Source organism: Vigna umbellata, chromosome 2 (genome assembly GCF_029865625.1).
Source record: "Vigna umbellata cultivar VRB3 chromosome 2, Vumbellata_1.0, whole genome shotgun sequence".
Classification (NCBI taxonomy): Eukaryota; Viridiplantae; Streptophyta; class Magnoliopsida; order Fabales; family Fabaceae; genus Vigna; species Vigna umbellata.
In genome coordinates this window covers 50,455,928-50,526,453 of record NC_142166.1, presented here as the reverse complement: position 1 = coordinate 50,526,453, position 70,526 = coordinate 50,455,928, and the positions used below count along the sequence as shown (strand labels likewise).

At 33.9% G+C, this 70,526-nt stretch overlaps 7 protein-coding genes and 1 pseudogene across 14 annotated transcripts; 4 read left to right on the top strand and 4 right to left on the bottom strand.

Moving 5' to 3' along the window:
* Positions 1 to 5,604: 5,604 nt before the first annotated feature.
* LOC148204248 (uncharacterized) lies at positions 5,605 to 11,290 on the bottom strand. Its single transcript, XM_088107866.1, has 3 exons — positions 11,188 to 11,290; positions 6,286 to 8,688; positions 5,605 to 5,687 (listed from the first exon to the last, which is right to left on the bottom strand). The coding sequence occupies exons 1-3, from the start codon at positions 11,288 to 11,290 to the stop codon at positions 5,605 to 5,607; spliced, it is 2,589 nt and encodes an 862-aa protein (XP_087963992.1).
* An 8,322-nt stretch (positions 11,291 to 19,612) lies between these two features.
* On the top strand, positions 19,613 to 24,914 carry LOC124842929 (uncharacterized). Its single transcript, XM_047319543.2, has 7 exons — positions 19,613 to 20,090; positions 20,185 to 20,327; positions 21,669 to 21,940; positions 22,046 to 22,200; positions 22,453 to 22,715; positions 23,026 to 23,088; positions 24,453 to 24,914. The coding sequence occupies exons 1-7, from the start codon at positions 19,838 to 19,840 to the stop codon at positions 24,696 to 24,698; spliced, it is 1,395 nt and encodes a 464-aa protein (XP_047175499.1). The 5' UTR covers positions 19,613 to 19,837; the 3' UTR covers positions 24,699 to 24,914.
* Positions 24,915 to 26,333: 1,419 nt separating this feature from the next.
* Positions 26,334 to 30,711, top strand: LOC124842933 (26S proteasome regulatory subunit S10B homolog B). Its single transcript, XM_047319548.2, has 10 exons — positions 26,334 to 26,529; positions 27,127 to 27,246; positions 27,510 to 27,646; positions 27,779 to 27,940; positions 28,123 to 28,209; positions 28,296 to 28,382; positions 28,468 to 28,605; positions 29,840 to 30,031; positions 30,111 to 30,209; positions 30,318 to 30,711. The coding sequence occupies exons 1-10, from the start codon at positions 26,430 to 26,432 to the stop codon at positions 30,390 to 30,392; spliced, it is 1,197 nt and encodes a 398-aa protein (XP_047175504.2). The 5' UTR covers positions 26,334 to 26,429; the 3' UTR covers positions 30,393 to 30,711.
* Positions 30,712 to 31,211: 500 nt separating this feature from the next.
* On the bottom strand, positions 31,212 to 35,178 carry LOC124842934 (uncharacterized). 8 transcript variants are annotated; one of them, XM_088107356.1, is made up of 6 exons: positions 34,948 to 35,178; positions 34,523 to 34,640; positions 33,984 to 34,032; positions 33,543 to 33,881; positions 32,640 to 32,797; positions 31,212 to 32,531 (listed from the first exon to the last, which is right to left on the bottom strand). In XM_088107356.1, exons 2-6 carry the CDS (start codon positions 34,550 to 34,552, stop codon positions 31,590 to 31,592), a joined length of 1,518 nt encoding a protein of 505 aa, XP_087963482.1. In that variant the 5' UTR covers positions 34,553 to 34,640; positions 34,948 to 35,178; the 3' UTR covers positions 31,212 to 31,589. The 8 variants fall into 8 exon arrangements, with proteins under 8 accessions (XP_087963482.1, XP_087963483.1, XP_087963484.1 ...); XM_088107357.1 differs by having other exon boundaries at positions 33,543 to 33,878; XM_088107358.1 differs by lacking the exon at positions 34,523 to 34,640.
* Positions 35,179 to 39,712: 4,534 nt separating this feature from the next.
* LOC148204247 (bZIP transcription factor 44 pseudogene) lies at positions 39,713 to 40,975 on the bottom strand (annotated as a pseudogene).
* A 9,799-nt stretch (positions 40,976 to 50,774) lies between these two features.
* Positions 50,775 to 53,466, bottom strand: LOC148204246 (mitogen-activated protein kinase homolog 1). The gene is made up of 3 exons (XM_088107355.1): positions 53,098 to 53,466; positions 52,271 to 52,696; positions 50,775 to 51,832 (listed from the first exon to the last, which is right to left on the bottom strand). Exons 2-3 carry the CDS (start codon positions 52,691 to 52,693, stop codon positions 51,140 to 51,142), a joined length of 1,116 nt encoding a protein of 371 aa, XP_087963481.1. The 5' UTR covers positions 52,694 to 52,696; positions 53,098 to 53,466; the 3' UTR covers positions 50,775 to 51,139.
* A 616-nt stretch (positions 53,467 to 54,082) lies between these two features.
* Positions 54,083 to 59,474, top strand: LOC124834219 (AP-4 complex subunit mu-like). Its single transcript, XM_047308869.2, has 14 exons — positions 54,083 to 54,245; positions 54,427 to 54,521; positions 54,981 to 55,184; positions 55,737 to 55,853; positions 55,955 to 56,083; positions 56,208 to 56,319; positions 56,661 to 56,755; positions 56,849 to 56,953; positions 57,039 to 57,133; positions 58,188 to 58,275; positions 58,424 to 58,484; positions 58,576 to 58,649; positions 58,947 to 59,074; positions 59,183 to 59,474. The coding sequence occupies exons 1-13, from the start codon at positions 54,188 to 54,190 to the stop codon at positions 59,043 to 59,045; spliced, it is 1,332 nt and encodes a 443-aa protein (XP_047164825.1). The 5' UTR covers positions 54,083 to 54,187; the 3' UTR covers positions 59,046 to 59,074; positions 59,183 to 59,474.
* A 3,926-nt stretch (positions 59,475 to 63,400) lies between these two features.
* On the top strand, positions 63,401 to 66,556 carry LOC124834217 (alcohol acyltransferase 9-like). Its single transcript, XM_088107354.1, has 2 exons — positions 63,401 to 64,185; positions 65,277 to 66,556. Exons 1-2 carry the CDS (start codon positions 63,775 to 63,777, stop codon positions 66,171 to 66,173), a joined length of 1,308 nt encoding a protein of 435 aa, XP_087963480.1. The 5' UTR covers positions 63,401 to 63,774; the 3' UTR covers positions 66,174 to 66,556.
* The last annotated feature ends 3,970 nt before the right edge of the window (positions 66,557 to 70,526 follow it).

Sequence of the window (70,526 nt, the reverse complement as noted above, 5' to 3'; positions counted from 1 at the left end):
AATTTAAATCCGACCATTGCCATGCAGAGGGTCGATAACAGAAAATTAAAACCTGGATTTGACCATTGCCTCGCAGAGGGCCAAACTCACAGAACAGAAATTTAAATCCGACCATTGCCATGCAGAGGGTCGATAACAGAAAATTAAAACCTGGATTTGACCATTGCCTCGCAGAGGGCCAAACTCACAGAACAGAAATTTAAATCCGACCATTGCCATGCAGAGGGTCGATAACAGAAAATTAAAACCTGGATTTGACCATTGCCTCGCAGAGGGCCAAACTCGCAGAACAGAAATTTAAATCCGACCATTGCCATGCAGAGGGTCGATAACAGAAAATTAAAACCTGGATTTGACCATTGCCTCGCAGAGGGCCAAACTCACAGAACAGAAATTTAAATCCGACCATTGCCATGCAGAGGGTCGATAACAGAAAATTAAAACCTGGATTTGACCATTGCCTCGCAGAGGGCCAAACTCACAGAACAGAAATTTAAATCTGACCATTGCCATGCAGAGGGTCGATAACAGAAAATTAAAACCTGGATTTGACCATTGCCTCGCAGAGGGCCAAACTCACAGAACAGAAATTTAAATCCGACCATTGCCATGCAGAGGGTCGATAACAGAAAATTAAAACCTGGATTTGACCATTGCCTCGCAGAGGGCCAAACTCACAGAACAGAAATTTAAATCTGACCATTGCCATGCAGAGGGTCGATAACAGAAAATTAAAACCTGGATTTATAACTTTGAAAAGTTGATAAATGTCGAGTAAAACATGAAGATTTTGCAAACAATTCTCCTCGCTTCCTCTAAGATGATGTTATGTCATGATGATGCATGGATGCATGAACACATGAGACTTTCATTTTGTTCTTTTCTTTTGTTCTCGCTTTTCATCATTTTTTTTTTTTTTTTTTTTTTATTTTTTTTTTATTTTTTTTTTATTTTTTTTTATTTTTTTTTTTTTTTTTTGAAAATTCCATGCCTGGAATCCATTGTTAATATTGCCATCAAACACAATGTACGTTCAAAACGCATTCCTAAAAACAACGTTGATAGGTATAGGACCCTTTGATGAGCAGGAAGAAAGTGTAACCCTGAGTTAAAATTCTTTTTATCGCTTTTTGCAATCCAAATTAACCTGAACCCTGTAGAATGTGGACGAATGGTTATGAAAAGCAAATGAATAATGATTAACGTTTGTGTGTCCCTCCTTTGGGGAAAAGTGCTATTAACATGTTGTGCTCCCATACTGCCCCAATTTTGCACAATGGAAAAGTGAAAAGATTTGGGTATGAAGGATTCCCCCAAATTGGATGATCTTCGATTGACAGGGAGTTTTTTTTTTTTTTTTTTTTTTTTTTTTTTTTTTTTTTTTGAAAATAACATTGAATTGTGTCGTTCACCACATCATTTTGTTTCAAAGTCAAATTCATGAGAAAGATTAGGACCAACAGTCCTCAGTCAGTGTGGACTTTTATTGGCTTGTACCGTGGCTAAAGGTCAAAGGGTTTTGAAAGAAAGGATAATAAAGGCCCAAATAATTGTTTGACGGTTAAAGTCTTTAGACAAGAATCATTTGCAAGGTGTCCCGTCAACTGTCCTTAGGGATTTGAACTTCAAGCATGTTTATCGTCTTTCTTTTTTTCTTTTGGATCATTCTTATCGTTGCCCCTGTTGTGATCCTTTATGATACTTTCCTTTTCATTCATTTTTTTTCTTTTTCTTTAGATGCTTATGATGTACCCTTTTGAATTGACGTCGACATGCTAATGATTCTTGTATAGGGTGATGAAAACAATTACGAATTTTGGCTCAAAAGGGGTGCAATTGAATGAACTGCTTTTGACGATTGGATAATGAAAAATGGCCACACGTCACTCCGAATCTTGTTTGTCTGACTTTCTCTTGAATTTAAACCTGAAACGAAACTATGTAGTGCTTGGCACATCAACTTCATTTTTCCCCTTTTCTTCTTTTTTTTTTTTTTTTTTTTTTTTTTTTTTTATATATATATATATATCTCCCTAATCAACGGATTATCGATGATATGTAACATGATGAAAACTGCCCCAATATTAGGCATATGGCGAAATCTTTCGTCTTATGGGAAACGAAAAAATTAGGGTTCAAGTAATGTGAATGCAAATGCTTTATCAAGAAAAGAACACCGGTTACACCCAAAACCTTGAATCAGGAAAGGGCTCACCAACGGTATTTTTTCAAAACCCTCTTTTCGAAAATACTATGTCCTTGACAACTTTATTAGCAACAAACTCAACATGTGACCTTCTTTTTCGTTTTCCTTTTTCGACATCCTCCAGGACCGAGCTCACCAACTTGATATACCTGTGATGCTTTTATCAACAAGCGCTTATTTATTTTCATTTTCATTTTCCTTTGACTACTTAACAGCTCAGCGTGACATGCAATATTTCAGATGGAATGCAAACAACCAAAAAATGAATGAATTCGCGTGAACTTCATTTATTAAAAAAACACAGAGTACAATAATCTTTAACGATAATATCAACATCCCCTTAATGGCAACCACTATCACGGAATCATCATGCGTAAAACTTTTTTACTGCATCAGAATTAACTGGCAATGGTAACTCCTCTCCGTCCATTCTTGTGAGAATTAGTGCCCCACCAGAAAATGCTTTCTTCACTACAAATGGCCCTTCATAATTTGGAGTCCATTTGCCTCTATGATCCTTTTGTATGGGTAGGATCTTCTTCAACACCAGCTCACCTTCATGAAATTCTCTTGGATGTACCTTTTTGTCAAATGCCTTCTTCATTCTTCTTTGGTACAATTGTCCATGGCATACCGCTGTTAATCTTTTTTCATCGATGAGATTGAGCTGGTCGAAACGAGCTTGAACCCACTCAGCCTCTTCTAATTGGGTTTCCATTAAAACTCGTAAGGACGGAATTTCCACTTCAAACGGAAGTACTGCTTCCATTCCATATACCAGCGAGAAAGGCGTTGCCCCAGTCGATGTTCGTACCGAAGTGCGATAACCATGTAAAGCAAAAGGAAGCATTTCATGCCAATCCTTATATGTGACCACCATCTTCTGCACAATCTTCTTGATATTTTTGTTAGCAGCCTCTACTGCCCCATTCATCTTTGGACGATAAGGAGAAGAATTAAGATGATGAATTTTGAAATCCTCACATAACTCTGTCATCATCTGGTTATTCAAGTTAGTGGCATTATCGGTGATGATCCTGTCAGGGAGCCCGTATCTGCAAATCAACTCCCTTTTTATGAACTTGGTCACCACCTTTCTAATCACATTAGCATAAGAAGCAGCCTCAACCCATTTGGTGAAGTAGTCGATTGCGACTAATATGAAACGATGTCCATTTGACGCCTTTGGCTCTATAGCTCCGATGACATCTATTCCCCACATCGAAAAGGGCCATGGCGCAGACAACACGTTCAAGGTCGATGGTGGCATATTGATACTATTTGCGTACATCTGGCATTTCTCACACTTTCTCACATGTGTACAACAATCATTTTCCATAGTCAACCAAAAATATCCCGCTCTCAGTATCTTCCTGGCCATTGAGTGTCCATTCATGTGCGTGCCAAATGTACCCTCGTGCACTTCTTTTAGTATCAGCTCGGCTTCTTTTGCATCTACGCATCTAAGGAGAACCATGTCATGATTCCTCTTATATAAAATATCCCCACTCAAAATGAAGCTGCCAGCCAACCTCCTTAACGCCCTTTTATCGTTTTCGGATGCCTTCTCTGGATATTCTCGAGTCTTAAGATAATGCTTGATATCAAAGTACCAAGGTTTACCATCTACTTCCTCTTCAATGAAATGACAATATGCTGGCTCAGTATGACTCTTCATTTCAATCATTGGCAATTCTGCATCTTGATCAACTTCAAACATCGACGACAAGGTAGCCAACGCGTCTGCTAATTGATTATCTTCTCGCGGTATATGATTAAACGTGATGGAATCGAAATATTCAATTAATCCCCTGATGTAAGCTTGGTATGGAATTAATTTAGTATCCCTAGTCTCCCATTCTCCCTTCAATTGATGGATAACCAAAGCTGAATCTCCGTATACATCCAGAATTTTTGCTTTAGACTCTATTGCTGCTCGAATACCCATAGCACAGGCTTCATATTCTGTGATATTATTTGTGCAATTAAAACACAACCTTGCCGTCATTGGAATGTATTGATTCTCAGGAGAGATGAGCACTGCCCCTATTCCATGCCCCATTACATTTGATGCTCCATCGAATAATACTGTCCAGGCTTTTTCATTTTCATCCTCTCTGTTCTCAGCAAATAAAGCCATGATATCTTCATCAGGAAACTCAGGTTGCATTGGCTGATAGTCATTAATGGGTTGATGGGCTAAAAATTCTGCTAAAGCGCTACCCTTGATAGATTTCTGAGTAACATATACAATGTCGTACTCCGATAGTAGCATCTGCCATCGGGCTATTCTTCCAGTGAGAGCGGGCTTTTCGAAAATATACTTGATAGGATCCATTTTAGATATCAACCAAGTGGAGTGACTCAACATGTATTGCCTTAAACGATGAGCAGCCCACGCCAGTGCACAACAAGTTCGCTCCAACGACGAATATCGTTGTTCGCAATCTGTGAATCTCTTGCTCAAGTAATATATGGCATGCTCTCTTTTCCCGTCTTCATCATGCTGACCCAATACACAACCCATTGAATTATCCAATACGGTCAAATACAAAATGAGCGGTCTTCCTGGCATAGGTGGACGTAATACTGGAGGGTCCTGCAGGTATTGTTTAATCTTTTCGAAAGCAACTTGACAATCTTCATTCCAGACTACAGCCTGATTTTTCCGTAGCAACTTGAACATTGGTTCACAAGTAGCAGTTAATTGAGAGATGAACCTAGCAATGTAGTTCAATCTTCCCAGAAAACCTCGAACTTCCTTTTCTGTTCTGGGCGCAGACATTTCCGTTATCGCTCTTACTTTGTCAGGATCGACTTCTATCCCTCTTTGACTGACAATAAAGCCCAACAATTTTCCAGACTTTACTCCAAACGTGCATTTGGCAGGATTCAACCTGAGTTTGTACTTTCTCAGTCTCTCAAATAATTTCCTTAGATTGAAAATATGCTCTTCTTCTGATTCCGACTTTGCAATCATGTCATCCACATAGACTTCAATTTCCTTATGCATCATATCATGAAAGAGCGTCACCATTGCCCTTTGGTACGTTGCCCCAGCATTCTTGAGTCCGAAAGACATCACCTTATAACAGAATGTTCCCCATAACGTGATAAAGGTCGTTTTTTCCATATCTTCTGGTGCCATTTTAATTTGATTATATCCCGAGAATCCGTCCATGAACGAAAACAACGAAAATTTGGCCGTATTATCAACTAGAGTATCGATGTGTGGTAATGGGAAGTTATCTTTCGGACTTGCACGATTCAAATCACGATAGTCAACACACATTCGAACTTTCCCATCCTTCTTAGGCACTGGTACAACATTCGCTACCCATTGTGGGTATCTTGCTACAGCCAAAAATCCTGCGTCAAATTGCTTTTGGACCTCTTCTTTAATTTTTAGGGACATTTCCGGCTTCATTCTTCTCAGTTTTTGTTTGACTGGAGGGCATTCCGGCTTGAGGGGGAGCGTATGCTGCACAATATCGGTATCTAGACCCGGCATGTCATTGTAAGACCACGCGAACACATCTTTAAATTCCTTCAACAGGACACGCAATCTTTCCCTCACTTCCGTTTTCATACTAGTACCGATTTTCACCTCCCTTATCTCATCCTTCTCTCCCAAGTTGAGTATTTCAATCTCCTCCTGATGGGGTTTTATCTCCTTAGATTCTTGTTCCACTAATCTCAACAATTCTGGAGAGGGTTCCACATCATCTTCGAAATCATCTTCCGTATTATTGATAGGGTGCTCAAAATTAGGAACATTGATATCGTTATTTTCAAAACAATCATTGTCACATCTGCATCATTTAAATTTATGAAAAAGTATAAATAAATAAGATAAACAAAGAAAAATGCCAAATGATGATGAAATGCAACTTTATTGTCACGCTGAGTGAAAAGTAAAAAGAATCAATCCACAAAACTTTAGTTCTAAGGCCCCAATCGAGACTATAAGCTTAATTAAAACTATTACATTTTGTTCACATTAAGCATCACAGGTAAATCCAGTGTTTCCCAATTGTTGAGTTGAGTATCAGGGGAGCAAGCCCACACAAAGTTCAAACTTTGAGGCCTTTCTTCATCTTCCACAGCTGCTATCTGGTCAGTGTTGATCCACCCAGCACTGCGGAAGCTTTCTTTGATGTCAACAATGTGAATTTTGCTCTCTCTGGGCCCTCGTCCTTCTGCACGGGCCAAACTGCGCTCTTTTCTTTCTTCAATCATCCTTTTCCTATCCTCCTTGGTAGGTTTATACCCCAAGCCATATCTGTTCTTGTTTTCAACGATCTCTAGAGGGAATGCACGCCCTTGTCGATATTTGCCCAAACCTTCCCCATATACATAGCCCTCTTTTAGCATAATCTTAGCCATCATAATAGAAGCACATGATAGACGAGGATTTATTGGAAACGGTTCCACACAAGTATTTCCCACGATTTCCAACGATTGGAAGGCTGTCTCGAGAGCTTCTTCAGCCGCCTCGATGTAGCGTGTGGATGAGGGCCCACTCACAAGAAGATCTTCTTCTCCTGATACTATCACCAGCTTATCTCCCATCACATACTTCAGCTTCTGGTGTAGTGTAGAAGGTACAACTCCAGCCGAATGGATCCATGGGCGCCCCAGCAGACAACTATAAGCTGGCAGAATATCCATAACTTGAAAGGTTATTTGAAAGACACTCGGGCCAACTTGTATTGGTAATTCCACCTCTCCCATCACTTCTCGTTTACTACCATCAAACGCCCTCACAATCATTGAACTAGGCCTCATATGCATTCCTTCGCAAGGTAGCTTTTCTAGAGTTGCTTTCGGCATGACATTCAAGGAGGACCCATTGTCCACTAAAACACGCGCAATAACATGATCTAGGCATTTCACAGAGACGTGAAGAGCCTTGTTATGCCCTCTTCCCTCAGCTGGTATCTCTTCATCCGTAAAAGTGAGATAATTATTAGCAACAATATTGCCAACAATACCTTCGAATTTATTCAACGAAATACCTTGCTCCACGTGAGCCTCACTGAGTATCTTCATTAGCAACTTTCTGTGTGATGCCGAATGCATGAGCAGGTCCAACAAGGATATACGAGCAGGCATACGGTTTAACTGCTCCACCACCTTATACTCACTTTGTTGTATGAATTTTAAAAATTCACAAGCCTCCTCTTCAGAAACTTCTCTCCTCTCTTCCTTGTCGGGGATCTCCTCTGTCTGTGCACCCTTCCCCTTTAAGAATTCTTTTGCTTTCACGGCCATCGTTGTTTCTTTATCATTAACTCTTTCTCGTGCCAACTCTGGGGATGTGAAAATTCGACCACTCCTAGTCATTCCACCTATCCCCGATATGTTTTTGACAGCCGGGTCAACGCTTTGTTCTTCGCTTGACGTATGCGTCCCATATCTCCATGGGACGGCTTTTTCGTTCCTGTAAGGAAAAGGAGCTGGTACACGGATAACAACGGGCGACCTTCCTTGAGTTGGTGGGATAGAAGTAGTCTTAGTGAAACGAATCACTAATGGCTCTGGTAAAATCATACCGGATTCATCACCAGTCTGTGCAAATACCTCTCCCTCCTCATTCTTGTAACATACCTGCATCAGACCACGATCTAGCAGGTCTTGCAAAATTTCTTCAAACTCCACACACTCCTCAATAGAGTGCTCCGTATCTGGGTGGAATGCGCATGCCCTACCCTCATCATAATCACCCTTCAGGATACCCACTTTCAGCAATGCTTCCAAAATAAACCTCCTAGAGCTCTTGACTTCTTTCACATTTCTCACCAGCTCATGTTCTTTCACTTCGACAGCATTCGTCGAAGCACTTCCATGCCCCGTTAAAGGATTGGCCTCGATACTAGGCTTATCCTCTTGGAATTTTAACCACCCAGAATCAATTAGAGTCTGCACTTTATGCTTGAAAGCAAGACACCTCTCAGTGGAATGACCAGCGGCCCCTCCATGATAGCTACACTTTGCCTCTGCATCATAGCCTCTTGGGTACGGAGGCTGCAAAGGTCTCAGGGGACAAACAACAACCAGACCTTGCTTGATAAGATGAGGCAATAATTCCGTATAAGTTGTAGGAATTGGGGTAAAGTTAACATAATTTCTCTCTTGGTTCCTTCTTGGATAAGTATTTGGACCCGCATTTACATTGGAACCTACATTTGCCCCTCCCCTCCAATCATTCGTCGGGTTGTGTGGTGGTTGATAGTACCCTGGTTGTTGTTGAGGCCTAATTTGGTGACCAAATGACACGTTAGCTGCATGTGGATGTTGACCCCAGTATGGTCGATAATTATGAGTGGGAGCCTGACCTCTCCACACCGGGGTTGCAGATGTTGCATGCACATCTCCTTCTTTTCTTTTTCCTGAGTTGAAATTGGGTTTTTTAGAATTTGCAACCGCCGACGAGCCATATGCAATCTTCCCATTTTTCAACCCGATCTCTATCCGCTCGCCTATCACAATGATATCGGCAAAATTTGAAGATACATTTCCCACCATGTGTTCATAAAATGGTGGTTGGAGCGTATTTACAAACATTGCCACCATTTCTCTATCATACAAAGGTGGCTCGACTTGTGCAGCCAATTCCCTCCACCGCTGAGCATATTCCTTAAAACTTTCGTTGTCTTTCTTCGACATGTTTTGCAGCTGTAAACGATCTGGCGCCACATGTGTATTGTATATATACTGCTTCACAAAAGCATCAGCCAAGTCCGCCCAACAACGAATTCGAGTCGGCTCCAAATGGGTATACCAATTTAACGCCACTCCAGCCAAACTATCTTGAAAAACATGGATGAGCAGCTGCTCATCATAAGCATATGCAGCCATCTTTCTGCAAAACATGGTCAGATGGCTCTTTGGGCATGTATTTCCCTTATACTTTTCAAAATCTGGCGCTTTGAACTTATGTGGTATTTTGACGCCAGGAACCAAGCTCAATCTAGAAATATCCCCAAATCCATAATTTTCATACCCCTCAACAGCCCTCAACCTTGCCTCTAGGCTCTCCAGTTTATCCTTTGCCCCATCAACATTACTAGTTACCCCCTGAAAAGAAGTATATGGCGCAGCCCTTGTAGAAAAGCCCTCTCCGGTAATCACAGGTGGCACCGGGGTTACTCGTATTCCATCAGTCATGCTTGCATACACCCCTTCATTTGCCATAGGTGCAGACATTACAACAGGCCCCTGAGTACTGATGGGCGGTAGGTTAGCAGTGGTAGGGAAAGAGAATGAAGTCTGCTCCCCTTCTGTGTATTCTCCCACAGGTGGGGTGTAACCTGGAGGCAGTCCATACATTGGGAATGAAACGGATTGGCTCCCAGCATTAAACATCGGAGGGTAATATTGAGCACTTCCCTCAACTTGCGCAGACGTCGCCCCTCCCGTAGTCTTCAGGGCCTCGAGAGCCGCCAAAATCTGGGCCATTTGATCCTTCAACTGGCTGACATCGGCCTTAATAGATTCGTGTGACTGCTCCCAATTCTCCATGACCTTCGAATTAGCTCTGGTCCTGTACGGATGTCTTGGAAAACTTGCCGTTGTTCTCTCACTTGTACTGCTTATTTTTTATTAAATTAAATTAGATAAGGATGAAAAATGCAAAAAGAAAACATGATGCATGCTAATGATAAGTGGAAATCACAGGATAACGATGACAATACGGATGGAAAATTAACACAAGCCGATACCAAACAAACATCCCCTATCTTTCATTTCAAGAAAATTTGATCCATTACATCGTCTAAGGAACAAAATACATAATTCCGATGTACATCAATCCCGCGCCCGGGCAATGAAAGATTTCATCTCTCCCACCAACCATTTACAATGATTAATAAACAATTCTATTTCCGCTGGTGAGTTACAAAAATGAGTGCTTGCTTCAGCATTCGACACCATCCTGGGGATGTCTTCAATTGCCCCGTTTGCCAAAGCAGCCAACTGAGAGAATCTTTCCTTCCAGTGTTTTACAGCCATTTCTTGCTCTGCGATGTGCTCTTCCATTTGCTTTATCAAGGCCTGATGTCTTTCTTCAAATTCTATCGACCTCCATCGCTCCTCCTGTTCTTCGATATATTCCTCCATTTGTCTTATCAGAGTTCGATGCTCTTTTTCTGCTTCTGTTAGCTTCCAACGCTCCCGATTCACATCCGCCTCAAACGACATGGCCATCTCTTTCATTTCATGCCCCGCTTTTTCTATCTGAATCTGCGCTTCTCTTAATCTCTTCAGGGCTTCTCGCTTATCTCTTTTGGCTTCTTCGTAAAGGTGCTTCCACTCCTTTCCCTCTTCTAAAGCCACCTTCTTCTCATTTACCCTCATGGATAATTCCTTACTCGCAGCCGCTAGATCCTGTTTCACTCGAAATGTGTAATCCCTCTCAGCTTTCTGGCTTTTGACAATGTTTTCATAAGCCCGCGACTTTTCTTCATTATCATTTTTCATATCCACAAGATCATTACGCGCCCTTTGTAGTTCGTTTTCCAACCTAGCATTTTTCAACTTCAATTTCTCCATCTCAGCTTTTAATTGTAGTACCTCTTCACTTTCTGGAGCTTGGGATGGTCCTTCACTAGCTGATTGATCCTTGATTGGCTTGAAAGGCAGCTTGACTACTTTCACTCTCTCCAGAATCCATGTATGGTAACTAATCCTGCTATCCACTACTCCATCCCTCAAGTCTTTCTCTGCTCGAACAACATTTTCCCAGGCATTTTTAACCTTTCTTAGCAATTCGATGAAATGCCCGTCTTCGTAATAAATGAATAGGGTAGCAAGGTAATCTGATGAAGGTGCCCCTTTCATGGGATGTCCAAATTGTCTTTGCACCAAAAGGGGATTGTAATTTATACAGTACCGGGCACCTACGAGAGGCACATTAGGAAAACTACCACAATGCTGGATAGCCAGTTTATTTCCAAGCCAAGGAAGGCGCCATTTTATACTTCTTTCACTCAAGCCAGCAAGGAATCGGGCCCAATCATTTCCTCCTTTACCTTTAAGTCCTTGGTGTGACAAAGTCTCCGATAGACTCTTGACATTGACCATCTCCTTAAACACGCGAGTTGTCATCCATGTATACAACGCCGGTAAGCAACAAAGAATCTTCTTTCCCTTTCTCTCATGGCAAAAACTTAAAGTCCCATAAACATCCGCAAGAACTGCTGTTACAGGATTCTCTGATCTAGTTTTACTCGCCACGAAGACATCTATCGCGGAATCATCCACGAATTCTTCTATTTTGGGAAACAAGACGATGCCATATATGGTGAGGGCTAATACATCCATGAAAGTTTCCCAATCCTCTTTATCAGCCAGATGATGTAAATACTGCTCTAGATATCCCTGTGATAACCCATGCACTTGATTCCTCATCATCATCCTGTCCTCAAGCTCCTTGGGATGTAATTTCATGATGGCCGCAATAGTGGGTATGGAGGCATGATGCTCTAAATGTTGGTAGGGAGTGGCGCCCTCCAGTGGCAAACCCAAGATATGCTCGAACTCCTCTATGGTTGGTGCCAACTGAAAGTCTTGAAAGGTGAAACATCGAAGCGGAGAATCATAATATTGTGCCAAGGCTGTGATAGCGGATATTTGTACTTCAACCTCCATTAAATTCAACAAATTTCCATATCTTCTCTGAAAAGTTTCTCTTTTTATAGTCTTCAGCCTTTTGCCCAAATCTATCAGCCCAGTCAAGTTTCCAACGTGGGTCCTTAGACTATACTTTTTTCTTAAATCGGAAGAGTCGGGGTGCCGTGTAGCATCGGATCTTGTGTTAACATCCATCTCGTATGAAGTCAAATAGGTACCTGTGATTTCCTTTTAACATGTTACTAAATGATGTATGAATATGATGCATGATAATAAAACAACATGATGAAACAAAGCACATTCACGGTATGAAAAGTAATATCACAAAAAATGAACATCGTGAGGGTTACAGAAGTACATATTCCTCCCATTGTGCCCTATCAAAGCTTCACTGCTTGGAGTTCAAGGTCAAGTATATGCAATCTCACAAGGATGATTCCCTAAACCTAAAGGTCAAAGGTCACTAGAGCTATGGCCCCCTTCATAGCATCTCCACAACAGTCGAGTAATCAACTAGGTGTGGAAACACATATGAAGAGAACAGACTCTAGCTGGAGTTCTCACGATAGCCAAACAGGAAGTACATCCCAGAGTGACACCGCTACACAACTCCTCTAATTCTAAGCTACGCTCAGACCCGGGTATAGGGCCCCACTCATGATATGCTGAAAGTGTGTGTGTGAAGGGAGGAAATTATGCACACCCAAACCCTCACCTGCAAAACAACCAGAAAACCCCAGGCAGGTATAAACATATTGTCTACCCTAGGGTTCAATATCCAACAGTTATTGCAGTTATTCCAAATATCAAGCACAAATAGAGAAAAGGGAAAGAAAAACACATAAGCAAAACCACATCAAATTCGCGCATTTAATTAAATGGCTCGACTCTCTAACAGTCCCCAGTGGAGTCGCCATCTGTCGCAACCGGAATCGCGACGGGACGACGATCCAAAAAGAAACGGTTTTCAGAAAAGAGATTTGGAGTCGCCACCATAGTTTATTTTGGAAAACTACGGAAAAAACCATAAAATGATAAGACACAGTCCGCGAAAACCAGATTCTGGGTTCGGGAGTCGGTTACGTGTAGGGAAGGTATTAGCACCCTACAACGCCTGCCCCTAAGGCAGTACCTTTAACTAAATACGCGAATTTGATGTGGTTTTCAAAATGTTTAACTATCCCTAAAATAAAATTATAAATAAACAAAATATATATTTTTTAATTTTTTGGGCCCGACAAGGATTGACCTTGCTCCTACGTATTCTCATTCAAAATGAGAAATCAGGGTTACGTAGTTCTAGCTGAAAGATTACTTGTAGCTGGGAATATTTTAGTATTTTTAATAAAGAAGGAAAAGGTTTTCTAGCACAAGGCCTACGCGAGCGGTCGCACGTGTGCTTAAACCTTTTCAAATATTTTTATTTGATTTTGAACTTTTGTAAAAGGAAAAGGTTTTTTAGCACAAGGCCTACGCGAGCGGTCGCACGTGTGCTTAAAACCTTTTCAAAATATTTTTATTTGATTTTTAACTTTTGTAAAAGGAAAAGGTTTTTTAGCATAAGGCCTACGCGAGCGGTCGCACGTGTGCTTAAAACCTTTTCAAAATATATTTATTTGATTTTTAACTTTTGTAAAAGAAAAGGAAAAGATTTTCAGCACAAGGCCTACGCGAGCGGTCGCACGTGTGCTTAACCCTTTTCAAAATATTTTTATTTAATTTTTTAACTTTTGTAAAAGAAAAGGAAAAGATTTTCAGCACAAGGCCTACGCGAGCGGTCGCACGTGTGCTTAAACCTTTTCAAAATATTTTTATTTAATTTTTTAACTTTTGTAAAAGAAAAGGAAAAGATTTTCAGCACAAGGCCTACGCGAGCGGTCGCACGTGTGCTTAAACCTTTTCAAAATATTTTTATTTAATTTTTTAACTTTTGTAAAAGAAAAGGAAAAGATTTTCAGCACAAGGCCTACGCGAGCGGTCGCACGTGTGCTTAAACCTTTTCAAAATATTTTTATTTAATTTTTTTAACTTTTGTAAAAGAAAAGGAAAAGATTTTCAGCACAAGGCCTACGCGAGCGGTCGCACGTGTGCTTTAACCTTTAAAACTTTTCTTGTAAATTTATTTATTTATGTATTTGAAATAAATGGATATTTAAAAGAAATAAATAAAATAAGGTAACGAACGCTCTTGAGATAACGAGCGCTCGTTCGTTCGGAAACGAACGCTCGTTCGTTCAGATAACGAGCGTTCTTCATGGAGAGGGCTGAACGAACGGTCAAGAAGGCTTGGTTAACGAGCGTTCGCTCGTTTGGATAACGAACGTTCGCTCGTTTGGATAACGAGCGTTCGCTCGTTTGGATAACGAGCGTTCGCTGGTGAGAAGGTTCAAAGATAACGAGCGTTCGCTCGTTTGTATAACGAGCGTTCGCTTGTTTGGATAAGGAGCGCTCGTTTCGAGCGCTCGTTCATTTGGGGGTTCGGACGAACGGTCAAAAAAGCATAATATTGACGAGCGTTCACTCGTTTGGATAAGAGCGCTCGTTTCGAGCGCTCGTTCATTTGGGGTAACCAACGCTCGTTCGTTCACTCTTGGGCTTGGCCCATATGGCAGTTTCTAACCTAGAATTTTCCTAGGGGTTCAGCCTTCCCATTCTCATTCACTCATTCACGCTGTTCTTCTCAGATGAGACCAACGCCTCCTTCTCTCTGATCAAAAGGGTTCACTCTATCACTCAACGGCCACGTCTTCTTCCAATTGACCACCACGGACCAGATTAGCCACTGCAACGAAAATGGCCACTGTATCATTGCCTTCAGCTACCACGCCATCATCTTTCTCGATCTAGCCACTGCACCACGCCACACCACACCGCGCCACTGCTTCCTTGCTCTTATCTGTTCTCTCCGACACCGGCAACCCAGGGAAGGGTTCGTCTCCACCAGTTCAAACACACGGGCTGCCGCTTCTTCGTCGAGCTCTCCGCTTTTCACTACCGAGACCGTTCTCCGTTTTCCGATTGTGTAATGGATTTTGGATTTTGGTTTGTTGAGATTGGCCGTGAGCGAGGGCGTTGTGAGAGTTAGGACAAAGAGAGGAAACGTGGGGAAGCAAAGAATAAATGGAAGGGGAGGTTGGTGATAAGGGAACCCAGGATATTCAGAGGGAAAACATTCATGATGGAAAAGAATAGCAGAAGCAGTTATGCAGTGAGCATTCACGATGGGTTTGGGTGCACAGATGAACCAGAAACTTACCTGCTGCTATGGCTGCCGCTATCGTCCGCTACGTAGCCGGTGACCTCTTCTTGCCCTTCTCCTTCTCTGCTGGTGCTGGTGTCAATGATAGCTCCGGATGATGATTCCCTGCGTACTCTTTCTCCCTTTTTTTCTCTCTCTCTCCCCTCCCTATCAAATCCTCTGCCCCCCCAAAATCTTTGGAAAATATTCTTTTCTAACAACCCCGGTTCCCCTCCTTCAGACACGTCTCCCCTAGCATTTTTCACGTTTTTTTTCCTTTTTTCTATTTTTTTTACTTTTCCAATTTTATTTTATTTATTATTTTTATTTTTAATTTTAATTTTACTTTTCAATTTTTTTTAACTATTTTGATTAATTAACTTTATTAAAACAAATTGAAAATAAGAAATAAAATAGAAATTGAATTAAAAGCAAATATCTAGATACATAAAAAAAAATAAAATAAAATAAAATAAAATAAAATAAAATAAAAAAGGTAAAATAAAAACACATTTTTTCAACCCGGACAAAATTGGGTGTTGACAAAGAGATATCTTAATATAAGATTAGATATTATGAAATATTTTTATATATTGTCGTTAAATAATAATGATAAAATATAGTGTTTTCTTTACATGTAATAGGCTTATAAACATATGGAATGATAAGGTTTAGGAAAAGAATTACAAATGACAGGTCAAAAAATAAAGGAGAAAGTTTTGAAAGTTGAATTTTGAAGGAGGTGGAGGAATAAGTCAAAAGTAAGAAGTAAAGAGAACTTACATTCTTATTTTCTTGTTTTTATGTGATGTATTCTTTTATTTAAATATAAACTGTGGAGTAGATGTTATTTAGTATGATTGTGATGACATGTTAATATGTGGTTATTTAGAAACATAGACATGTACTTGTGTATGATGACTTGAATAAAAGTGGTGAAGGATAACTCCATTTAGTTGTAACAGAGAGATCTTGTAAGAAAAAACTCTCAAGGAGAGTGGTGGAAAGTGACATTTGTATATTTTGTTGATGAATCTTTCGATAAGAAAGTGAATCCAATCTCTAAGACTTGAGGAAAGTAGGGAAGGTGGTTGCTCTAATGGTGAGCAGTTGCTGGTAAGTTGTAGGTGAGAGTTATAAATTGATTATTGATGCTGAGATTACTAGTGACTGTATAAATTGTTGTGATGACATTTTGAAAGTGTGATGATATGTTTAAATTGTTATTTGAGATAATAGACTATATGAAAGATTGTGTGAGACTAATGATGGAATTATACGGTGTCAGTGAGACACATGACTACGTAATATTTGTGTGAATTGTTACATTACAATTGATATGTAGGTTAGTTATGATATTTATATCTTATTTCATTTTTATATTTTTGTGATTGTGGTTTACTATTATAATAATCATATTTAATACAATAACATATGATATTATAGATACTGAGGATATTTAAGTCCGTCTTTTAGTTTTATTTTTTTTTTAAACATTGTATATTTTTGTTTAATGAGATTTTCAATTAAATAGAAATGAAGTTTTATTTTAAATCACGTACTTTCTTAATTATACATTTCAGTAAGGGAAAAATTTAGAGTGTAACGTTTTATATTTGAATTCATAAAATAATTATTTTTAACCATTTTTTACATTATATAAATTATTAGTATATAATTTCATAAAAATGTTTGAAATGTAAATCTACAAATCTATATAATTTTATATACAATTAGTTGTAATATAAATTCAAATAAAAACAACATTAAAGTTTGATGTGATAAAATATCAATACATATACATTTAAAATTTTGAAATAAAATTTAAATAAAGTTTTTTGTAAAATATAAATTGAAATAAATTTAATCCTATACAAAATATTAATAAAAACATTAAATTTTAATAAAGATGTTAGTATAACATTTATATAAAAAATCAAATGTAATCCCAGTTTGAAAATAGATGAAAGTGATTAATTTAAAAAAGTTGAAACCCTAACAAATACAATAATTAAATTAAAATTTATAATAACCTGACACGTACAATATATTGTTTTAAAATAAAATAAATTAAAAATTAAAAATAGAAATTAAAACAACTATGATTCGTCTTTTTAATGTTGTTAGTATTAATGAAAAACAATTAATTGTTATATACTTTAAAAAATAAGGAATATCAATAAAAACATGAAGATTTATTTGAGGTTTTTAAACAATGACACAATGTGTTTTAACTTAAATTAAAAATAAGATTTATTTGAGATTTTTCAGGTTTTATCGATTTCAAATTTTACTCTATTTTATGTTTAATAGTAGAAGTTTTATTTGTTCTTTTGAATGTCAAAAAGACAATAAAACTCGACAGTTTATCTTTGAAATGCTTTAGTTGTGTCAAGTAAATGCTTGATAAAATGTCAAAAACAAGTCGTGCTATCTCCAGTGTAAATTCAAATACATAGGGATTGACCAAATCTGATAGAGGAAAGTGTATTTGTTCGTATTGTTTAAAATGAAAGATAATAATACTTTAATAATTACGATTTATTTAAAATTATTTTATAATTAATAATAATAATTATAAACATCAATATGAATCAATTATAAAATAACATGTACGATATTAAAAATATTGTAAAAAAATATTATCAAAGTATGATTATCTTAAAAAAAAATATGAATTAAATATGTTTTTAGTCCCTAAACTATTGGTCGTTTCTGGTTTTCGTCTCTCTTTCAAAGTAAGGTACAATTTGGTCCTCATTCTTTTCAAAACGTTCGTTTTAGTCCTTAGAATTTTGGTTAAACGTTCGTTTTAGTTGCTAAATGAGGACCAAATTTTTAAACAGTGTTTAGTTTTCCAGGACTAAAACGAACGTTTCGAAAAGAATGAGGACCAAATTGTACCTTACTTTGAAATAGGGACGAAAACCAGAAACGACCAATAGTTTAGGGATTAAAAACATATTTAACCCAAAAAATATTATCAATGATTATCCTGTTTTTTTGAGTATGTTATGAAATATGAGTTCAACTTTTTTTTTATCACCATATCTTTAAAATCAAGCCTTTTGTTCTAAGTTATAAAATCCCAATTATAACTATAATAACGAGAAGTTAACCACAAGATGGCGTGAAAAAGTAAATTTAAGATTTAGATTTTGCTCGGAAATTGTCAAGCCGGCATTAAAATATCAAGACAAGTTTATATCCACAGACAGTGGTGAAGGAAAGATAGATGTAGGGATTAGAATGTGTACCAACCCCTCATTTTCTCACTATTTTAGCGGTGAGATGAGATCGTTTGTTTATCCAGTTTTTAATTAAAATAAATAATCATTTAAAAGATTAAATTTGACATTAATTAAGACGCGTTATATCTAAAAATATTTATGTAATTAAGCATATTTTTCATATTTTTTTAAAGAGATGCAAAAAATAATAAAGTTATTTAAAAATCTAATTAAATTTTAATTATGGATTATAATTAAGTAATTTAATATGTAAGAATAATAATATTTTTAATTTATAATTCGAAAATACTTCATATAACTATATATGTTTTTAATATACGTCTTTTTTTTAATTAAAAAATAAAATTAAAAAAAATTAAAGACCAACAACCCAAACCAAACGAGTTTTATCATCTTTTATAGAAGATGATAGCTTGACGTGACAGCATAAAAAGAAATTCAAATTGAACTAACAATAAAAGATGAATATATGTTATGATTCGGACAAAATTTTGTTGAGAAGATTTAAATATATCTTTAAAAATTTCAATTGATTTATGCACCGATTTATATGCAAGTATAAAAAATTGAGTATAATTTATTTTAATTGAATTGTATCAAACTCGTATAAGATTCATCATTTTAGAAATTGAACTGATTTATCATTAATATGACTTATAACACGATGGAATTTCCTAATTGTTAAATAAAATCATTTTATAATAAATTTTGGTAAGAGTTTGATGCAGTTTAATTAAATGTATTAGTCCCAAAAAAATTTCTTGTTTTTAAAACTTTTCTGATTGTAGATTTTGCATTCTAAATCATTTAATATTTTTAAAGTCTTTAGTTAATCTAAAATTTTTCTATACATGCATAACTTAATCTAATAAACCCTAAAGTCTTTAATTGTTACATTTTCAATGTTTATATTCAAACAATTATTATCTTCAGTTAACTATTTGGCTCTAATAGATATACAAAATTATTTTATCTCTGCTATTAAAAAAAAATCAATTTTTCAGAGATTAAAATATATTAAAAATGATATGCGTGAAACTACAAAGCATAAGAATTTTTATTTATAAGAAAATATTTCCAAATACAGAAATAAATTTAATTTTTTTGGGTAAACGTAATTTATTTAATGAATATTTGTTCTAACTACAATTTATAGGACTAAAACAAGATTAGACTTTTATTTTATTTCTATCATTCTTAGTATATAAGATTGAAGTATTTTGATTCTAAATCTAAATTGATTTGGGCTTGTTGCGAGATATAAGCCCATTCTGAAGGGGTTTGAGTTTAGCCCGTACATTTCTTCGCCCCCATCACGGCGAGAAGATTAAGACAGTCTATCAGTTCAGTTTAACTGTGATCTGGAAGTAGAAGAGAGAAGTCCTCGTGATTCCTAAACCAGGTTGCGACCAAGTTTGCAATCGTACCTCGAATCAATCGACACCGAGCGTAAACCCTAGAATCAGAAATACAATGGGAATTTAAAGATTGCAAAAGTTGGGAAGAACAATGGCGAAGCATTCCGTGGCAATGGCGAAGAAGCGGTGGCCGATAATTTTGGCAGCATTTTTGTCCGTATCGACGGTGACAGTGCTCTTAATGAGAGCTACCAACTCCGATTCCTGCAACGTCAATAGTCTTAATCTTGCACAGGATAAACAGATTCGTTCATCCGTCCAAGTTGGAAATGCAGCTTCGAGTCCCCTAAATTTCATGAAGTCGAAGCTAGTTCTCATGGTATCACATGAGCTATCTCTTTCAGGTTCTTTGTCACGTGCAAAACTGAGTCTCGTTTTTCTATTTCTTTTTTAATTTTTCGTTGTGAGATGAAAAAAATGGACTGGATTCACTTACAGGCGGGCCTTTATTGATGATGGAGTTGGCGTTTCTGTTGAGAGGCGTTGGTTCTGAAGTTGTTTGGATCACCAACCGTAAACCGGTGGAACCTGATGAGGTCATTTACAGTTTGGAAAATAAATTGTTGGACAGAGGAGTGCAGGTGATTTACTTTCCCTTTTAGTGGTGTTATTTTGGTGACAATGGTGTATGTATCATTAGGTGTGACCTCATGTCATGGAACTGAAGGTAGAAAAGGGTAGTGTCATAGAAAATCATTGTGTGATTCATTGAATTAGATTGTTGTACAAATCAATACAACATGCATTTACATGATGGGGGAAATGAGTATCATGCAAACTAATATGCAACACCAAATAAATGGGATGAACTTGATAACTACCCTAAATGCATACACCTACTACAAGAGATTCAGGGATTCACTTACCTAGGCTCAAACTCAACTAAACCATGTGTATTATATGATTCAAAAACATGTGTATAGTATACTATACAGTCACGTAGCTCCATGGGGAGCCAGAGCGATTGCTCAATATGTAATTCAGTTACTGGTTGTAACTATATGTCCCTCTCCCCTTGGTCTGTTCAAGTTAAACTTTAATTGATAATATTCTACTATTTTTCTATTTACATTTAATTCGTAGCAATTTAAAAAACTGTAATTGAAAGTCCTTCGAGGTGAGTGTGTGTGTGTCTCTCTATATATATGTGTGTATATGTATGCATATATGTATGTATGTATAGACGCACACACAGATATTGTAAATTTATGTGTGCGGATAACAAATATATAGTGAAATTAAGTTGAAATATGTTTTTGTTCCCCTAAGTTTTTCTTGATTTTGGTTTTGGTCCCTATATTTTTGAAAGATTTCTTTTTGATCCCTATAATTTCATTTTGTTTGGATTTTGGTCGCTATAGTTTATTGAAATTTGTTTTGATAGTTGTCTCTTGAAGTGTATGGATGGTGGCCTGTTGCTGCACCACTAGTAGCAGAGATCAAATCCTAAATGGAATGGAATCACAGGAAGCAAAAAACCATTTTTAAAACACACACACACCCCACACACATATAGATATATCTATATCTATATGTGTATACATCTATATATGTACAAAAAAACAAAATCAAGGTAAACTATAGGAGCAAGCATGTATTTAAACTACAAAAGTACATGTAATTAATCTACTATTCCTATTAACCTTATAACTGGCTATAGACATATATCCACTAGAGATTCTAGAACTTGTATATGCTATTGTAAACTTGTTCAAATATCTTTACACAATTTCAATTTAGCATTTATTTCTTCAAAAATTTGATAAAGAGAGGACTTTTTCTGCACCCGTTTCTTCTGTTCTTGAATTGATTGAGTTTGTTATTAGTTCTGACATGTAATAAATGTCTAGACCAGCATTTTGTATCCATGTGTCATTGGACTTCTAAGTGCATCCTTTATTTACATGTTTGACTCCTCTTAGGTCTTCTCTGCCAAAGGTGAAAAGGCTATAGATACAGCTCTTAAAGCAGATATAGTCATTCTAAACACGGCTGTGGCTGGGAAGTGGCTGGATGCCGTTCTCAAGGAAAAAGTTGCACGGGTGCTTCCAAAGGTTTTATGGTGGATTCATGAAATGCGAGGGCATTATTTCGACGGGGAATATGTTAAGCACCTCCCTTTTGTTGCAGGTGTCATGATTGATTCACATACAACTGCAGAATACTGGAAGAATAGGACTAAGGAGCGTTTAAAGTATGCTTCTGACATCATTTGATAGCTCTTTACTGCTACCTGTTCTGTGTTGGTGATATAATTTGAGTCAAGTTTCTAACTCTACGCTTTGATCCATCTTTATAGGATTAACATGCCTGAAACCTTTGTTGTACATCTTGGAAATAGCAAGGAGCTTATGGAAGTTGCAGAAGATAGTGTAGCAAAGAGGGTTCTACGTGAGCATGTTCGTGAATCTCTTGGAGTGAGAAATGATGATCTACTTTTTGCCATCATAAATAGTATGATTTCTCTCCTTAATGATCATTACCAGTATTCATTTTAGTTCATTGGACTAGTTTTGTTAGCAAGGTATGTTACCCAGTTAACATCTTGTTTATTGTAATTTGTAGTTTAACTTTTTTTTTGTTCTGTGCACTAATTTAATCCTTCGCTATTCATTGTACATACACACACACACACACACACTTGTATTAATGTTGATAATCTTTTTACCAGTCTACAATCTGAGTCCTAGGGTGATATTATTGCAGGTGTTTCTCGTGGTAAAGGGCAGAATCTATTTCTTCAAGCCTTTTATGAAAGTTTGCAACTTATCCAGGAGAAGAAACTCCAGTTGCCATCTTTGCATGCTGTAGTAGTGGGGAGTGATTTTAGTGGTCAGACAAAGTTTGAAATGGAACTGCGCAAATTTGTTATTGAGAACAAGATTCAGGACCGTGTTCACTTTGTGAACAAAACCTTGGCTGTGGCTCCATACCTGGCTTCTATTGATGTTCTTGTTCAAAATTCTCAGGTATCCACTGATGTATACTCTGTTGAGTTGATTATGAAACGAATATATATTGCATTCTGTTGTTTTGAAAAATGGAAGTAGCAATATAACTGCAAAAGGATAGTAAAAATATAGATTAATGGTAAAAATCCTTAATTTTGTAATCTTTCTGCTCATAGCAAGATTCTTATTCATTCATCGATCTATTTTTTACTCCCATAACATATCAAGTCAAAGTTCAGTAAGGGACTTGAAGCTTTTATTTGTAGTGTTTATGTTCTGTACTTTGGCTTTTAGGATACATTAATTAATGTGCTTCTCTTCATATCAGGGACGGGGAGAATGTTTTGGAAGGATAACCATTGAAGCAATGGCATTTCGCCTGCCTGTACTGGTATTTGTTTTAGTACATACTATAGTGGCCTTGTCAATATGACCTTTCCAGTTATATGTGTCTAGTTCTGTACTCTTCATTCAGTTTTATATGATACTTTTGTTAGTTTGTTTATTCACTTGTCTGAAATCTCTTCTATATTCTTAGAAATTAAGCCTAACTTGATCACAGAAAATCAGTTTATAGAATAAGGCATGCACCCTTTTTTTTATATACTATAATTTGTTATACCTCTAGTCAATAAGGGATCATAACACACCGTTCTTAACCTTATAAAGTTAGAGTTACACTCACTTGTATATTATAATTTGATCATATCTTTGACAAATGTGAGGAAAAAGCATTTTAAGAGATCTTAACTAGCTTACAACTAAAGCTTAGGGAAAGAGAAAAAAGAAACCCCTAAGATGCTAGGTTACATATAGATACAACACAAAACAGCTTTCTGCTCAATCCTAACATTAGAAAAAATTATGGGGATAACTTATGCTAACAAAAGTTTCACCCTTTGCACTGTTCAACTGAATTTGTCAACCTTTGTCACTTCATTACTTCCAATTTGCTAAATCTTCTACCTCCACCTTTTAGTTATCGAAATTGCTTGAAGGTAGGCTTCTGTGGTCATTGAAATCGGGGAGAATTATATTTTAGTTTATGGCTTTATACAAGTAATTTTTATCAAGAAAGTGATATTTACTCAAATAGGAAGCTGGTATACTGCCAGTGCTGGGCTAACGTGTACTGTCACTGTTGTTTGCAGTCAGAGGTAGCTTTTGTTCGTAGTCAACTGCTGGTGATTTCAATTAGAGCACGAGAAATTTTAATTGTTTCACGATATTGATGTTTAGTTATGCTTTTTATTTTAAATTTATTATCACGTGTATAGTAAAATGTTTGTGATCAATTACAACTTACAAGCAAGAAAAAAAAATGGTGGACTCAAATATAAGTAAATATGAACTAGTTTCATTCTATTTAATGATATATGAATCCATGAATATCCTCTAATCTATTGGGATGTTATTTGTAATGCTCTTTTTTATTCTTGATATCATTTCAATGAAGAGTACTTTAAGAAAAAAAAATTTCTTTGGATGTAATTAGTAAAATTAAACAATGTTAATTAACTTTCTTAATTAGTGCAAACATTAGTTAAGTTTGCTTGTATTTTCGATCGGAGAGGATTTACTTTTGCCTTCCAACTGTTTCAACTTGCTTACTGCAGTTTGGGAATCTATACAGTTGCAAACTTGTGTGTGCTCGTATAGTTGTTGTTTTCTTTTATTTTTGCAAACGTGTATGTGCTTGTCTATTTTTGTTATCTTTCTTTTGGTAACATGTTTGTTCATTAAAAACTTTTCCAGGGAACTGCAGCTGGAGGCACGATGGAGATTGTGGTGAATGGGACAACCGGTTTGCTGCATCCTGCTGGAAGAGAAGGCGTGACACCTCTGGCAAAGAACATTGTGAAATTGGCAACTCATGTTGAGAAGAGGCTGACCATGGGAAAGAAAGGATATGAGAGGGTGAAAGAGAGGTTTATGGAGCACCATATGTCGCAGAGAATTGCATTGGTTCTGAAGGAAGTTTTACGGAAGGCTAAGCAATAGACATTAAATTAACCCACGTTAGGTAATTATCTGTTAAATTGTATATTGATTCCACAGGAAAACGAGATCGGTTCGGTGAGAATGATTGTATATCCAAATGTTCTTTAATACCATACGAATGTGAGGAAGTCTCTTGCACTCTTTTGGACACGCACTCGTTTATTGTTAGTTGAAATCAATGTAAAATGGGTTGAATGAAGTGGCTATTACTCTTTATTTAGGGAGTTTAACATCAATTTAAACTAATTAGAATTGTCTTTTATCTAACGAAAAATTAGAGTTTATTGGAAATACTGCACATCTAATAGTAGTACTTATCTGTCTTACCAGAGCATCCAAGCAAATACTATGCTAAAACTCAATTAGGTTTAGGTTGGTACATATATTTTTTTTATGGTGCCGACTTTATGGTAGGATCAGCTTTATAATAATGAGCTCGTAGTATGTAGAAATACATATATATATATATATATATATATATATATATATATATATATATATATATATATATATATATGACATCATAGTAAAATGATAGGTGTAAAATTGAAAATAATTAGAAATTTTTTAATGACAATAAAAAGTAATATCAAGTTAAAGATATAATATACTAAAAGTGTTTATACTATTGTAAATTTTTAAAATATGTTTTTTTTATAAATACCTTTGAAGTCACGTTCAAATTCTATTTGCTGATAAAAAAACATTCGATATGTATCATTCATTATCTATGTAGGTGAAAAAAAAGGAAAACAATTAAAGTTGTTGGAACATTTCCTTGTTAAATTTTGAAAAGTTCTGACACGATTCATGCTGGCACATAAGAATTAAAAAATAATTTAAAAAAATTAGGATGGATATTTTGTTACTTGTATGGGTATATGGGTCGATTCAGTACCTGATACTCAAAACTTGTACATAATTGAACTGATTCACAAATTCGTCAAGGATTTTTTTAAAAAAATAAAGACATAATTTATTATAAAATTACGTCACTTTTTCTTTCATTTTGTCAAATTAAAATCTATCACACGCTATAATATGCTAATATTTAAGCTGTCTAAATATTAAGTTTTTTTTTAATTTACGGAAATAGGATAAAAAGTTGAATTGAACTTATGATTATAATGTTATTGAACCAATAAATCAATTTAATTTTTTTTTTATCTCCCTAGTAGTATTGGTTGATGATGACAAATATTAGTTATTAAAAAGGTAAAACAACAACGCTACATGTTTAAGTATTTACTATTATTTTTTTTCTCCAAGTAGCCTATTGGGCCGAAAATTTCACTAAATTCAATTAATAATAATTCTAGCAAAAAGTTCCTATTACTTATATACAACCTAAAAAAAATTGTAATATTATATAGATCACAATAGACCTCAGTAATAAAATTGTCCAGATTATCCTGTATAATTATTTTATAATAAATAATAAATTAAATTCCTATAAATCGAGCACACAATACTATTTTTTTCAATAAAAAAAACTGGCCAGTGACAAATTATTTATTTAAAATTTAAATTGTAGTAGGACGAATGGTAATTTTGTGATTTAGTTAAAAATACAGGGGGTTAGTTGTAAAATACTAAAATTGCGTCACTTTACGTGCCAGCTTAGGCTTCCTTAGTCACAACATAACTCGAGCTACTCCGTCCTGCTTCGGCGTCCGAGTTCGTCTAACCAACCTCACTCTTTCTTCCTTCTTTTGATTTTGAAGCGCAACGATGGCCGACGCAGAGGATGCCCTACGACGCCGTAATGCGGTTGCGGAGTATAGAAAGAAACTTCTTCAGCACAAGGAACTGGAATCCAGAGTCCGATCCGGTTTGTCTATCGTTTTTCTCTCACTTTTAATAGCCTCTAAAGTTACACCATGCTTTTAATTTTCACTTATTCTCGATCCTCATAGTTTTAGGGTTTTGTATTTATAGATTTGCTTGACTTCGGGCAACCCTATTATATTCCTTGGTTAGGTTTATGTTTTTTCTGGGACAATAATTATGCGGTGAGGTTGAGTTGAGAGTCTGACCTAGAAGAAATTTATTTGTGATTATTTTGCATCATCTTCTGGGAACTAGGGTTTCTTTATCAACTGGATCTATTGTTATAATCAAATGGGGTTCTTTTGATGAAATAAGTGAATTCCTAGTCGAGTGATGAAATATTGACACGGTTCTTAGTCAGAGAGGACACTTATATCTTTAGTATTGTTACTGATGGATAAGCCACAATCTGTTTTCTGCTGCCCTTTATTGTTTCAAAAAATGGAAACTCTCTGTAGCTCATAATTTTATGGCAAGTTTCATTAAATGTTTCCTTTATAATGGCACAACTCCTTTACTTTGTCATATATATATTTTGGACTTGAATCCTTATAAGACGAGTCTGGTGACTTTCTGACCTTGAAAACACAAATTACAGTGAGGGAGAATTTGCGTGCTTCAAAGAAAGAGTTCAATAAAACAGAAGATGATTTGAAGTCTCTTCAAAGTGTTGGGCAGATCATTGGCGAAGTTCTCAGGCCTCTTGACAATGAACGATGTAACTTCTTCCCTTTGTTTGACTTCATTCTTTAATTCTGTTGCCAACCTAACGATTTATAAACATTGAGTTACATTTAAGTTTTTTTTTTTTCTATTTTTGTTACCGACTTTATCCTTGAGAGAATTTTGTTTCTTGCAAATACAAAACACGTTTCTTGCTCAATTTCCTAGCTAATTACCCTGTAATTTTTCCCGTCTATTTCCTGATAGAAACATAAGCGAAAGCCTTTGGTTATAGAATGTTTGTTGTTGTTTTATCAGTGATTGTTAAAGCAAGCAGCGGTCCCAGGTATGTGGTTGGCTGTCGCAGTAAAGTTGATAAGGAAAAATTGACTTCTGGAACAAGGGTGGTTCTGGATATGACAACACTCACCATAATGCGAGCACTTCCTCGTGAAGTAAGTCTAGTCACAGTTTATCATTTTAATATTTTCACTTTGTGAACATGTTCTTGTCTTGTTGGGATTCATCAGATTTATTTAATCCCGGCGGTCTCTATTGTCTCTAATTCTCCGCGTTTGAGTTGCCAGGTTGATCCCGTTGTGTACAATATGCTGCATGAAGATCCTGGTAATGTCAGCTACTCAGCCGTTGGTGGTTTGTCTGATCAGATAAGGGAATTGAGGGAGTCCATTGAACTACCTCTGATGAATCCTGAGCTCTTTCTACGAGTTGGAATTAAACCACCAAAGGTGATTTACCTTTCACTGCACGTTTTAGTCTCTTACCTTTATTAGTGTTAATATCTATTTTAGACAGATAGTATCTGTGTCATGTCATTTTTTTACATATTTTTTAGTGGAAGTTTATTTGTAATAGCTATACTTTTAAATTTTTACATTTGAGCAACATCTTTTCAATACATATTTTTCAGGGTGTTCTGCTTTATGGTCCTCCTGGTACTGGTAAAACATTGTTAGCCAGGGCAATTGCTAGTAATATTGATGCTAACTTCCTAAAGGTTAGATTATGTTTCTTTTTTGTCAATTATGTGCTTTGAAGTTTTCTTCATTGTAAAATTTGTTACCTTCCTTCATTCTGATGTAGGTTGTTTCAAGCGCCATAATTGATAAGTACATTGGAGAGAGTGCCAGGTTAATCAGGGAGATGTTTGGCTATGCACGTGATCATCAGGTGAGATGCTTGTGTGAATTTGTCTTCCTGTATGTTTACATATACTAATTAAAAGTTAATCTAAGTATGTATTTTGCTATATTAGCCCTGCATCATTTTTATGGATGAGATTGATGCCATTGGTGGTCGTCGATTCAGTGAGGGAACAAGTGCTGATCGTGAGATTCAGAGAACCCTAATGGAGCTGCTTAATCAACTTGATGGATTTGATCAACTTGGAAAGGTATTTTATTCGTAATACACCATTAAACTTGATTTAAAAGAAGTGGTCAAACCTAACTAACCTCTATAGAAAAGCTTTATCCCTAGCAACAAATTCCGGGGTTAAGGAACTTCAGTTCTTTTACTTATTATTATTGTTATTATTTTGTGGAGGTGGTGGGTCTGTGGTAAGTCTGTTCAAAATGCAATTCGTCTTTTTTTAAAGAAATTGTTATAAACATGGCCGCTAAGAATATTAAATAAAAAAATGGAGAATTCTAACCAATGTTTTAAGGGTACTGAACTAAGGAATATAAATTGGATAGTTTTATATATTAAGTATTGTATAACATTTATAGTTGTCAATGCACTCCCACCAAGCCTGTTACTACTTTCTATTTATATTTATACAGTAAAAAAGTAACCTGAGTTCATTTTAATCCATGTCTTATTAACTCTGTCATCGTCGTTGTACAGTGTGGGTGAAACTTTGTTGTACTTTGCGATGGTTTTGCATAGGACAAGAGTGCAAAAGTGAGAGTATGTTGAGGGACTGAATTGGCTAGGACATGAGTAGATTATACATCTAGCTATTTTTTGGCAATGAGTATTTATTCCAAAATATATATACTGGATATAGATGCATCTTCTATCTTTAGTATCCAAGCCATGTAGTCACGAGATTTATAACTTTGTGTTGAACTTCAAAAAATGCTAGCGATGTTACCTGTATTTGGAGAACCTCCCTTGTATCAGAATCCGGAGGAAAAGGATGTTATTCTGCTGTTATTTGTTCTTTTGGGTGGGGTAGGGGTGGGGTGAGTGGATGCTAAGTCATCAAGACCACATGTTAAGATACATTTCATTTTGTTATTGTGATTTTATTTTTAGCTTCTGATTTTACTTTCACTTGTTGAATTGTTTCTAATATGGAAAATGGACTATCAAATCGTGTCATGAATTATAGTGTTTGACCATTTACCAAAAGAATAAGAGCTGTATTTCTTGGCCTGGCGATAATGAAATTGTGTAGTAGAAAATCAGTCGTTTACATGCTTTTTATGGTATGGAATATGTTAAGAACGACAGTTCATTACTTTCTATATTGAATTCAAATGAAATAAATATAAAAGCATTGACCTGTTTTCTTCTTTCAAGTATTCTCATAGACATGGTCATTTTTCTGCAAAATGACTGTTGAACGAAACTTTAATGGTGGATTCATGATAACATTGCTGTTTACATTTCTATTGTAGGTTAAAATGATAATGGCTACAAACCGACCTGATGTACTTGACCCTGCTCTCCTCCGTCCTGGAAGATTGGATAGAAAAATAGAAATCCCTCTGCCTAATGAGCAATCAAGAATGGAAATTCTCAAGATTCATGCTGCTGGAATCGCCAAGCATGGTGAAATAGACTATGAAGCTGTTGTGAAGCTTGCAGAGGTGAGTGCAGTTGGCTTGACTTCTTGAGTGGCTTTTGTTAACATGTGGTGCATGTCTAATGTATTTGTAAATTGCGCAGGGATTTAATGGGGCTGATCTTCGAAATGTCTGCACAGAAGCTGGAATGTCAGCAATTCGTGCTGAGCGTGATTATGTGATCCATGAAGATTTTATGAAGGTGAGTTCCTTGTTTAGTGAGTAAACTTCCTGTTTATTGATGGTTACGAAAGATCTATCTCGTTGTTATCTAAGGGGACAATAACTTTATTTATTACTTTGGTTCCAGGCTGTTAGGAAATTGAACGAGGCAAAGAAACTTGAATCCAGTGCACACTACAATGCGGATTTTGGTAAAGACTAGAATCTATGCAAAATTCCTGCAGAGCCATGGATATATCTAGGCAGTGCATCTGGAGTTGGAAATACCTCGGGCAAGTAAACTGAATTCATAGAGCTAAGCGTGATTTTCCCTTTGGGTTATGGTTTGTGTTATCCGAATTTTAAATTTGGAAGGATAACTTAATCAAACGGTAAAGGGATGTTCAATTGAATCGTATTTTATCGTTGCCCCTCCGAACCCCTTTTATCTGGATTGTATTAGTGTGACTCACATGTTATACTGGATCTTCATGTGCACAATTTCTTTTATATCTAAAAAATTAAAATTGCTTAATTTTGCACATTGAATTGATTATCGGTTTATTGTCTATTTAAATAACAGAATAGCTACCCGTTTAATTGTATGGTGTTGCTTTTCTGGATGTTATTATTGAATGTAGAGACGTTAAAACGAGTTTTTTTTTTCGAGAGGAGAAAAGGGGTAAGCGGAGTTGTACATTATTTGCTCCTATAAATTTCAAAAATGGATGGGTTTTTATTATATAGTTCTTGATATTATAGTAACGTGTTCTGTAAAAACACTGCGCTTAATTAATTGTGGTAATTTAGAAACTGCAAAGAGATTTGTTTTCGAAGAAAAGAAAACTGAACAAAAGAGCTTTCCTCGAAAATATGCATTTCTTGAATTAAGTGCCCTCAAATCTCGGCTGCGGCTGTACAGACGGCGTTCAAGCAATCTTCATCTGCCAATGTCTTCCTGAACAGACGTATTCGTTTAACTAGCGATATTATCTACCTTGATTTCCTATTTTGATTTCTTGCAAAGAATAACAAGCGTTGCTATTTTTAAAATTTGCTTAATTCAAAATTAATTAAAAAAATTACATGAATACAAGTTTCTGAAATTATCACCCACCGGAACGATTTCTTTCACTTTCAATCTATCTAGAAGGATTTTTAAGCCGCAAAAGGTGGATTGAAGCAGAAAGAACGAGTGTTTCTACAACACCCAGGCGAAGCTTGTGTCCTTTGGCATCCTTGTGTTCGTCGGTGCTAGGCTCTGATTTTTAGGAAGTCTCATTCTGTATGAAGCACGTCAACACGGTTGGTAACTTCTGCTGGCAAGTCAAAATATATATCTAAAACAATTCCAAACTTTTACTAGAGCTAGACTGCATATAAAAGAACTGCTGCGACTAAAAGCTATGGCTAGAGAAGCTCAGTCCTTGCGGTATCTGGCCCAAAAGCCCTTTTTCCTAACTGAATCATTCTCCAATAGGGACCGACTCCACTTTGATCCCAATGAAAAACGTCGCCTCAAGAAGGGCTTTCCAAACGAAGGTCTCCTACTGGAGCTAGGCTCCATCTTTGAAACCACGTCTTTTAGGCGATCAAAAACATCTAACCCACCATCAAGGTAGCTGTCAACTACTCGGTTTCTAGATATTCTATAGTTCTTGGCCTTGGTCTCTGATTCACTCCTAAGACCCTTTTTGGATAACTTTGACAAGTGCTTCTCTCCAATCATACAAATTGGACAAGCTGGATCGCAACTATCTGCCTCTGATGTCATAGTCTCCAAGCATTCCGCGTGATAAACATGACCACACGCCAGTACAGCAACAACTGAGAGGTCACTGCTGCCCATAAATTTTTGGCTACCCCATGCAGTTCTCTCGGTCAAGAGCTTGGAGCAAGCCCCACAAGATTGTACGTCCATGGAGGGAGAATACGAGAACCTGCTGCTTGTTCCACTCATCTTGTGACGACCTGAACCTGAATACTCACTATCAAAAGACCACCTTTCCTTTTGAGATGAGACCACCATTTCAGAAAAAGTGCGCATTGACCAGCCATCAGATGAACCACACTGGGATCCTGATGCCATATCGTTGCTGCAATTAGAGAGTACAAACGATGGTCTGCCTTCAGAAATTGATGTGTCAGGTGATTTCAGACCCAGAATTCGACTATCAGAGATTTGTCTCGATAGTGGGTACCCGGGAGAACGATGAGCCCGTCTGGATGGCACTGAGGTAGGAAGATTGTGATAATTATGATTAGGCATTATATCTATGGTAGGTGTTGAGAAAACTGGAGATGTTGAACAATTTGGTATTGAACATTCTGCAATCTCAGGTGATTCGATCGGATTCTTCACCTGAGGAGAAATATAGATAGAGTGAGGCTAGTGCGATGCAGTAAAATGGCTTGCAATTCATATAATGAACATTTATTTCTTTGTCAAATTTAGCAGTTCAAAACTCACCACTGCAGAGCAATTACTTGTCATGGATATATCTGCAACAAGCATATAGAGGAAGATGAGAAATGAAATCCCAAACAAAAAAACATCAACCCACAAAGCAGAGGACATATTCATCCGGATGTCAGGTAGTAGTAACACATGCCGCCAAAACAGAAAACCTTTTAGAGAGGGGAAACAAACAGGATGTAAGGCGATACGTGCTACAAAGAATAACACTGTGCGGAAAAGATCCTAGCAAACATAAAATTATGAAAAAGAAACTAAAAAGCAGTAACATTGAAAAGACATCTTTATTATATTTTCAAAAAGAAAAAGAATCTAAATTGGACATGGCTGATAAATGAACTTTTAAGCCCTCAATGCTACTTAAAAATGAAGTGCAAGGAACATATTGATATAACCGATTCAGCCTTACATTCATCCTCAATTCTCCCCTTTGTGTGGTAGTTGGAGAAGATACTGTAACTAATATTAGTTCATGTTTGGTTTGACATATTGGGGCCTTGGATCCATGTTTTAGATGTGAAAAATATAAACTCCTCAAAGTAACTTCTGTTTTAATGTGGATTATTTGTCCACATTTTGATTTGATCACGCCAAACCAAACATACACTAAATGGCCTAAGCAATTCTAGACACCACTACACAACCTTATTAACAAGTATAGCGAAAGGTACAGAAAAAGAAAACCAAAAGTTGGGTTGGGTTTCAGCCAGAGGACTTAACCAAAACTTTCCCTATTGCCTCTGTTGGAAAGACAAAAAGTGAAGCTTGAGAAAGTGAGCACAAAATATTTGAGGATAATAGCGAAACTAATTTATTCATCAGCAGAACCACTTTAATTTGAGGAACTGTCATGTTCTAATTGTTCAAGTAAATCCCACAAGTAGACTTAAAATTTACCTGAAAATGGAGTCGTGTGACTTCTAGCCAAATACTCACGAACAGGGGACTTCAGAGATGTAGGTGTTACAGAATTCTCCAAGGTGCTTCCCCCATCAGAAAAATGGCCTCTTTCAGAACTCAATGATCCTTTAAACTCCATGCTGGCATTTCTGCTGACTCCGCGAGATGTGTGAAAGGAAGGATTCTCAATCTCTCTAGCAACACGGCCCCAACTATCCCATCGAAAATTCCATAATGGTGAACATACAGCATTTCTACGTAAACTTTCACCTCCAGTCCTGCTGGGAATAGTTTGATCCTTTGCAGCAACACAACAAGCTGATCCCATGTTAACTGCTGGCATACACAACACAACGGTCAATCTATCTTGCATTCAAAGATACAAATTAAAATAAGGTAACTTAAAGACCAGGGAATGCAGTAAACACATCCACTTACATATCAGAAGCAATCCAAACATTCCAACAATGAAATCTAATCCTACCTCCTTTTAAGAATAAACAAAATGAAAATTAAATTAAATTCAGTTTACTGTTAACAGGTATTAAAAACCATCCAGATGCCAAAGCTCTAAATATAAAACAACAAAATAATCATCTCATTTCCGTGCAACCAAACCATCCGTGAACATCACAACATATTCTTCAATTTGTTAAAAGCACTTATATAACAAACAAGAAAAGCCAATTAAAAAATAGATACTATGGGATAGTTATTGAATGTTATGGAATTATGGAGAAGACAGTCCTAAACATAAATTTGCATACAGCTGAAACCCTCCTAGAAATCACAAGACAGTATAAAAGCTTTGATGAACATGACTCTGTCAGGTAAAATAATGACAACCATGGAACATGTTCCCTAAAAAGACACCAACACCTTTCTCACTGCCACCAGTCCTAGAAAAAACGACTCCATAATAAATTAGCAAAAACAGCTACAGCATAAATTATAAATGCGAGTCCAAGCATTCATACTCGGTTGAAAGTGTAACACCAAGCATTCATACTCGGTTGAAAGTGCAACACGGAATCCACTCCAAAACCAACACTAAGAAATGCTCAGTTAAATGCTATGCCTAAAATCCATGGAACTCTGAAACATATAAAAGTAAATAAATATATTCACAAATAAAACCACCAGAAATAAATTGCTTTAGACAAAAAAAAGAGTTGCACTTTTTTCTCCGGTGACACGAATCACTTAGAAAGAAAGACGAATATAGTCACAAAATAAGGCGTAGTTTCTGGTGTAGGATAAGAACAAATTTTTTCAACAAAACAACAAGAAGCTAGGGTTTTGGAGTGCTGAAAAGATAAATTGATTAACAGAGAAGTACTAAAAATAGAGAGGGAAAGAAATAGATGAGAAGGAAGAAAAAACTGATGCTAGATTGCATTACCTCTTCAAATGAAAAGTTAGAGTCTTTTGGGAGAAAAGAATGGAAACCATTTCCAATTTATCATTTTCGGCTTCGTCTTCGTTCTAACTTTGCCTTTCAGCAGTGTACGGTGTTTGAGTAACGCAGTCAGAGTCTGTTTAAAGCTCAGACTTTGACAACAATCGTTATCACGGCGTTAGGTCATAGTCTACGGCTAGAGGATGTTTGTTCAACACTGTGTTTCCTTCTTTTCCGGCTTTGTCTCTTCTGCCAACTTCTTCTAGTTTAAGAACATAAAAACAAAAATTAATATATACTTTATTTTGTCTACCTATAATAAATTTTTAATTTATTTCTAATCAATATAAATAATATATTTAAAATTTGTTATTTTTAATTTAGGTTTCATCACCTACAAATACTTACTCATTCACATAGAGAGAACACATTGCTAGTAATTTTAGATGCAAAATTTTGACTCTGTATTATTAGTAAATAACACTCATCCAGCCCCGGAAACAAATTTAGATAATATTGAAAAATAAAATAAAATAAAATAAATAATGATGATGAGATTTGAACAGTGAATTATAACTTTTTTTGGATATTTATATTTTAAATTTTACATTTTACTTTTTATATTGGATATGTTTTATATATATAATTATATTTTAAATTATATTATATTTTAAAATTTAATAGTAAATTATATATAATTATAAAAATAATTACTAAAATTAATTCTATGATTTTTTATTAAAGATTTAGTATATTTGTTTTTTATTTAAAATAAAAATAAAAAATTTATTTAAATTTTAAATTGAATTAAATTCAAATAACTCATCTAAATTAACTCGTAGGATACTATGATAAACTAAACTGTTAGATATGATATTTTAAATATTAAATTTAAGTTATGCTTGAATCTAAGTTTATCCAACCCAGTAAATATTCAAATATGTTCAAGAAAATATGGAAAACTATAAATACGGATTAAAAAAATGAATATTGCATAACAATATTATGAGTAAGTTCCAATGATATATAAATAATTAAAAATGTATTTAGATATTACATAAGTTATACATTAATTTAAATTATTAATGTATCCTATTTTAACATTTTATCACTAATAAAATAAAACATTATAAAATTAATAAAACAAATATCTTAATATATATATATATATATATATATATATGTGTGTGTGTGTGTGTAATATTGTAATAATAAAAATATATAAAACAGCTAAAATAGTTTTTATAAATTTTAATACAAAATAACTATTAAAAGTTAACAAAGATTACTCCAAATGAAGATTACTCCATAACATAATTGTTTTCTACCAAAAGTGTGTCATCACTTAATTTTTGGTCTGGTCACATCTTGAAGTGATTATTGTAAAAGATACAAAAAAAATACAAAAAGATAAACCAGTGTGCAAAAGAATTATCCTAAGATTGTTAAGAAATATTAAATATAAGCTAAACATGAATTAACTACAATAAATCATATAGATACACACAAACAATAGACATTAGACTCGATTGTCTAAATACGTGCTCTTACGTTGAAACTTACTAGAGATGTGCACCTGAGGTGGTTTCTAGACTCTCCAAAGTCATAACTTCAAAGGATTATCACCTGACCACACACAAGATTAATATCATTCACGCTTACGACCAAACAATGCTCATAGACCTGCAGTTACCATTCACGACATAACAAATCATACTCTATTTGACTCTGAATGGTTATTAGAACAACAAAATATCCTTTTATTGAATTTCAGCACCACAAAAAAATTCTCCTTGAAATTTCATCAACACCACCATCATACATGTCCACAATCATATCATCACCTAAATTAATAATAAACAGTATTATAAACATACATAAGTTTTATCAGATATATATCTCAAATATCCAAAGAATAATATAGATCTAATCATACAAATTGACGTTCAGGTGTGAAGCTTAATGTCAAACCTTTGACAACGAGAGTGACAGTACTCACACTTAAAGTCATTTTTCTCACAAAAGTTTGTGTTTAGAAGCAATTTTTGTCAACGTCTGTGAGCTAAAATGCTCAAGACTTGCGATACCAAAGTTGCGTCAGTTGTGTCTTGTTTCCGCCTAACGCTAAGGCATTCTCATAATACAAAGGTCAATAGTACAAACTTGTGCTTAACTGTCTAAAGCTAAAATGTTCTCAAACCTGCACAATGAGATTGACATTCAATTTCAGTATGTCACCGCTTAGTGTTATATCAACTATCAATAATTGCATTTTTTTTAGGAAGATTGCACTTGTTTAATTGATCAAATTAGTACTCATTTCTTAGTGCATTGGTTTAAAATAATTTTAAACACAAAAACTAGTATCAATCTTCCTAATTGTTCATATTATAAACTCTTTAAATCACACGAAACGAAGCAAAAATAATAAACAATCATTCAAACCATACAAATTAATTGAGTCATAATACACACTAATCAAATTCATCACAACAATTCAATTTCTTTCTCAAAATAAAATCAATCATCAATATGCAAAATATCATATTTATCAAATTCACGTGTATCAAAATAATTAGCTTTTATTTCTTAATCCAACAAGTCACAAAATCTCAAACCCTAAACAAAAAGACTTTAAAAAAATAATTTTTAAATAAATGATTTGTTTTAAAATAATGAAAGCTGACGTGTTTGTATCCCTTATCATTTTAAGTATTTACCGTTAGCATTAATATTGATTGAGCAGAATTCATTTTTCAAATAAAAATATTTAAAATAACATATTTATTTGTTTATTTATAATGTTTGATATTAAATGTTTTTCTCAAATATTATATTTTAGAATGGTAGTTCCTCTCTTGTTAGGTGATATTATCTCGTTAGGTGATATTCTTCTGAGTAGTAAAGATGTTTGTCCTTATTTTCACGGAATTTAAAATTTATCAATTAAAAAAGAGAAAAAAACTTTAAAAAAATAATATGAATTTAGTTCACTTATAGCCTTTTGCATAAAAAAATTACTATCAATCAATCAGAATGAGTTTTGAAATTTTATTATGAAATCAACAATTTTACTGTATGTGATAATGTGATATCAAATAATAGTATAAAACATCATAAGAAAATTTCAAACTTTCTTCATAAATAAGAAGCAATGGCTAAGAGGGTGTAGGATGAGCAAGCGGGTGAACTATAGGTAGTAAAAATTAAATAAAAATAAAAGAGAAACAATAAATGCATCAAACTATAGGCAACAAAAATCAAATACTTAATGTTATAGTTGAAAATTTGAAATCAAAATAGTAGGCCGTGGCGTTAACAAAATAAATTTTTTTTATTTGAGTCGTAAAATTTTGTCCTTATTTGGTAAAAAAGAATTGAAATTTTAAACTAGTGATACTTTTATTTAAATAAGATAATGAAAGCCAGTATGGAATAATAGAGAATTGACATAAAAGGTCGACAGTGAGTTTTATTTTTTGTATTTTAGATTAAACTCCAAATTCAATGTCAATCATTGTTTTCCACGTGAAAGGCAATATGACCGTAGTGCTCTTTTATTTAACAACAAAAATCTTAAAAGAGAGATTATGTTTAAGCGACAAAGCGTTCAATTGCTACTACTACGTTTAAGTTTTGTCAGCTGAATAAAGTGCTTTTTAGAGACACAGTGTTTTAATCAAACAAACACCAAGTATAGTTCCACAATTTTTAAACCATTTCATGTTTTGTTTGAAATGGATCGAAGAATAGGACAAAGATAAGAAAAATATAAGATTAAAATGAAAAAAAAAGTTGTTTGATAAGTTAAAAGTATTAGAAAATAATGAAAAAGCAAAATAATTTTATTTATTATAACAAGTAAAATAATTTTTATAAAAATATCCTTAATTCTTAACTCTAATAAAAAATATCCTTAATTATCGCGTTTCTCTCATTTTTTTTCCATTGTTGACCCGTATCTGTGTAATTAATTTATCTGTTTTAGTTACTCAGTATATCGTATAACCTACTGATCTGTTGTTAATTGAATAGACGTTTCTAAAAACATTGGAATAATGTCATTTCTAATTCTAAGTTTACGTAAATCAGATGATTTTTAGTAATCCATCAATATAACTACTTTTAAATACTAGTGGTATAAATCCAACATATTTACATGTAAAATATATTTATTAATTTTTAGGACGTGATTAGGTTAGCTTTAATTAAAAACAGGAGGTAAGTGATTTAAGATTTTACTACGAAAAATTATCAGACACATGTAAATGAAATTTGAAGGTGAAGAATTAATAATAAATTTGTAACAAAAACTTAAGATGACATTAAAGAATCGACAAAAGAGTATGAATGAGTGTTGATTGTAACATCCGAAACACTCATAGTTACTTTTAAAAAGTTATTTACAGAGACAAAATATATAAAGAATAATGATACTTTGACAATATTTTTTTTACAACATTTTAACATCATCTACGTGTCATTTTGTGATTGGTCCATGTTGGTGTTTATTATTATTATCATTGATTATAGAGTAATTTTGGACCAATCATAGAATGATACGTAGATGATGTTAAAATATTGTCAAAAAAATGTTGTCAAAGTATCTTTATCCATATATAAATTTATGCTCAATTTAAGTTCGTTATATCTTTTAAATGGTTGAATAGAGAATTAAATAATCCCACGTAATTAACAAATATGGAAACACCTCCCCCCAAAGAAACTAAAGCACGCATAATAATTATAATAATAGGGAAATGAATAGTTTGAAAAATAAATATCCTTTAAAGCAAAGATAGTGTAGTAGATGCATTAATAACATATATGTAAATATAAATTACAGCAGCACTGAAATCTTTATTTGGATGAAAGTAAACAAGAGTGATTAGCACTAATTAATAATGAGCTGACACAGTTGAAGATGAGTGTGTCCCTTTCATCGAGCACTTGGCACAGATTTTGCTTACCCATCTCCCACTTCGTACAGTCCCACCCTAACCACTGTACGTAACAATATCAGTAACCAAAACTACATTCAACTTTCTTCTTTTTTTCTTCTCAGATCCATACCTTCAAACAACACAATTCACCACTGAAAAACAGGTTGGTTGAGACAGACAGTGTTGCTAAAACTTTGTAAACTTGTTAGATAACAGTCCCTTTCGTAGGAGGTGGTTGTGTTGATGATGTCCACGATGATGTCGTTCAGCGATTGGAGCCGTTGGTTAAGCTCACCCATCTGGGCCCTCAGAACGCAATTTTCTGCCTCGGTTTTCAGATAGTGTTGTGTGGTCATGTCTATGGTCGCCATGATTTCCCTGTTCTCCTTTGTGAACTCTGACACTTGCTTCCTGAGGTCTTCCAAGTGGTCACGCTTTCGCATCCGAGATCTTCTCGCAGATTCACGATTCGATTGTTTTCTCTTGTTCTTTCTCTCGTCCATCGTCAGAACCTGCAAATCTCCTTCGGAGCTCGAGCTTTGAATCTTGGTGCAAATAGACGAGTTTCCACTCGATGATGCCATGGAAAAGATGGAATGATATTGTACAGAAACGAAAAAAAGATAAAAAAACAATTCTAAGACGCAGGACCCAGAGATAGATGACAATGATAATTTACACTAAGTTATATAATACATGAGATGAAAGAGCAGATTAATGAAAAAACATAGAACCAGTAGAGGAAGACAACAGAGAAAGATTGAACCAACTGGGTCCTGCGTCTGAAGGAGGAATTTATCATAAACCTAAAACCGGAACGAAAGGTTTCACTGGGAACTTGAAACATTAACATACAGCTATGTTAGGCATCAAGGTTCATCAAAGGTTGAAGATTTTTAGAAGGAAAATAGCAATAGATGAAGATGGAAAGAGAAGATGAATAGGTAGAAAAGAAAAGGACGAAGAGGAGAAGGGGAAGTTGTATAGGTGAGTAGGGGCAAATTTATAGAAGAAGAGGCTCATTAGGAGACAGTGAAAGAAAACAGTTTTCAAAATCAAAGGTTGGAAAAGTAAAGCATAAGAGCAAATGAAAGGAGGAAAAAGCAAAAAAGCATTGGAATCTCCTCCAACGTTTGGTGGAAACAGAGACTTAACCCCTCCTTTATTTTAATATAGAAAAAAATGTTATTTTTTGAAGAATCGTTAAATAGGTTAAACCCATTTAGTAACCATTTACTAACCCCGGTTAATGTTGGGTTTTTTCAATTAAATTTTTTTATTAATTTTTTTCTTAATAGAGTCTTTAAAAGTGAAAAATTGACTCAATTGAATTTCTGTCGTTAAATTGGATTAACGGAGTTAAGTTTTTGATGACGTAGCAGGTTGACGTGGTTAATTTTTAATATGTGGTATAAGCACATGTTGTTACGTGGAATTTCATTATATTATATATTTTAAAATTAGGTTTTCTGAAATGTATAATGTGATTACAAATTAGGGTTAAGTGAAATTAGGATTAAAATTCTGAAGGAGAGTGTTCTTCGTTACGCGAATTCGTTACTGGGAAGAGTATTTGTTTAGGGCTTTCATGTTTGATAAAAATTGAAAATGAGAGTGTTCTTCGAGCACAAAAGTTTCATGAAATCGAATCCATCACCACATTGTGTCCTAATTTGGAGCCCTTTCTCGTGGCGTGCACCTTCGATCTGAGATATATATGTTTCATTGAGGACGACACGTCTAATTGCCCGAAGCTCAAGCTCCTTCACTTGGCCAATATGTCGTCGTTTTTGAATCGCAGAGAAGACGGGGTTTCGGGGGAGAAGATGCTAGGGTTAGTCGTGCTACTCTAGTGACTTTGTTCTCCAGACTTCTTTTTTGGAAGAGTTGATGTTAGATGTTTGTAAAAATTTGAGGGATAGTAGTTTGGTGTTGGAAGTGTTAGGTTCCTCTCACTGGCTATACCTAATTTTTCTGATTCACAATTTTAGTATAATTTAGGTCCAATCACATATTCTTTTTTATGATGCAGATATTTTGTTTGGAGGTGCTAGTTCTCTCGGTAGTGGTTTGTTCATGTGTTTTAATAAAATTCTATTATGGAATTTATCCAATAAAATTCTGATTTTGGAGGTATTTTATCAGCATACATTTTGAAACCATGTACAATTTTTATTGAAAACATTGGCCACTTGCTTCTATTGCAGAAATACAAACACAGGTTCCTGTGTAGTGTTCCTAAAATGAATAATTTTTCTTATGTAAATTTTATTTATCTGATTCTACCAACTTTATCAGTAAATTATGCCATATATCAGAGTGAGTGGTGGGTTGATTATTTGCTAGCTTTTGAATAGAAAATTCCAAACCTATAATAACCATCCAATTATTTTATGTTATGATTCATTTAAAAGGAGAAGATGTCACATTCTGTATAACTTTCTGCATAACTTGTAGGTTTAAAAGGAGATTCAATTTGTAAAGACAACATATTTGTATTCTATAGTTTGTTGGTGTTTTTAAAAGGGCATCAAAACTTTTGTTTGGATAATCCTTTCAATAAATAATGTAAGACAAGAAAATTAAAAGCTAAAATGAATTTAGTTTTCCATCGTTATAACTCTGTAATCCACATAACATACTTCTATGAATATTCAAGAAGAAAGCAAATAATAAATAAATTATTGGCAATTAAGAAAAAGAAGAGGGGAGAAAAATAATAAATAAACAATGAGAACCACAACTTCGTACCAATACTCTCAAATTTATCTTCCGATTGAAGCAGCACCTTGGATCTTAGGTTGACAGAGTTGCTCTCTACCATGGACTTTACTCTTTGTCTATTGGTAACTACGCAGACCTTGATGATATGGGGTTGATTGAAATTGCCAGAGGGTGTTCCAAACTGGTTAGCGCCGTTGCGAGAATCGCGAACTCCTTGCGTCGTCGTGAGACCATGCTGTGAGAGCTCTAGCGTCTTTGTTTCTTCTTCCTCGAGCAATTGCGAGAATCAGTGCATCCTTTATTTCCATGAGTCTCCTTTTTCACAAATCCACCAACCTGCAAACCCAGAGACATCATAAAACACTGAAACAAATGAAGGAAACGGTTGAAGATGATGAATCCTAATTTGGGTTTCAATTCTCAGAATTTTTTTTAATTATATATTCCACGTAACAACCTGTGCTTATGCCACATATTAAAAATTAACCACGTCAACCTGTCAGGTCATCAAAAACTTAACCCCAATAACCTAATTGAGTCAATTTTTCACTTTTAAAGACTCTATTGAAAAAAAATTAATAAAGAAATCTAATTGAAAAAACCCAACATAAATAGGGACGAGTTTAACCCGTTAAATACAATAAACTTATTTCATTTTAATAAGATATCTATACAATTTAATACCTTTTTCTTCTTTAAATTAGTGCAGTGCAAATTCAACCATATACATATATAGTTTATTTTGGGGAATTATTCTGCCATTTGTATATGCAATTTTTTTTTCTCATGACCTAAAATATATAAACTGCTTTTATCGTTTAATGATTTTATGAATATGAACTTGGCTAGCGTAAAAATAGTTTTGTATCTTTATTTTTATATTATATGCTTTTTATATACTATATTAAAAAGAAATAAAATATAAAATAAGAAATTATAAGACCAACATAATATTGTTATATCAATTAATTATTTCAATTTGTAGTGTGTGTATTTTGTTCGTAATTTGAACTTTATTACAATTTATGATAAGATGTTTAATATATCACATATTTGATGTTATATATGTTTTGCTTCTTGGAAAAAAAATTAATTTTATGCTCAAATTATAAAATTTTTCTTTGTAAATTTTTGTGTCAGCATTTTCCTTTGTAAATATGACAATAAGAAGAGTTGGATAGGATATTAGGTTTTATTTGAATATATATAAGGAACTTTAGTAGTTATTTTTAGTTAGATATAACTATTGTGAATTAAATTATTTTATATGTTTTAAAATGTTTATTAAATAGAAAAAATTGTGTATGTTTTCAAATTTTGTTTACTTAAAAATACATTTTAAGAAAAAAAATTAAAATAGTAGTTAATTATTTTTTCATTGATAGTTTAAAATAAATTTAAAATAAATTAAAACCGAGTTTACGAAAAAATTAGTTATTATGTTAAATAAATTAAAATAGTGCTAAAATAATTGTTTACACTGACACAGTAATTTTTAAGACACAAAAGTACTTTGTTTATAAAATCCAATTTTAGTGAAAAGAATATAATACAAACAGTAAGTGCTAATAATACTATAAGTGTTAGTTAATATATTCATTTTTACACTATGATCAGTTAATAAACATTATCCCAGAATTATTATAAAATAATCAATATAAAAATGATATACTTTAATGGTTGTATAAAATCATTATATTGTACAATTTAATTAAATTTCCTTTAAAAATCATATAATATTATTAAAATTAGTATTGTATTTATAAAGACATCCGAGAGAGATGTCCTCATGTTCATAATATGTCCTACACGTTGTTTTTGTTATGTTTGTTCATTTACTTTAATAGGAGTTTATTTGATATGGAGATGTTAATTAGTTTATGTAAGATATTTTAACACTCAAACCAACAAACATTAGAATAATCGTAAATGCGATAATAAATTAATAGTATTTTATCTCATAAACAGCATCTATTTGTATTATTTTAGTGAACTACTAATTCAAAACACTTTTATAACGAGGGACTAAATTGAGATTTTTCAACCAAAGTGAGGACTAAATTGGCTATTAAACCTTTATTTAAATTGACATAAGTGAGACAGTTTTTTTTTGTTGAGTTAGAATTCTTTATTGGATTTTATTGTATTATTCCTTTGCGATGTCTTAAAACTGTATTCATGAACACTGATTTTGATATTTAAAAATATATTAAAAAAATTTAATATATTAATATTAGTATATTTTTAATTTTTAGCAAAAGACAACACCAAAAAGTCTAGCAGAATTTTTGGACTATTGTTAGTATACTTTTAATTATAGCATATGACAGCACCAAAAATCCATTAGAAAATATAAATTTTCCATTTTTCCTAATTATATAATTAATGATTGGTTAATTAAGTACAACTCAACTTATGAAATAATCCTATACGTATACGGTATTGATGTCATCGGGGTCGTTATAACATATATACAAGTATAACAATATTTTCATATTTAAACGCAAATAAACTCATTTTCTCTTTTGTAACATTAAATTAGACAATTAACATAAACTTAATTAATAATTTGAGTCCTATAAGTATTTAATCTGTTTTAGTTCTTATACATTTTGTTTACTCGATTAAGTCTTTAATTCTTGAATAAAATTAAATTGAGTCTTTATTATTGTAAAAAATAATTAATCTAATTCTTTTAATTAAATTAACGTTAACATTGGTTGAAAATATTATATGTTAAAATTTGAATCTTTTATTTAAAAAGAATCATGTATTAAAATAAAAATAAAAAATAATTTTGATTTTGACATGTAATAAATTTAAATTTTGTCATATAACATTAATTTAATAAAAAATAGTACATTAAATTTATTTACAAAAATAAAAACTTAATTAAATAAAAAATAAATATAAAAATTAAGATGAATCAATGTATAAATAACTATAGTTTATAACTTACAGTGTTAAACATTAATGAAAGTTATAGGCATCAATGCATTATTATGATGTATAATCTGCTATTAAAGCTTCATTTGACTGAAAATATTTTCCAATCCAAGCTTTTTATAATAGAAATTTCCCTTGTAGTAGGTCAAATTTTTATGTTGAGGTGAATGATGAATTTATTATCTCTTTCCAAATAAACTAGCTACTCGATTTAACCTATGCTCAAAACACATCATGAACCTTTTTAAAAGTTATGGAAGCTGTCTCTAAATTTCCTTTAAGCTCAGCAATGACATATAAAAGAAAAAATAAAATAAAAATATTGTCAACAGAACACTCTGGTTGTGTCTCAAAAGCTAACACCATTGATATCTACTTCATAAATTCATATCCCTCTTTCAACCTTTAGTAAGTGATGTCAAAATCTGACCTTTTTTTTTCAATTTGACGTGCTAATGAAATGGTTCTTGTTCTTTTATCATTATTTATGCTTATAATTTCAGAAAATAAACTAAAAGCAACTTTTAAAAATCATAAATTTTCTTGTACTTTTTTATTTTATTTATTTATTTAATCAAATGTAGCCTAAGTGAATGGTACTTTAATAATGAAAATTTATTCAAGTGAGAAATATGGATTTCTTTTCCTTTAAAATTGGTATTGCTTAAATGAGAAAAGGCAAAATTAGTTCCTTTAAATGATACATACTTAATGACATAGTATTATATATATATATATATATATATATATATATATATATATATATATATATATATATATATATATATATATATATATATATATATATTAAATGTTAAATGTATTCATACTGTCACTATCTAAACTTAACAATACATTTAAAATAAAATCTTAAATTTGATTTTTGTAATTAAAAATGTGATTGAGGTAATTCAATTTATTAAAAGAAATCAATGAAGTTGTTTACAAGGTTGATAGAAATTTGACAACAGTGACATAGTTTAAAAAGAAAATAGCAATGTTTGTTACCTCTTCCATTTGAGGCAAAGGCATAAGAAAGAAAGTGGAGGGAATAATGCCAAAACCCAAAAACATTGGCTGCATTATTAAATAAAGAGATCAATCACTATAAATGGATATACCATATATTCGTTAGGTGTGCAAACACTTCAACCATCATACATTGAATAACATAAGTATTAAACACAATGCACTTTTTCTTTCTAAAATTAACTAAACATATACTACACAACTTTAATTATTTATAAGATAAATAATGATAAGAAGAATAAAACTTTTCTCCATCCATCCTTTTTATAAGAAAATAAAAACTTTAAAAAACTTATTTTCTTATTATAGTAACAGTATTCTCTTTTAAATTGACTTGTTTTCCATACAAGAACAGTTGCATGACAAAAAAGAAGAAGCCCACCTTCTATAATTAATTGCGTATTATTAAAGAGTTTCATTATATAATTTCGAAATGTCTAATGACAATGACAAACACTTAACTGCGCAATAAAGTTTTCGTACAATTTCTATTTTGATCTTTGTTGCTTAACTTTTAATTTTTCTACTTTGATTTAATTTGATATATAAGATTAAAAGTGTCAATGTTATTCCTTCTAAAAAATGTCAATGTTATTAAAAATAAAAGAATATAATTTTTGTAGTACGAAGTTTTATATAAGCAAGTATACGAATAAAAAAAGCTACACTGATGTGACAGTAAGATCAAACCAATTTCTGTAAATTTGTGTATTTTTTGAATTTTTTTATATTTGTCATAAAAAAGAAAAGAATTAATTCATTAACAAGCATGTAGATATGTAGAGTAAAAATTGCAATGGTATAAAGACTCACTCATCTACTTTAACTTGTAATTTATGGTGTATCTCATTTTCTCAGCATCTTTTCAATCAATTGCATTAGATCCAGCTTCTTTTTCTTTTTTATCTCTTGTTTCTTATCCTACTCCTACACACAGGAAAATGTTGTAGGTATTTAACATTAGCAGTAAAAATGTGTAGGATAATAGGAGTTCCTTTTTGTAATGCGTTATTGATTGATTGATTTGAAGATGGTGTGTGTTTCCATGAATGTGAAGGTAGGGGCGAATTATTGTTGATAAAGTGTAAAGTGAGTGAGGTAGGGTTTCCCAGATTGTTGTAGCTGATGACTGAAACTGCAATAAAGTGGTCCTTTCAAGATGGGAACCTCACAAAAACAAATGCAATATTTTGAACTCCAAACGTACATTTCTAACCAAGTTGATGGAAACTAATTAACTTCTCTAAGCTCCTTATCTTTTCAGACCTTCGTTTCTGAATCATTGTCTTAAATGATATGGATTCAATGGACATTTTATATTTTAACTTTGTTCTTGATGTCCATTTCTTCCCTCAAAGTTAGGTAAGGATAACTAATTTTGTTATTTTAAATTATAAATTTATGGATAAATATGTATGCAATGATAATGAGTTTGTTAATAAATATGAATATCGTATATGTTTGGTGTAATTCTAAAAATTTTGTGTGTAGATTTTAAGGTAATGTTTTTTTAGTGTATATATTAACGTGAGTTAGATATTAGAAGTTATCTTATTACTATAATAATCATTTAATATCAGGTATAGTAAAACGAGATATATGATGAGAGATGTAAAATGTTACAAGAGTTTTACCTTTGTCAAATATGATAATGGACTAATCTTCTATGTGGTAGGATGAAACTCATTGATAATGACTCTGCAGAACAGCAGAGACTATCACAAGTGCAAGACCTTCCAAGATTTCACATCAATGTTTGAATTTTGATAATTGAGTATAGTACGAGTCTTTATATGTTATATGGTTGTTTTAATAAACAAGTGATGTATGATAATATCTCTATATTTATTTTATGAAAAAAAAAATTCACATTAGCTTACCTTATTATTTTTTTTTGTGTGTGTTTATTTGTTCTTATTAAGATGATCACTTTTGGTGTGAACATATGAGTGGTAGATTTTAAAGCATCTATGATAAAGGATGATAATGTTACCGAGTATTCTTATTTGTCGTTTAGTAATTTTTTTTAGTTGTTTTAGATATATTTTATTATACGTTGAAACAATATATTTTTGTTAATCTTATTATGTTTTATTTTATAAATTATAGATAGTTAAAATGGAGATGTTACTTATTTCTATATTTCTTTAACATTATACAACAACTAAAATTTTATTATGTTTTCAAATTATTCTCTTAAGAAAATAAGATATAGATAAAAATGAATTAGTTATAGTTGTGATATGAGTAAATAGTTCATTTTTTTTGTCCGTAATTCTATTATGTTCTTCTTTTATTTGGTTGGTCTGTGAATGAAATATGTTTTTGTGTAAGATTTGATATTTGATTGATTACGTGGAGTTTTATTCTATTTATTAAAGTGTTAAAAGAAAACATTTTGTTTCTAAATACGTTATCTCTGAGAGGAGTTAATGTTAACATCTAATTAACAAAATGATTGTTTAAATATACGAAGAATGTAGTAATTAAATTGTATGTATATGAAATTTAATAGATATACCTTTTTGGAATTATGTAAAGTGTATGAGGCATTGATAATTAATTGGAAGATGTTTGCCATATAGTTATTATCTTGAAATATTTTTAGTATATTTAGAGTGTTACATTTTTTAATAAATTCCTAAATGTGAGAAAATGTTTGTTCAAGTCACATTCAAAAAGCATATAATAATTATATATTTTCATTATTTACTATCATTCAGGCAATTGCGTGATGCTCAATCAGTAAGTTTGTATCAATTTTTACGTTCAAATTTATGTAACATATTATTGAACGGGTGCATGTTTGTATATTTTTATATATTAATTATTATTTAAATAGTTTAATATTACATTAAACAAATAAAAGTAGAATGGGAAAATTCTAGAAATATTACTCTAAATCTGTAAAATAACTATAGTTTTGGAACAAACCAAATTACTAAAATAATTATAATGGAATTAACATTAAATATTATAATTAGGAAATTATTACTCTATTCTAAATGATATGTACATTTACCAAGAGTTTAATTGAGTTATCATAAAATAGAATAATTTTTAAAGTTTTTCATTCAATGTAAACATTTACTCTGTCTTAAATTATCTATAGTTGACTTTCTCTTCGTTTATTGGTATAAAAACTAATCCATTTATGCTATAATGACTGCTTTTCATTTATGCATACCGTCGAGAATCATATGCAGTTTCTTATTGTTCCTCAATTATGGAAAACAATAATATCAACCTATAAGTTTTCAATTTATAATGCACTTTCAATTTATTTTTCCTAATTTATCTTCACATAAATTACTTAAATTATTGTAGCAAATGCAATGCATTTAAAAATCATTTTTCCTAATGGTTTATGAATTACAAAATCAATAAGTTTTTTTAATTTCTGAATCGTGTAATTTAAAAGTCATTTTTTATTTTGAAAAATCATATTCAAACTCTCTAATCTAAAAAGGTAAAAACATAGTTTTCATTGCACGAGGATGTAGAGAGAAATGTATGGAGGTACAGGAAGAAATTACTGCATTTATGTTGGGCCAAGTTAATAGAGACAGAATCCTAACAAGATAATACCCAAGAGCCGTATCAATTTTATGCATGCCTGCATTTGTTATAATCAATAACTATTAGTATATATAATAAAATATTTATATATCATCTTTCAAACTAATTTTATTATTTATTTTTAGGTTAAAATTGTATATGTATGTATTTTATTTTCTAATCTATTTCTAAGATCATTAAAATAAATACATGTTTATTATATTAATATAGTAAAAATTATGCATAAAATTAATCTTTCTTCCATTGAATTCACATAAAATCTTTATTTATAATAAAAAAAATATGAACTAACTACAAAATACGAATAACAAATAATAACTAAAAGATAAAAGAAAAACAACATATTCTCGTCACAAACGTTAGGAAATGCAATTCCTGATACTATCAAGCATTATTAGTTTTGGCTAAGGTTGCTAAATTAATAGTCAAACGCTGTAGAAAAACATTGACAGATAAAAAGGAATTAGAAAATAAGGTTACAAGTTCATCAGATGTTTTGATAACTGTGGTTGAACTAATCTGATTTGCCAAAATTCCTGTCTACCGATTTGAGATCTATTACATATTATTAAAAAATTATATTACCAGTTTACATAAAAAAAATTGTAGTTCAAGTTTCAAACAGTAAAACATATTATTGATAAACATTAGACATAGTATACAAAATGGTTTATGCATGACACTAGAACATGTTTATGTACAATAAAGGAGGCAACTACAATACAGAGTTGAGTACAAAATCAATCTCTCAACATGGCGGTTAAAGACTATATAGTGTATGATCAGCAGTAACACTTTCTTTAATATGATAATGTTTTTGCTGTTTCTCTCTACTTTCAATAAATAGAAAACAGGGCATATAATGAGCTAACCCACGACAAGCCCCTCCTAATTATTCGATGCAAGTTATGATATTAGAACTACCTTGGCACCAACAAAAGGAAACATAACAACATTGAAGGGAAGAAGTATGATCAGCACAGCCCTGCACTCTCTACAGCAGCTTCAGGATGGTAATGAAGCATTTCTTTCCACATCATCTCCCTTATCATCTCTTCCCCCAGATCCTCATCAATGTCAAGATCAATTGGAATCACAGCTGGGGGGTCACAGTTAGGATCGTAAAGAGGGGCCATGTAAGGGTGTTGAAGCGCTTCAGTGACACTGATCCTCTTTGTTGGATCGAAAACAAGCATCTTTGCCAGAAGATCAATTGCCAAAGGATGTGCATTAGGATAAAGTCGCGAAAAGGGGGTTCCAGGAGAAGAAGGAAGTGATTTGATATACTTCTTTGCCTTTGGATTATCGATGAACTCGATGTCCTCCTCCCTTTGACTACCAAGGATATTGATGATCAATTTCAGCTGGTTGAGACACTCTGAACCAGGGAAAATCGGTTTTCGACCAAGAAGCTCAGCAAAGATGCATCCAACCGACCAAACATCAATTGATGTTCCGTAGTTGTCGCAGCAGAGTAGGAGCTCTGGTGCCCTATACCACCTTGTCACAACATACTCGGTCATGAACTGGTTCTTGCTGCAGTTAATTCTTGCTAACCCGAAATCACATATTTTTAGGTCACAATTTGCGTTGATCAGAAGATTCCCAGGTTTCAAGTCACGATGAAGGATGTTAGCGGAATGAAGATATTTCAAGCCTCGTAGCAACTGCAGATGAGAACATTCAATCAGTGCATTCAAGCACCAGCTAAGCAACACAAAAAAAAACCCTATAAATGTGCCACAACATGATTGATGTCAGTTATTCAGGAAGAACTACAGGTCTAGAAGATCAAGGGGGAATTTAACATGCAAAGGGGTAAAACGCGACACAATCAAGAAAAACTAACTGTTTCAAAATTACAAGAACACACAACTTTGTAATTATGCACAACCTTGTACCAAAATCCCTGTAAAAGATTGTCACAAACATAAGAACAAGTTTAACACGCCTGCTTTGTGCTCCGTGTCAACTCTACAATACTAAACATTCACAAACAGTTGGCAGTGGGGCATTGAAAACCGTGTGCTTTATGATATCAAAATTGACAAAGAAAACAAGAAAATATTATGGAATTGCACCAACAATGAGCCAAAGGTTCAAACCTGAAAGAGGAAATACTGGCAGTGATCATTAGACAGTGCTTGAGAAGACTTAATAATCTGGTGCAAATCCGTGTCCATGAGTTCATAAACCAGATAGACATCCTTGAAACTATTCCTCTGAACAGGCATCATGATGTCCTTCAAAGCAATTACATTCTCATGGTGAAGGTGGCGAAGAAGCTTGAGTTCGCGCAAAGTTCTCAAAGCATCAACCCGGTTCTCAAAGGCATTTTGTATTTTTTTTATGGCAACCTTCTCATTGGTCTCTTTATTCACAGAAGAGCAGACGATCCCGTATGCACCGCGACCAATGGGCTTGATTGGCACGTATTTTGAATCAATCTCGAACAGCGCTTGCCACATGGAGAAATAATGCTTCCCTTCATTCTTGATTCCATTAGGAGGATCAACAGGAGTAGCCATTTTCTACAAATCAAACCGATGGTTTCAACCAATCATCACAATTCGGAAACTTTCAGTGTTCACTATTGACTGGTAAGTGTACAGAATCATAAACATACAGTGGGGTAAGTTGTTGTTGGTGTATCATTATAATAATTTCCCCCCAAACACAATTAATTAAGAGACTCTTGAAAGCTTTATGACTAACCTACCAAACTAAGAACCTAGATCCGTATCAAATTTTCATTTAATTAATCTCAAGTTGAGAACATGCAGAGATCTGTACCAAATAGAACGTCATGTGGAGAATTTCAGGTTCAAACACAGAAACACACTCAAGAGTAATTATTAATTAACAAAAAGAGAAAGAGAAAGAAAACAAGTTTATTTACAAATGTAGAAAAAACGTAAGAGAAAAAGGTTACCTTTTATTTGAAAAAAAAAACCTTTATTACCACAGTGACGGTGGCGAAGAATCGGGTCTCATAGGCCCAAAATTTATTGAGAGAAGGGTGAATCGGAAAAAAAGAGAATTTAAACAAGTTGGAATGCAGACTGTGTTGGGGGCTGCATAGGTTTTATCAGCGATCGAGATTCCTAAGGTTGTCGCCTCAGATGTTTGGAGTTTCTGAATGGAACTGCATCTCTCTCTCTCTCTTTCCCTAACGAGAGTCACACATCCGCCTTTCGCTCCAGTACTCGCACCTAGCACTACCTTCTCATTTTTTCCTTCTTTCTTTCTTGCATCATCTTTTTGCGTGATACTCCTTTTTGGCTACACCATTTCTTTTTTACAAAATAAATTCATAATTATATTGTATTTAGTTTGTTGGATTCCGCCACTTGATTTTTATGCTTTGAAAATCCTATTTATAATTTAATTGCTACTAAATAAAGTTATTAATTAAAATTTACTTATTTGATTGGTGCACTACATCATCATTAAAGATTTACCTGGTTATTACCGAATGCTTAGCGTGGAGACAACGTTAGCGTGACAGTTTTTATTTGAAAAAGCCCCTCCAAAGTGTTTTTAAGATAATTTCTACACGTTTTTCATATGATCTTAATATAAGTTGTTACAGATAATAAATCTCATCTATTCTATAATCTAAGAAAATCTACAATTAAAATTTTGAAATTAAAGATACAATCTTTATCTAAAAACTGAAATAAATAAATTAAACTAAAATCTTTATCTTTACAATGGATAAAACAAATATAAATTTTCAAAACTCAAGAAAAATATCCTTGTTAAAGATTATAATATTTTGATAAACACAACTGTAAGGTTACGTTAAATGTATAATAATAATAATAACAAAAAATTATTTAATAGAAAAAAAAGTGAAAATAATAAAACGACACGAGTCAAATGATGCTGCCACCTTCTGGGCCTGGCTCGTGCGTGGCAAAACGGCAATGTCGTTTGTCGTAAGCGTGGACAAAGTAAAGAAGGAGGACATGAGTTGAGTGAGTTGAAGACAGAGAAAACTGAAGAAGAAGAAGGCAAAGATGATATTGCAGTTTTTCGTGCTTTCCCAGAGAGGCGACAACATCGTCTACCGCGACTGTGAGTGCTTTATTTTCTCATTCTCCCTTCGGTTTCCATGATAATCCATTTTCATTACAAGAATTTCAAATTCAATTTTTCTATCCGACGGGGAGTGATTGCCAACAAAATTTCACCAACCCTGCACCTTATCGCTAGGGTTTCATCTCTCTTTATTTTTTGTTTAATTAAATGAATGCAGATCGTGGTGAAGCTCAAAAAGGAAGCGCCGAGACATTTTTCCGAAAAGTCAAGTTCTGGAAAGAGGATTTCGAGGGAGACGCTCCGCCTGTTTTTGTAGGTATTTCATTCATTATGTCATTTATCATCATTTTCTTTTCACATTTCTCGAGAATTTATTCCAAAAATTTCCAAACATATGTTTCTGGGACTGCATGTTCCCGCAGGATATGGTAGTTGTTGTGCTTTGTGTCATTTATTGATTATTGATTACGGAAAAAAATCAGGAAAACTTCCACTTTGCTCGTTTTAGATTTTAATAATCCCTTATGGGTGTTGTCACTTTAGTAAATACATAAGGGAGATGGGAAATGAGTGTCTTTGTTTAAAACTAAAGGTTAAGAGAGTGTGTTTAAAAGAACGTATTATCAATCACTTGCCTTGCTTACAATTAAAGGGGTCAATGCAAAGGTCATCTATACAGACCTAAATGTGAGAGTAATTTGTCCTAGTTTTCTTACTTTTCCTTGATTTTAGCCGATCGTTTTGATTTATGTGCCTTACTGTTTTTCGCAGAATATAGATGGTGTGAACTACTTCCACGTGAAGGTTGCTGGATTGCTATTTGTTGCTACAACTAGGGTCAATGTCTCCCCTTCTCTTGTTTTGGAACTTTTGCAAAGAATTGCGCGTGTCATCAAAGATTATCTCGGTGTGCTTAACGAAGACTCCTTTCGAAAGAACTTTGTGCTCGTTTATGAATTGCTAGATGAAGTGATTGTAAGTATTTACTTACTATCCTTGCTTCAACTTATGGTTTTCTTGGGGAAAATACCTGTATATGTGTGTTGGATGCGAAAGCATGTTTGCCTAAACTTCATTGGTAAAACGTAGGTCCTAGCACCTTTGATTTCTTTTGTTCATTTACACTTTAATGATTATTTCTATCAGTTTTTATAGACTGTTGTCTACAACTGTTCACATGCCAAGTCTCCCATGAACAAGTTTCCAGTTTTCAACTCTCGATGTGCTAAAGTTGACAGGTTGATCATATATGAAAGCACACTTTTGTAATATTACCTTTTAATCTATTTTTAGTGTCACATTTTGGGAGGCAGGAAAAACTATTTAATTTGTACAAATGCTTGGTAGTTTTACTCTGACCATGATGTGTGGATTTTATATTTTTTTGAGAATAGTGAAACTTAATAGTTTACTTTGTTAACATTTCTACGGCTTCTCCAAACCATTTTAAAGCTTGATAACTTTTGCACGGTTTTAACTGCTGCATTTTCTGTTTGATTTGTTTATACTGAAATTTATTTGTGCCAGGATTTTGGTTATGTGCAAACAACATCCACTGAGGTTTTGAAGTCTTACATTTTCAATGAGCCAATAGTGATTGATGCTGCACGGATGCCTCCCCTTGGTCCCGCTTCCATTTTTATGGTATGTAGCTAACTATTTGGAAATCCATTCATTTTCTTGTTGCTGGCCTATTACTGGATTTCATGCATGGTTTTGTTGACTTGTTACTCCTATATTTGCAGCAAGGGACCAAACGAATGCCAGGTACGGCTATTACAAAGTCCGTGGTTGCTAATGAACCTGGTGGTAGGAAGAGGGATGAGATATTTGTTGATGTAATTGAGAAAATAAGTGTTACATTCAATTCTAGTGTGAGTATGCTGGTCATCTTTTTATGCTTTTTTCATGCTGTCCGTTGTGATGTCTTCCTTCCCTTTTCCATACATTTACTGTTATAATATTGAGGCATTTTGATGAGTTTGTTGTCGGAAGCAGGGATTTATACTTACTAGTGAGATAGATGGAACCATACAAATGAAGAGTTATCTTTCTGGTAACCCAGAGATTCGACTTGCTCTCAACGAGGACCTGAGTATAGGGACAAGTGGTAGGTCAATCATTATATTTTGTTCCCCTTGAACGTTAAAACAATGAGAAAAAGTGTGTTACGTTTCTTTGTCATGTTATTTTCTTGGTAACATGTCAGGCATATTTCTTGATTGTATTCCCTGTATTAATATTTACATTATTTTTATGTTGAAAATAATTATATATTTAGTGTTTGTAGTGAGATACTTTTAGTTGAGTTTATATATTTGTCGGTCTAATCATTGATGGATGGATAATTTTCTTGAAGAGATTTTTGTTGGCTAGTTGATTTTTTCTATCCTATTTGCTATTGATATGTCTTTCAATTCTTTCTGAATCCCGTTCTATCATCTTTAACAGATTATAGAGGTTCAGGTGCTGTGATTTTAGATGATTGTAACTTCCATGAGTCTGTACACCTTGATAATTTTGAAGTTGATAGAACTTTGTCATTGGTAAGTACATAGTACACTAAGTTACATATATAGATAACTCAATAACGTGCTTTTTTGAGTTCCCTGACGAATTACCATTTCATTGTTTGGTAGGTGCCACCAGATGGTGAGTTTCCAGTCATGAATTATCGTATGACTCAACCTTTTAAACCACCATTTCGTATTACTGCATTGATTGAAGAAACAGGACCCCTGAAGGTGGTTTAGATCTCCCTTCCCTCTAACTTTCCTAGTCTACACATTGTTTAGCATGTACTGATAAATAGTCTTCATATTTTTATAGGCTGAAGTGACTATTAAAGTGCGAGCTGAGTTCAACTCAAGTATCAATGCTAGCACTGTTCTTGTACAGATGCCCCTGCCATCATTGACAGCTCGGTACTTACATTTCTTCACGATTATTGTGCATTTAAATTTATTTATAGTTGACAGTAATGATTTAGTGCTCTTCTCCATAATGAATTAGTTAGCTGACTAACAGGCTGATTGGGCAGTTTAATAGGTTGGGATGTTTGATAGTTATAGTTTAATAGATTGTCAAGATTTAAATCACTAGATGCCATATATTGGGTTTGTCAAATGAGATAACCTTCAAACCACCCAGAAAACTAAAACACAAATAGAAAGAAAAATTTGTCATGCTTTTAAAATCTAAAGATTTAGCAAATAACATTTATGTTAGCAGAATTGATGCAACCTTAACCTTTGAATAAGCCTAAGAATCTGTTTCATTTTTCTATCTGCACTGCATCAAGCCCAGAAGATATAGACATCAGTAATTCACCACAAAGCCAGAAAATCACTGGCTGATGACAGGTTTCCTTTGTTGTCATGCCTGGTTGCTTGCTTGTAATTTTTTGTTTTTACCTGTAGAATATATGGACATTAAACTGCAGGAGATTTTGAAATAGAAAATATGTGTGAAAACCAAATATAGCAAAGAATATCAATACTAACAACAGCCAATTTTACAACACTCACTTGTAACACCAAACTATCCCTTTTTCAGCGCTAGTATTCCCACATAAGCATTCAAGATCAGAGCTCAGTGCCCAATATTGGGTGTCTAATCTTAAATCAGAACTCAAAGCATTCATCGTACTAAATGTAAAGAGGAAAACAAAAATGGTTACTCGGGCACTGCACCTCTGGTAGTCACAGACTCAGGGGTGAGTGGCTGGTGGATAATAAAAAGAAATGAGATAAGTACGGAAACCATTCATAGACATGCTGGAGGCTGATTTATTCTTCTTGATGCAATTGGATGCTTGGAATCTGATCTACTGAATATGCTACCTTTTGTTTGTCTATGTGTTTGTGTTGTAATTTATTGCACATACATGCTGAAATGCTCCATTCAATACATGGTTTAAGTACTATCCCGATTACTTAATCTTACATCTTTTTGGTAAAACAATTTTCAATTTTTCAGTGTTAATTTTGAGTTAGAACCTGGAGCAGTTGGACACACCACTGATTTTAAGGAAACAAATAGAAGACTGGAATGGGGCTTGAAAAAGGTAACATATACTGTTTGTTTTCCACTGTAATCAGTATATCTTTAAATACTTATCTATGGATGTACGTAAAGGTTTCTTCAGTTGATATATTCGAGGGTAATACCAGTCATTGGTGGATGACAATAATGTTTGGTCCATCTTTTTGCAGGTTGTTGGTGGATCTGAACATACTTTGCGTGCAAAGCTGACGTTTTCGCAGGAATTACATGGTACATTGCTTGCTAATAATTATTTTTTAGCTCACTGTTTCAAAAGGCGTTGTTCTCTGTAATGAATTAAATTGTTTTATACTGAGCACAGGAAATATCATGAAAGAAGCAGGACCTGTTAGCATGACTTTCACCATACCAATGTACAATGCTTCAAGGCTTCAGGTAAACTGCTAGGGATTTTCTTGAAGTTATGTTTCTTCTATTACATTTATTTAACAAAGCTAGAAAATGGTATTGGAATTTTGTGGTGCGTTAATTTTACTGCTAATCTATAAATTAATCTTACTATGTCTTTGTTGATTTACGAAGCTGGTGTTACTGGGTGCAAAATCGGATAGTGTTATCATTCCTAATGATTTTAGAAGTAGATTCAACTTTCCTCTATTATTGCAATTTGATTTTGTATCCGGTTTATATGAACTCCCTTAAATAGATCCAAAATGCCATTTTCTGATGCAGGTTAAGTATTTGCAAATAGCGAAGAAATCAAAAGCGCATAATCCTTATCGCTGGGTTAGATATGTAACAGAAGCAAACTCATACGTTGCCCGGTTGTAATTGGAATCTCTGCAAATCCAAAGTCCGAGGTTACTTGCTTTCCAACTCATTGATGTTCATGTATGCTGAATTATTTCAGAAAACTAGGAGTATCATTTTTAGTTAGTTAACGTCGTTGTTTAATTTGCAATTTGCAGTTAAATTTGGGGGTATGGCTGCATAAGACTGTACGAGTCGAAGATGATTTACACGAGATAATGAATTACCAGATGGAACTTGAGTTGATTACTGGATAAATAAAAATGTACAAGACAAATTACTAGGAAGGCTGTGATAGTAAAACTGTGTAACGTTGAGGACAGACCGGTAAAAACTCAAACTTTTTAAAGACTTTATGTAATCTCATTAGTGTTATGATGTGGTGAGGCTCCTAAGTCATGGGGTGGACTAGAGATATCGGTTGGAATGTATATGCGCCATTGAACCTGAGCTGGTTTTGACGAGAATACGATTCCGAGCTTTAAGAAACAGTCAAAAAGGAAAAAAGTGAGATGAAACCGGAAAGTCGTAGGCAGCATTTAAGGTACCACACACAAAGAGTAAGTGCAATAGCAATATACTTTTTGTTGGGTCGATGTTCCTTTCTCCTAAAGCATATTGAAAATCACACGATTCAGTTTCAAATGCCTTAGATTTATAGGAGTGTATGATCAAATCAAGCTCTTACTGCTGGACAGGGCTCATGTTATTAACCTTGTATCGGTGAAAAGTAATATAATGACTTGAGAGGACTAATTTAAATATAAAAAAATAATACACTTCACAACAACTATCGATACAGTGAAAATGTATACAGCCTACAGCCTTATTACTGAGTTTAGGGTTATATTTTACACCTTCAAAGTCATAATCTTGGTTTTTCATCTCAATTCTTCAAACATTGGTAAAATAATATGCGAAGGTGTCACTGTGTAAGCCACGAATGATTATTTAGGTTGGGCATAGAGGAGTTGAGCCAACCTAGATCTTATAAAATGGTGTTCCGTGTTTTTCTGTCGCCAATAATGTGTCTCATGGACATGTTTGATTGAGGTAAAAGCTACGAAGGATTGGACTGCTAACAGTTGTTCTGCCAACATTGTTTGGTTTGTGCAGAGCTGTTTGCCGTTAATCTGTTTATTTTGAATTAATTTATAGCTGGAATGGCACATAATCGTGACAAACAGGTGAAGTTAATAACCTATACTTAAAATGTCAAGGTGATTGATTTAAATCAAGCAGAAACGTCTTCTTGTTAGGTAGAAGAAATCGTCGGAGAACAGTGGCCATTTGAGCAGTAGCATGATATTCAATATAGTTGATACTATGAATGCATCATTGTTGGCAGTGATGTTAAATTCTGAATAATCATTTTATATGATACACATATCCAACGCAATTTTTTGTTTTTCAAAAGGATTCCTACTCATGTTACCAGTCCTATATACCGTAATTAGCATGAACCTCTGTTTTTTTTTTCGATTCATTTCTTCTTGATCAGAATTTAAAAGCATCTCTGGAACTATAACAAAGCAAGTGAGAAGGTGGGTGCGTATATTTTGTATGGAATTCATAGACTCTAGGCACACTTGTGTGTGTGTGTGTATATATATATATGCCACAAAACAGTTTTCCTATAACATTCAATTGGTGCGATAAGTTCCGTATTCTTATGATTAAAATTGTAATTATTGTATATAAAGTTAGACTAAAATATTATTTTGATTATCTAATTATTACAAAAAATTCAATTAGGCTTTTAATTTTTATTTGATTTAATTTAATCTTTTAATTTTTTAAAAGATAATTCAATTAAATTCTTTTTGATAGGTTGACGTTAGATTTAATTTGAATATTTAGTTATTTAGGTAAAGTAATTTGATATATAAATTTTAATGAAAACTTAATATTAGTTTAATATTAATTTAACGGTTCCTTTACGTTTTTAGGAAAAAAATAAATCATTATTACAGATCTAGGTAAATTTTATTTTATTTACATAAATGGACAAATCATGAAGTCTTCATACGACTTCAAATGAAGAAATCATGCAAGGATGCTTGACTTCTCATAACAAAAAAAGTGAATTCGCATACCTCCTATGTGTTTTGGATACTCGTAATCGATTACGAGCACTTGTAATAAGTTACACAGTGTTAAAATCATGTAGGGGGTCACGACTTTATTGGGAGTCGATTACACTACTATTATAATCGATTATTAGTGTTGAAATTCGAATAAAAGGGTTTGATAATCGATTACCAGAGAGAAAAAGAGATTAAAATTAAGTTAAAATATAAATTGCATTTATTAAATTCGAAGAAATTTGAATTACCAAAGGGATTTCTCATGAAAAAGTTGTCATGTTTCATTCTCATCATAAATTGAATTAATTGTTTTCTTTATACTGAATTAAATACTTATGTTTCCTTTATACTCATCATAAATTGGATCAATTATTTCCTTTATACTCAATTAAATAATTTATACTGAATTTAAATAATTTACAATCATATTTCTTTATACTCATCATAAATTTGATCAATTGTTTTCTTTATAGTGAATTTAAATGATTTACATCATAAATTGAATCATTTGTTTCCTTTATACTGAATTTAAATTTTTTATACTTATCATAAATTGAATTAATTGTTTCCTTTATTATTCCAATTTATGCACAAATTTCTTTGTAATTCGAATTCTCATTAATGTATTGAATGCAATTCATATCTTAATTTAGTTTAAACCATTTTTTTCTTTGGACAATAATTGATGACCAAGTCATTTTATTCGAATTTCAACACTGATAATAAATTACAATAGTAATGTAATCGTTTATGAGTGAAATTGTGGTCTCCCCACACGACTTTAACATTGTGTAATCGATTACAGGTGCTCGTAATCTATTACCAATATATGAAAACGTGTGAAAGATGCACAATTTCATCTTTTTTTATTATAGTAGTGTAGAAGTCATGTACCTCCTAAATGACTTCTTCATTTGAAATTTGTGTGGAGGTTGTATGACTTATGCATTTACATAAATAATTCTTTTTTTGACTACATATGTAATAATGATTTAATTTTTGACCAAAAACTAAAAAAACCTAATTTAACAAGAAAAATATAATTCAATCATTTTACAAAGTAAAAAACTAAATTGAATCAAATAAAAATAAAAAATTAAATTAAATTTTTTATAATAAAAATAGAATTTTAGCCATAAAGTTATATTCATAGAATAATAAAATGGAGATATAAAAATATCACGTCTTTTCACAACAATATATTAAGACATTAACGAGTGCGTTACACCTCACTTTGACTTCCTTAATAGAACCTAGCCGCAACGTTTTCAATTAAATAATACGTTTACATATTATGTTATTCCTCCAAATTGCAATTACGGTACGAATTACGAGATCACATTTTAAACCTTAATATTATGCTTAGTTACAGAAATAATATCCTTTCGATCAGAAAAATATTCCCTGCTCTACTTTTTTCACTTGTAAAGATTTTCCAGAAAATATTGTATTATTTCAGCATAAATATTAAAACAAAATATAATTATTTTCTCAAAATAATATATCTTAAAATCTTTTAAATTACAGAGTTTTATTTAATAAAGACATTCTAAGATGCTAAAAAATCTTATCGTAATTTGTAATTACTAAAACATGTTAATCTTCAGAGCTTGTTATACGACCAATAAAAAGGCTCCCTAATTTGGAGATATGACAGGTTTCAGTTTTTGCGGCTGAGTAACCTAATTTTAACGGGGATAATGGCATCTACACGTGATCGAATGATAGCCATTTTGATTTATTTATGTTTCCAGAGACTATCCACTAAATTAGAGAATATCAGCCATTAAATACGATTTACGTTCTCTATTAATATATCTGTCCAGATACAGGTAGCTGTAGTTCTCATTAATTCTTTTCCCACTATCAATTTTTATTTAATTTTGTTTTTATATTTTATATACTCACTGTTTACTTTAGTTGTCCATTTTTATAAATTCAATGGATCGTTGCTATCCTTAGACCTTTCTGGTAAAAGTAAGAAAAGTTGAAAAGTACTAAGCCATGGACCCTGTCAATTTATCGTACAAATAAATTATAACCTGACAAATTTATGAATAGTGGCGTCTGATAATTCGTTTTTGAAAAGAAAAATTGTAGACTAATGAAGTCCATATACATCTGATATTTTAAACAAGTACAGCAGGCCAAAATCACCACCATTTTCTCTTACAGACACGTGCTACTGACTTTTTTTTTTTTTTTCTGGTTTCATCAAACTCAAATACTCATAAAATAACATCATTCTTATCGATTAGGTCAAGCTTTTGATAAAGGAATGGGTGAGTGGGTTGACGATTAATTAAAGTGAAACAGTGCTTCCCTCTTATCGGCAGAACCTATTGACTTATAGTTAGCATTTTTCCCCTTTTTGTCTTTTGTAATTAATTTCAAAGGAAATCAAAGTGAATATTAATTACCACAAACAGATTGTGCGCAAGAAGTGAAGCCCTGAAAAGTAATCTCATCGATCGTACCCAAAACCATTATTCAAACCACAAATTTGAGCATGATCCGTTTTTCTTCCTTGGACACACATTCAAAATAATACACCCTCTGCTTCCACTCACTTTTTCATTCAATCATCGTCTTCTTCTATTTTATCTTTTCTCTTTCCTTCACTCTCTTCAATTCTTCCCATATGCATCGTAATAGTAATCATTATGGAAGCCCCTGATTGTATGTATCGTGGTGAAGCATTGAGCATTCCTCCAAGCGCTCCTACCCCAAAACATTCTCTCTATCTGTCCAATCTCGACGACCAAAACTTCCTAAGGTTTTCCATCAAATACTTGTACCTCTTCAACAAGTCCTTGAACTTGGATGTGTTGAAGTCTTCTCTGGCCAGAGTTCTGGTGGATTATTACCCCTTGGCCGGTCGCTTGAGGACCGTCGATCATCAGAAGCTCGAGGTCGATTGCAATGGACAGGGTGCTCTCTTTGCCGAGGCTTTCACTCACACCACTCTTCATCAACTTCTCGAATCTTCCAAGACTCCAAACAAATCTTGGAAGAAGTTCTTGTATAAGGTCGAAGCTCACACTTTCGTCGATGTTCCTCCTCTCGTAGTCCAGGTCAGATTAACTCTTTCTTCCTTCAATTTTCTTAATTCGCTTTATCAATTCATTTTCTGCTTTGCTTAAACCTTCTAATCCTCTGTTCATTAAAAGGTTAATAGTGACACAGAATATGTAACCTTGTGCGTTTACTGTCCACTGTTTACGTTTAGGTTCAAAGAACTTTGACGTCAAGACGTGTGCTAGAAATATCTCTTCTCTCTCTCTCTCTCTCTCTCTCTCTCTCTCTCTCTCTCTCTCTCTATATATATATATATATATATATATATATATATATATATATATATATATATATATATAATATGAATTATTGTGGCAAGGTTCTACACTTTTGTTTCTGTTAAATGAACGTCTTTCATCACTATGTGCTATCATCCACTTTTCTTCCTTTTTCTGATTTGTCTCTTTCACACGGATGAAATCCATTTTCAGAAAACTTTCATCCTCTCTCGTAAACACATGAACAAAAGATATTCACATTTTCTTTACAAAATATAAACCCCCCGGGGAACCAGCCAGATATATATGCAAGTTCGTATTTTGTTGGTATCGGTTTTAAGTGGTTTTGTGTTCTTGATTCGTTGATGAACTTGGTTGGTAGGTCACTGCTGATAATTCATGAAAAGAAAAATGTCTTCAATGATGACATTTGTAATATAAGATTACAACTCTAAATGGCAACCTCTGAAGAATGTTTGATAAATAACTTTTACCACAACTGTAAAGTTCTCTTTTTTTCATAACTCTAGAGTGTTTCTCTTCCACACAAAACAGAGTTTTTCCCCTAAGTTATGTTATTTTCTTTACAACCATTTCTTAATAATGGTATTCGTGTTTGATGAGAAAAACATCTTAAAAATAAAATAAGTAATATTTTAAATTCAATAATTAAAAATGAGGTTTTTTTTTATAAAAAATATTCCTGGCCCGGGTTTATTAAATAATTTTTACATCGTACTTTTAACATTTTTCTCCGTTTCTTTCCATTAATCCATCACAGAAACTGTTATGTTTCTCTATCAAATGGATTGTATGGACGGAAAAATATAAATATAAAAAAAAAAATTGAAGTTGAATGTAATTTGCAGGTAACGAGGCTGGGTTGCGGGGGAATGATCCTGTGCACGGCGATCAACCACTGCGTATGCGACGGCATAGGCACGTCTCAGTTTCTACACGCCTGGGCACAGCTCACGAAAAAGCCAGAAGCGGAATTGACGATCATGCCCTTCCACTGGCGCCACGTGCTGAAACCCAGACACCCTGCGCAGGTAAAGTTCCGTCACGCGGGCTACACCGCACCAAACCCAACCCCTCAAGTGGACCTTCTAAAGTTCATACAGTCACAGCCCTTGGTAGCCACATCCTTCACCCTCACCCCCTCCCACGTCCTTCGCCTCAAGAAAGAGTGCGTCCCCTCCCTCAAGTGCACCTCCTTCGAAACCGTTGCGGCCCACACCTGGCGCTCTTGGATTCGCTCGGTGGGCCAATCCCTACCGTCCAAACTCACTGTGAAGCTCCTTTTCTCGGTCAACGTTAGAAGAACAGTTGACCTTCCGCAGGGGTATTACGGGAACGGATTCTTGCTAGCGTGCGCTGAGAGCAGCGTGGAGGACTTAGTGGACGGTAACCTGCGCCACGGAGTGAAACTTGTGCAGGAAGCTAAGGCGAGGTTGAAAGAGGAGGAGTACGTAAGGTCAATGGTTGACCTGTTAGAGGACAAAACTGTAAAAACGGATCTTTCGACGAGTTTAGTTATTTCGCAGTGGTCTAGACTGGGGTTGGAAGAGGTGGATTTTGGGGAAGGGAAACCTTTGCATATGGGTCCTTTGACCAGTGATATTTACTGCTTGTTCTTACCCGTCGCCGGTGACGCTAATGCCGTCAGAGTGCTGCTGTCTGTCCCCGCGACCATGGTGGAACGTTTTCAGTATCACATGATGAGACGAAGTCGGGAAGAAAATGAAGAAAACGGATTCTTCTGAATCTTGGTTCCCCGTGCGTGCGTACTCCAGTTTCAGTGTGTTCAACGTTGTTATATCGATCTTTGTTCTGGTTTTTTGTTTTTGGTGGCAGTAATTAATAACAACCTAGTTTTACCTGATGGCTTGGAGGAGAAGTTGATTGGTGATGGTGAAAGACAGGTTGATGTGCATCGTATCCTCCTCATTTTCTACAATGTTGTTGGTCCACAATGTTCGTGATTTCTGACTCTGATTGGTGATGGACGCGTCGGTATTACTGTCCCACATATTATGTCTCAACACTTTCTTTCTGCCATCAGATATGTGACATCAAGTTACCATCATAATAAATATATTATTTAAATAATATGTATCCTATGAAAAAGTGGGGACATTTTACTTTATTTCAAATTTCAAAACTAAAAATTAATTCAACTTTTATTTGATAAAGGTTGTAAATGATAACGAAATAAAAAAAATAAAAAGATTTTCTTGTGTGTATGTTCATTGTTTTTAAATATTTATTTGTGGTGTGTATCATGTAAGTTTTTTAAGATATAATAAAAGAATTTGAATTCTTTGAGAATTTTAAAATTGGTAAGGAACTCTAATAATAACTAATTCAAAATTTCAAGATAGGATAGAAATAAGATAAAATGCTAAAGAGAGAAAAGGAGTAGAGAGAAAGGTGAGAGAAGAGGAAGTGAGCATGATCATCAATTTATATAGAAAGGAACGAGTCATTTCACATGGTAATAACTCCCTTATCCTAAGAAAAAAATTCTGCAACTTTTTTTTTAATATTCAAATCTGACAAGCAAATTATCTCTTTACTGGTGGAAGTGACTTCCACTTCGTGTGCGGCTCTGGAAAACGTGGACATAGCTCCAGAATGATCGTGTCACATAGAAGAAGAGGCGAGTCCAAAACAGGTTTTGTTATAACAACAGTATTTATTTTTGTTTTTGTAGTAATGGATGTTTGTGTCCTGTGTATATAAATTAGTACATTCATATTTGTATGTATCAATTACTTTAATATACATTTTAATAATTTTTTTAGTGAAGTTTGTGACGGATATATATATATATATATATATGGTTTGCTAATGCATATGCCTGTTTTTTTCTGTTGGTACATTTTAGTAATATGTACCAGGTTTTATTAGACAAAAATACCCTTTCATGGATTCTAAGTTTTAAGGTTAAGGATATTTTAATAATTTCATTCTCAAAGCTAAAAAAAAACAAGAAACCCCAAACCCTTACTCACTTTCCTCATTCCTCTCAACCTTTTCTCTTTCATCTCTCACTCTAACATTTTCTCTGTGAGTAGCCCCAAGTGAAAAAAATCAGAAACATTCGCTATTAAACAATTTGCCTTTGTAAATAGTTGAGTCATTGACATATTCGTTTTCAGGAAAGGTTCATTCAAGATCTCTTCAATTTCATCATCTTTACTAACCTCTCTAATTTCATCATCTGAAGATGTTGAATCATCATTTCTAAAAGGAAAATGATACTCGAACAACCAAATTTGACAACATTTCGACACAGCACACGTGTCAGCGTTTGAGAGGGCCACGTTCAAAACGAAAAAAGCTGTTGCGTTCTGAGGAAATCTGAAGAAACCTGCTTCAAATGTGACGTGGCGAGGACGGGCACGGGCAGCTTGCGTTTCAAATTTGAAATGGTATTCGAACTTCGTAGACAGAGAAGCGCGAACAACCAAAACCCACTTCTGTGACCTAGACGAGAGAGTTGGAGAAAGGGTTCAGGAGCGAGAGAGAGAGAGACCGAGTCCTTGCCGGAGTGGCGCCGCCGTTCACTATTGAAGGCCGTGTCGGAGAGATCGAACGCCCTCCAGCCCGTTCCGTTTGAGGGGCGCCGCAGCTCCGTCGTCGACCGCTCCAAGCGAACACGGACATCGTGTTCCGTCCGTTCCGGCACAGCGACCTACGGAGGCGTTGAAGGTGTCGCGTCGTCCCAGGTGGTGCCGTCACTGTCGCGGAGTGCCGCCGGAGGGTCGCCGGAGTATCGGCGGAGTGTGGGCTGTGAGGCGGACCAAAAAGAGGGGTTTTCCGCACTGCGAGTTCCACCGCCACGCGTCGTCTTCACCCAAGGTTGGTCTGTTTTTTCATTTTTCAGTGGAATGAATGTTGAATACATGTATGATGTTGTTTTTGGATTGGATTTGGTTATGTAGGAAACCTCTCCCAAGTGGATGTTGTTCTGTTACTAATTTTTATACAAGTTCTCTGCTTAATCTTACACTGTTGCTGTAATTCTGTTGGATTCGTAGTCATGGATTGCAATAACGAAGAAGGTTACAAGAATGTAAGAATATTTAATAATACGAAAAGTTTAAGCTTTGTTTGAAAACATGGTATGATGGTTTAATTGTTTGAAAATGAATTGTAGTTGCGGTTGCGGGCATGGAGTGACACAAAGCCGATAGTGGACCTTAATTCCATACTACGCGACAGTCATAGGACACGTATCCAAATGACTCCGTTCAAGTGGTGTGTTAATATGAACAGTCCAATTGACCTCTGTACTCCTTTGTTGAAGGAAATGGTTAGACGTTGGGTTAGCCGCAACGAATCTTTTGTTTTGAAGCAAACAATGGTACCATTTACAATTGCGGATGTTTGCATGGCTTTAGGGTTGGGTGTTGGTGGTTTAGATGTAAATTTTGATGATAACTTTGATGCTGTTGTTTGTCATCAATTTTCTTCAAAGTCATTCACTGTAAAAGATGTCATACATAGGATAAAGGTGTTAATACAAAATAATGAGACGGATGTTGATTGTGTTTGTCGTTTGTATATTTTAGTTTGTTTTATTGTTTTCTACTTTCCTAGACATTCAAGGGCAGTTAGTAACATGCCTTTTACAGTATTAGATAACATTGATAATTTGTACGACTATAATTGGGCAAAAGCTGTGCACACATTTGTGGTAAATAGTTTAGGAAATGCTTCACGGAAGATCAGGCAAGGTGACATAAGGGACCTAGGTCTTAGTGGGAATGTTGCAGTGTTGCAGGTAAGATATTCAAAATTTTATTACGTCTGATGTGGCCGTAATTTGTTTATCATATGATTAATGTTTTGGATAATATTTGTTTTTTAGATATGGGCGGTTGAACGTTTGGGTTTAGCGGACGGTGCACATGACATTGTGTTCCCGCGAATAATGAATTGGCGTTCGCTTAAGTTAAGGTCTAACAAAATAGAGGAATTGTTTAAACGGAAAGAGGTAAGTTAGGTGTAATTTGAATTGACATTTTTTTGATGTGCAGTACATGAATTGTGTTTGATTGTTATTAAATGATTCATTACATAAGGATGTTTATAGATATGTTGGGAGTGGTTTTTGCGGGACGAGGACCGTCAAAACTCAATCATTTGTGCGGCCCTTGATTTGGAAGAAGGGTCAATAGCGGAAGATGATGGAGATCAGTTAGGGTTAAGTTGGGAAGAATTGCTCATGAAGAAAATTGAAGACAACCAAAGAAAAATGGTTGCAATGGATAAAGAATTAAGAAGTTTGGCTACATTGGTAGGTGTTGGGAAGGAAGATTATGACAAAGGGAATGATGATAAAGAAGAGGATGGTGATGTTCATGGTGATGGTGGATCACATGGGGAAGGCGAATGTTTTCAAACATTCAGGTATACTGATGGGGGTGGTTGTTGCGAAGGACAGAAGGATGACGTTGAGGACGTTATGGATATTGAACCTGTTGTAAGCACTGTGCCACTACATGATGACACTGCGGATGATAATTTATTGAATGTAAATCGAACACAGTTGTACAAGATGGTTATTCCGTTTAAACTTCCTTGGAGGTAATGAATTTGACAATTATTAAATTCCATTTAGTAATACTCTGATGATGAAACATGTTCAGTTATGTCATATTTTTGTTTCAAGGGTTGTTTCTGAAATTTGCGGTCAAACATTTGGAACCCAAGAGTGTTATTCTTTTGGACCTAGGATGCAGGTTGGCAACACGGTAATAATCAAATTTGGTGTGTGAATTTATGATTTATTTTATTTTATATGTGCGTTCAATTGTATAGTATTAAGAAGTTGTTGGTTGTGTAGGGGATTTTGTTTGCCACATCAGTGTTCATGTTCTTTGAAAGAAGGAGTACCGGAGTAGTGAAAAGGATATGTTTTAGTCCATTATATGCGGTACGTTAAAATAGTAGTTGTTTTATGCTGTTAATAATCTGTTAACATGAGAAATGAAAGCTAACCGTGTCATTTCCTTGCAGACCCATGTTTTAATTGAGTCAAGAAAGAGAAAGAGTAATCGCAAAGTTTGGACATTGAATGACTACTCTCACTACTTCCAGTCTAATAT

What these genes read in the sequence shown, in the direction of transcription:
- LOC124842934 (XM_088107356.1), bottom strand. Translation starts at nt 34,552, where the DNA reads ATGAATGCTTGGTGTTACACTTTCAACCGA. An exon ending in GGTGTTACACTTTCAACCGA is followed by an intron (nt 34,033 to 34,522) that starts GTATGAATGCTT and finishes TATTCTTAAAAG; the next exon opens with GAGGTAGGATTAGATTTCAT. An exon ending in CAAGTAATTGCTCTGCAGTG is followed by an intron (nt 32,532 to 32,639) that starts GTGAGTTTTGAA and finishes ATTTCTCCTCAG; the next exon opens with GTGAAGAATCCGATCGAATC.
- LOC124834217 (XM_088107354.1), top strand. Translation starts at nt 63,775, where the DNA reads ATGGAAGCCCCTGATTGTATGTATCGTGGTGAAGCATTGAGCATTCCT. An exon ending in TTCCTCCTCTCGTAGTCCAG is followed by an intron (nt 64,186 to 65,276) that starts GTCAGATTAACT and finishes TGTAATTTGCAG; the next exon opens with GTAACGAGGCTGGGTTGCGG.
- LOC124834219 (XM_047308869.2), top strand. Translation starts at nt 54,188, where the DNA reads ATGATATTGCAGTTTTTCGTGCTTTCCCAGAGAGGCGACAACATCGTC. An exon ending in CAACATCGTCTACCGCGACT is followed by an intron (nt 54,246 to 54,426) that starts GTGAGTGCTTTA and finishes AAATGAATGCAG; the next exon opens with ATCGTGGTGAAGCTCAAAAA. An exon ending in GAGACGCTCCGCCTGTTTTT is followed by an intron (nt 54,522 to 54,980) that starts GTAGGTATTTCA and finishes TGTTTTTCGCAG; the next exon opens with AATATAGATGGTGTGAACTA.
- LOC124842933 (XM_047319548.2), top strand. Translation starts at nt 26,430, where the DNA reads ATGGCCGACGCAGAGGATGCCCTACGACGCCGTAATGCGGTTGCGGAG. An exon ending in GGAATCCAGAGTCCGATCCG is followed by an intron (nt 26,530 to 27,126) that starts GTTTGTCTATCG and finishes CACAAATTACAG; the next exon opens with TGAGGGAGAATTTGCGTGCT. An exon ending in TGCGAGCACTTCCTCGTGAA is followed by an intron (nt 27,647 to 27,778) that starts GTAAGTCTAGTC and finishes TTGAGTTGCCAG; the next exon opens with GTTGATCCCGTTGTGTACAA.
- LOC124842929 (XM_047319543.2), top strand. Translation starts at nt 19,838, where the DNA reads ATGGCGAAGCATTCCGTGGCAATGGCGAAGAAGCGGTGGCCGATAATT. An exon ending in ACATGAGCTATCTCTTTCAG is followed by an intron (nt 20,091 to 20,184) that starts GTTCTTTGTCAC and finishes ATTCACTTACAG; the next exon opens with GCGGGCCTTTATTGATGATG. An exon ending in TTCTTGTTCAAAATTCTCAG is followed by an intron (nt 22,716 to 23,025) that starts GTATCCACTGAT and finishes TCTTCATATCAG; the next exon opens with GGACGGGGAGAATGTTTTGG.
- LOC148204248 (XM_088107866.1), bottom strand. Translation starts at nt 11,290, where the DNA reads ATGGTCAATGTCAAGAGTCTATCGGAGACTTTGTCACACCAAGGACTT. An exon ending in TGCTGGCTTGAGTGAAAGAA is followed by an intron (nt 8,689 to 11,187) that starts GTATAAAATGGC and finishes TCATTGTGATAG; the next exon opens with GCGAGCGGATAGAGATCGGG. An exon ending in AGATGAAGAAAGGCCTCAAA is followed by an intron (nt 5,688 to 6,285) that starts GTTTGAACTTTG and finishes GATATTGTGCAG; the next exon opens with CATACGCTCCCCCTCAAGCC.
- LOC148204246 (XM_088107355.1), bottom strand. Translation starts at nt 52,693, where the DNA reads ATGGCTACTCCTGTTGATCCTCCTAATGGAATCAAGAATGAAGGGAAG. An exon ending in GCCAGTATTTCCTCTTTCAG is followed by an intron (nt 51,833 to 52,270) that starts GTTTGAACCTTT and finishes TCTCATCTGCAG; the next exon opens with TTGCTACGAGGCTTGAAATA.